We start from the raw sequence: 65291 nt of genomic DNA on the forward strand, positions 1-65291 counted from the left end.
TTACTCATAATTGCCAAAATCTGGAAGCAACCAAAGCAAGCCAAGATGTCCTTTAGGAGGTGAGAGTATAAATAAGCTGGTGTCTCAGACAGTGCAGTATTATTCAGCACCAAAAGGAAATGAGCTGTCAGCCCATGAAAAGACATGGAGGAAGCTTAGGCCTGTGTAAGAGAAAGGAGCCAGTGAGAAAAGGCCACACACACACTGTACGACTCCAACCACATGGCACTCCCGAAAAGGTGAGAAGACTCCTGAGAGTCTGCAAGGAGATCCAACCAGTCCATTCTGAAGGAGATAGTCCTGGGTGTTCACTGGAAGGACTGATGCTGAAGCTGAAGCTCCAGTACTTTGGCCACCTCATGCGAAGAGTTGACTCATTGGAAAAGACTCTGATGCTGGGAGGGATTGGGGGCAGGAGGAGGAGGGGATGACAGAGGATGAGATGGCTGGATGGCATCACTGACTCGATGGACGTGAGTCTGAGTGAACTCTGGGAGTTGGTGATGGACAGGGAGGCTTGGTGTGCTGCGATTCATGGGGTTGCAGAGTCGGACATGACTGAGCAACTGAACTGAACTGAACAGAAACAGTAAACAGGCGCTGGGGACAGAGGGAAGGACAGGCAGGTGGTGTTAAGAGGATTTTTAGGGCAGGAAAGCTCTGTGAGGTAGCGTCCACACTAGTGGATTCGTGTTATTATACATTTGTCAAAGCCCATAGAATATGTAACACCAAGATGACTAGTAACGGAAAATCCCGGATGTAGTTACCAATAATGTGCAATACTGGTTCATCATTTGTAACAAATGTCCTAAATGAATGCGCCCTGTTGGTGAGCCTGGGTGTGTCTGTGTGTGTGTGTGTGTGTGAATTCGTACTTTCAGCTCGATTTTTCTGTAAACCTAAAACTGTTCTAAAAAACCAAGTCTGCGGACTACTTTTAGAATGCACATGAAGTTTAACACAAGAGCTGCTGGTTTATAACTCCACTGATTTGATTCGCAGTTTCTGTGCCAGGATTTCAGAGGTGCTGGTTGTAGAAAGGCCGACCGAGGTAGGCTCAGGTAGGCTCAGATCTCCCGCCTGCAGAACCGCACACGAAGGCCCAGGCGCCCCAGGCCCTGGTCTCGCTGGGCCGCAGCCCTCCAGCCCCAAGCTGCCCGCAGCTCCCCGCGCCGTGCCGCGTCCGAAGACTGCGGAAAGGTCACTCCGTCCGCGGCTTCGGTGGCCTCGGCCTGGGTCCCCTCCAGGCCCTCTGGACCGCCTCATCGGGCCTCCGCTGGCGCCTCTAAGCTTCGCACAGGCCGTCCCCCTGCAGGTTCCGCCCGCCGCCCCCACCGGGGTCCCCTGGTCCCCGGGCGCACGACCCCCGCCGGCCTGCCGAGGGGCGCCACCGCGGCGCTAGGGGCGGGCGGGCTGCCGGGGCGACAGCTGGGGGGGCGGCCCTGACCTTCCCGCGCGATCGATGGGGCGCGGCTCTGGCGGCGCGGAGCCGGGGCGGCGCTGACCCCCGCCCGCCCGCCCGCCCGGCTCCCTCTCCGGGCGCCGCTATAAAGGGGCCCGGGCCTCGCGGCTGCTCAGCCCGGTCCGGCGCGCACCATGGCTACGCTGGCCCTGCTGCTGCTGCTGCTGCCGCCGCTGCTGCTCGGAGGCTGCGCCGCGCGCCCCGCGCCCCCCAGGTGAGCCTGCGGCCCGGGGCCTGCGCCCACTCCCCCAGCCCGTCCTGCCCCCGCCCGGCCCTGACCACCCGCGGCCACCCTCCCGTCCCCTCCGCAGGGCCCCGCGACACTCGGACGGGACGTTCACGAGCGAGCTCAGCCGCCTAAGGGACAGCGCGCGGCTGCAGCGGCTGCTGCAGGGCCTGGTGGGGAAACGCAGGTGAGGGGCGGGGTCTGGGAGGTAAAAGCAGGTGAGGGGCGGGGCCTGGTGGGGGAAGGCGGGCGAGGGGCGGGGCCTGAGGGAAAGGCGGGCGAGGGGCGGGGCCTGAGGGAAAGGCGGGCGAGGGGCGGGGCCTGAGGGAAAGGCGGGCGAGGGGCGGGGCCTGAGGGAAAGGCGGGCGAGGGGCGGGGCCTGGCGGGGAGCTCCGGTGAAGGGCGGGGCCTGGTGGAGAGCGCCGGTAAGGGGCTGGCGGGGGACAAGCGACGCGGTGGGGGAGCCCCCCGACTCCAGACTAATCCTGACTTGGGGTGGGGGGCAGCGAGCAGGACACAGAGAACAGCACAGCCTGGACCAAGTCTGCGGAGGGCCCGCTATGCCTGCTGTGGTCGGACGCGCCCGCCCTGCAGGCTTGGTGAGCAGCGGCCCTTCCCCATCCCTCCTCCAGGGCCTCCCTCCCTGAGGCACCCTGGGTCTCCGGCACAGCTGGACACAAGCAGGGTCCGGGAGCCTGGGAAGGGGAAACTGCCGGCGCCGGTGACCAGAGAGGCCTGCTGTCCCCAGGTGGGCGTGGTCTCCCGCGCCAAGACCGCAACCTTTAACCCCCCCCACCCCCCCAATCCCGGCTGTCTCTGCAGGGCGCCCCTGAGGCCCCCCGAGGGTCAAGCCTGGTCTTCCCAGCTGCCTCTTGCACTGAAGGCAGGGGTCATGATGTCCAAGCCGGCCGTCCCGACTGCTGAGGGGACCCGATGAGGCCCTGAGGAAGAAGGACCCTCCGGAGGGGGGCCTGGACAGAGGAAGGGGTGGGAGGAGGGGGAGGGGTTGCATCTGGCACCAATAAAGGAGGAATTCAGACCCTAGCCCCCCGAACTCTCTTTGTGCACTGCCGTCTGGTACCCTCAAAGCACCTGTGGTGTGCGGCTGTCCAGGGAGGGAGGGCCCTGTCCTCCCGAGTCTAAGATGGTGGCCACGCCCAGCTGCCCTTTAAACCTGGGAAGCCAGTGGGGAGCTTCATCTGCCCACTTCCTTATCTGCTGCCCATCCCCTGGGCTCCCTGGGAGCTGGCTGCACCCCTGCCATCCACACAGCAAACATTCAGAGACTGTGGGGGGCTCACATGTCCCCCAGCTCCTTTCCCAGGGAGGCAGCAATGAGGGGGCAAGGCTGTTCTTCAGTCGCTCAGTCGTGTCTGACTCTTTGCTATCCCATGGACTGTAGCACACCAGGCTTTCCTGTCCTTCACCATCTCCCAGAGTTTGCTCAAACTCATGTCCACTGAGACAGTGATGCCATCCAACCATCTCATCCTCTGTCATCCCCTTCTCCTGTCTTCAATCTTTCCCAGCATCAGAGTCTTTTCTAGTGAGTCAGTTCTTTGCATCAGGTGGCCAAAGGATTGGAGCTTCAGCTTCAGCATCAGTCCTTCAGTGAATATTCAGGGTTGATTTCCTTTAGGATTGACTGGTTTGACCTCCTTGCAGTCCAAGGGACTCTCAAGAGTCTTCAACATCACAGTTCAAAGGAAACAATTCTTTGGCACTCAGCCTTTCTTCTTTTCCAGCTCTCAGATCTGTACGTGAAAAACCATAGCTTTGACTATCTGGACCTTTGTAGGTAAAGTGCCACCTCTGTTTTTCAATATGCTGTCTAGGTTGGTCATAGCTTTTCTTCCAAGGAGCAAGCGTCTTTTAATTTCATGGCCACAGTCATCGTCCAGAGTGATTTTCAAGCCCAGGAAAATAAATTTTCTCATTCTTTCCATTGTTTCCCCATCTATTTGCCATGAAGTGATGGGACCAAATAAGCAGGGTAACAATATACAAGCTTGACGTACTCCTTTCCCAATTTTGGACCAGTCCATTGTTCCATGTCTGGTTCTAACTTGCTTTTTGACCCGCATACAGGTTTGACAGGAAGCAGGTAAGGTGGTCTGGTATTCCCATCTCTTTAAGAATTTTTCCATAGTCCATTGTGATCTGCACAGTCAAAGGCTTTAGTGTAGTCAATAAAGCAGAAGTAGATGTTTTTCTGGAATTCTCTTGCTTTTTCTATGATCCAATGGATGTTGGCAATTTGATCTTTGGTTCTTCTGCCTTTTCTAAATCCAGCTTGGACATCTGGAAGTTCTCGGTTCACGTACTCTCGAAGCCTAGCAAGGGGCGAGGACAGGGCAGGGAGGCTCAGCCAAGCAGGAAGAGGTGACAGGCAGGAGACGTCGCCCAGGAGGCCACTCCCCAGTGGAAGGACCTGAGCGTGACTCTTGGCCCTGTGTCCCGGCCTGCCGTCTGGCAGAGTGCCTTGACTACCCGGGGCCTGTGGGGCAGGGCCGGTGACGACAGCCCAGGAGGTGCCAGGGTTGCAGGAGGGCTTGGAGGACCAGGGGTGCCGGCAGGGCTGCTCCGGGAAGGTGTTTCAGGCCAGGAGGTGGGGAAGACTCCACCCCACGCCCCATCACAGCAGGCCCTTCTCCCCTTCTGGACCCCACCCATTGCTGTCTCCCACCTACTGAGCTTAGGTGGCCAAGGAAATGGAGGCAGGATGCTTGGGGGCCTGGGCTAAGGTTCCTCACCAGGATGCCCCTCTGTTGGCACCCACCCCCCCCCCCCCCAGAGCTGCCAGCTGCTCCTGGAACACTCTGTCTCTGTCACGGTGGGCTCACCCAGCCTTGCCTGGAGGAAGCCAGCTTGTTTCTGGGACAGGCAGAGGAGTCCCTGAGACACAAATAACACAAATAACCTTTCCCTTCCAGACCTAGAGGGTTGAGTAAGGAGAGGAGGTGGGCCTGGACCTCACAGGGCTGACTCCTGGCACTGCGCCTGTGATGGTTCTGGCAGAGGAGCCCAGCAGAGGGGCATTCTTCATGGGGGTGGGGCGGGAATACGGCGAGCACAGAAGCCAGTCCCCCCCCCAGCCCAGTCCAAGCCCCGGATCCGCTGCCCCTGCCCCGCTGTGAGCTCCTCTGTCTCGGGGTCTGTGGGGTAAGCCCCGTCAGCCCCTGTACGCGGCCTGGATCTGGTCTCCCCCTCCTTGTGGTCAGAGGGGCCTGGCCGGCGGCCGACGAGGGCCCCCTTGGTGGAGGCCAGGCCTGCAGCCGGCGGTTGTCAAGGACCATAAAGTGGGGCGGCGTCTGGCGGGGCGAAGGTCACCCAGGAGGAGAATGCACCAGGCAGCACCCGGGCAGCTCAACGAGTCCTGGACACCAGACGGGCTCGGACCCTCCGCGGGCCGCCCGCCGCCACTGCCCAGATGGGGACCTGGGTCCTGCTGCTCCCGCTGCTGTTTGCGGCTGAGGCCCAGGCCCAGGGTACAGGTGCGGAGGGGACGGGGGCCGGGCGGGGCAGGGGGCTGGGCGGGGCGCGGGGAGCTGGCGGCACTGACCCTTCCTCCCCGACGTCCAGTCTGCTCCGTGGAGAAGACCTTCCTCACAGTCGAGGAGAACACGAACCCCGGGGAGCCCCTCCTGGACATCTACGTCCCCGAGGGCCAGCAGGTGACCCTTGGACCCTCGTCCACCTCTTTTGCGTTTCGGATCCAGGGGAATCAGCTGTTTCTCAACGTGACCCCGGACTATGAGGTGCGGACAGCAGACCCAGGCTGGCTGTGCCCGTGGGGGCAGCAGGGACTCCCGTGGGACCCCCCTGGGCACTGACACTCCTCCCCAGCTCTCTGGGGATCTCTGGGTCTCAGTTTGTCCATGGGGCCTCTTGGGCCCCCTGGCTTGGCTGAGGGCCTGGCCTCGAGGGTGGGCCCCTCAGGGAGTCAAGCTGCCAGGCCCTGACGCCCGCTGGACGCAGGGCAGGGGGCACAGACCCCGAGCCAGCACCTGCCGCGCTCGTCTCCTCAGCTGGGCGATGGGGACGGTCAGCGGGGCCAGCCGGTCAGGTGAGTCCCACGCCCACCCCCTCACAGGCGAACACAATGCTGGAGGCTCACCTGGAGTGCAGGAGCGGTGGCTCCGCGGTGAGTGCGCCCCCAGACCCCTCCCACCCCCCCCCCCCCCAGCCCACCCCTCCTGGCCTGGACCTCTGTGCTCCGCCCTGCCCGGCCGCGGTCACTCCCTGCTGACCCCGCCCGGTGGCGTGTTCAGGCGTCACCTCTGCCAGCAAGGCCACACTGCCTCCAGCAGACTGTGCCTTAAGCTCCCAACCCCAGCCCAGTGGGTCCCCCAAGCCGACCCGAGAGGCACCCCGCGCGCCAGCTCCGTGCCGCCCTCCCCGGTCCCTCCCCAGCGAATCTGCTGCCTCTGCCCCAGGCCAGGTCCTGCCCGCCCCGGGCGTCCCCCCGGGCCCGGTCGGCAGCATCTTCCAGCCGGTCCTTGGCTCCCCCCGAGGCCCCGCCCAGCCCAGGGCGCGGCCGGAGAACGTCTCCAGTAGAGGGAGGCTCTCTGCAGCGGGGGCCGCGCCTCCCGAGTGGAGTGAATCAAGGCAGAGCGGTGCCCCGCCCCCAGCCCGCTCCCTGGGTAGACGCGGCCTCGGGGAGGCGCCCACCCTCGCGCCCCCTGCCGCGCGCCAGCCGGCTCTTCGGTTTTCCCTAGTCCCGTAGGTGCCCCCAGCCGACATCACAGGGCACCACGGAGATTTCAGGATGAGCCTCTAAAAGATAAGGCTGCTTCTTAACGGCTCGCCCCCATGGTGATGCCCTCACACCAGGGAAGGCAGGGACCCCTCAGCTGTGCGACACCCCGCGTCCCCGCTCCCCCGGGGCCAGAGGCGTCTGTGACAGTTTCTTGCCTGAATCAGGTCCCCAGCAAGGTCCACCTGGAGCAGCTGGCTGAGGGTTTCCTGATTCCCCCGAGTTTTATGTTTGAAGCAATGGGATTGTTTTGCCATTTTCCTCATCGTGGGGCTCAGCTGGTCGCACCCCACAGGGCCTGTGCCGTTTTCCTCCAGGTCACCCGCACCTCTCTGTGCTTTTTAGAGTTAATCTTTATTTATTCACCTGCACTAGGCCTTAGTTGTGGCACACGGGGTCCTGAGCTGCCGCGTGTGGGATCTGTTAACAGTTCCCTCAAAGACAAGAAAGTGAAAGTCAGACCTCTGTGACCCCATGGACTGTATTCTCCAGGCCAGAGTACTGGAGCCTTTCCCGTCTCCAGGGGATCTTCCAACCCAGGGATCGAACCCAGGTCTCCTGCATTGCGGACGGATTCTTTACCAGCTGAGCCACCAGGGACTGGGGATCAAACCCGGGCCCCCTGCGTTGGAAGCTCAGAGTCTCAGCCACCGGACCACCGGGAGTCCTGCACGTCTGTGCTTTTAAAACCACTTTCTGTTCCCTGTTTGTAATGCCTGGAGCAGGAGCCCCAGGCGGAGAGCAGTCTGGGGTGCACCCCAGCATCCGGAATGAGCTCACCCGGCCTGGCCGGGGACTTTCTCCCTCCCCCAGGTGACTCAGCTGAGGGTGTTTGTGTCCGTGCTGGATGTCAACGACAACCCGCCCAGGTTCCCCTATGAGACCAAGCTCTGGAAAGTGCCTGAGGTGAGCTAGAGGGGGCAGCGGCCAGTACCATCTGGGGCATCTGAAGACTGGGGTCTAAGCCTGGGGGTCAGGGTCACGGCCAGACCAGCCCCTCCGCCCCCCAGGACACTCGGGTGAACACCACCGTCGTCTCAGAGACAGAACTGGAGGCCCAGGACCAGGACAAAGACGATGTCCTTTTCTACACCCTCCAAGAGGTCACCCTGGTCAGTGCTCCCAGCTCCTTGCTCTGGGCACGCCCCACCCTGTGGGTCCTCCGGGCTGAGTCCCCTACCTCCCCAGGGAGCCAGCAGTTTCTTCTCCTTGGTGGGTGCGAACCGCCCAGCGCTGCGGCTGGACCAGTCACTGGACTTGGAGAGGTGGCCAAACATGACCTTCCGGCTGCTGGCCCGGGTGAGCAGGCCACTCCCGCTCACAGCCCTGCGCGTGGCCTCGGCCCCCAGCACCTCGGGCCTGACTGCAGGGCGGGGCTGTTGCAGGACACACAGGAGGAGACCACGGAGCCCAGCCACACAGCCACAGCCACCTTGGTCCTGGAGGTGCAGCCCGTCGACCTGCGGCCCCCCTGGTTCCTGCCCTGCAGCTACTCGGATGGTCTTGTCTGCATCCATGCCCAGTACCATGGGGCTGTGCCCACCGGCCACAGACTGGTACTGCGGACCCCAAGGAGCAGGGTGGCAGGGGCGTGGGGCCTGGCTGCCAAGGGGCCGGAGTGGTTGTAATTTTCAAGGAAAAGAGAACCTTCTTTCGTAAACCAACCTTGCCCCACGCCGTGGTGGCCAGGGCCTCTGAAATGCCAGGGAGGGAACTGGGCCCAGTTGTCCTCAGGGAACAGCCAGACAGCCCCCTGGGGCCCAGCAAGTGGGCAGTGGGCTTGGGGAGGATGCTGGGGAGGCTCGAGGGCCACAGAGGAGCTGGGGGGCAGCCGGGCCTGGCACGGCCACCAGATGCACCCTCCCATCCTTGAATGCTGCCTCTTGAGACAGACAGGCATGTTCAGATTGATCCAGTGCCTCTGGGCAAACTGACTCTTTAGCACCAGATCCAAGGAGCTGCAGTGGAGAGTTGTGCTGGGCGACTGGGCTGTGTCCCTGGCTGCCCACTGGTAGCGACCCCAGCCTCCTGGAGGGGCGCAGGAATGCCAAGCAGCGGCCACAGCGCCAGCCCCATGGGGTCCTCACCCCTCCTTGTTCCCACAGCCAGGCCCCCTCATCCTGCACCCTGGGCCAGTCTACGCCGTGGATGGGGACCGGGGCATCGACCAGCCCATCAAGTACAGCATCATCAGTGGTGAGTGGGCAGCAGCTCCCGACTTCCCTCTCCAGGGAACACCCTGAGCCCATCCCTACGTGGGCAGACCTCAGGCCTCCAGAGGGGACCCCGCCCCAACACTCCATCCTCTCAGGAAACGAGGACAACACGTTCTTCATCAGTGCCGACTCGGGAAACCTCACCATGACCAAGAGCATCCCCAGTGCCAAGACCTTCCTTCTGGTGGTCAAGGTTGGTGCCCACACAAGGCCCTGCTCGGGCCCACAGCTACAGCACATGCAGCTCAAGGACCAGCTGGTCACTGTTGTCTCCCAAACCCCCAGGGCGAGCAGGCTGATAACGCCCAATACTCCGTGACCCAGGTCACGGTGGAGGCCCGGAATGCCAGCGGGAGCGTGCCCCAGTTCGCGCAGAGCCTGTATCGTGGCACTGTGGGGCTTGGCTCTGGGGTGGGCGTGGCCATCAAGGATGCAGCTGACCCTTCCCAGCCGCTGAGGATCCGGGCCCAGGACCCTGAGTTCCCAGTAGGCACCGCCTGGTCCTTTGGTCTGTCTGGCCTCCTTCTGGGCGGGGGAGTGGGCGCGAGGGTGGAGTGGTTTGCGGAGCAGCCTGGGCTCAGGACTAACTGGGGCCACGTCTAGGAGCTCAACTCAGCCATCACATATCGAATCACCAACAACTCTGACTTCCGAATGGACGGAGAAGCCGTCCTGACTGCCGCCTCGCTGGAGCACGCCGGGGTTTTCTATGCCGAGGTGAGAGGTGGGCGGCGGTCTCCGAGGGCCAGGGCTCCAGCTGGAGCCCAGGAGGGACAAGCCCCCTTCCTGCCCAGGTCGAGGCCGAGAATACAGTGAGTTCAGGCACTGCGACCACGGTCGTGGAGATTCAGGTCTCAGAACAGGAGCCCTCCCCCACAGGTGAGCCTCCCCAGGACCCCAGGTTGGCAGGGGGAGGGCCCCTTGCTGGGGGCAGTGGTGAGTCCAAGCCCTGTCCCCCCCCAGGCCCCCCCACGTCCCCAGAGACGGGAAGAACTACCAGACCCTCGAGCGGCACCACTTCAGAGGTCCCCCGGCCCCCTGAGCCCTCTCAGGGGTCCTCCACGACCAGCTCTGGAGGAGACACAGGCCTGCAGCCTTCCTCAGGCACCACTCTGAGGCCACTGGCCTCCTCCACGCCTTCGGGGCCCCCCAGTGTGGGAACCAGCCCCTCCCCTTCAGCAGCCTCACCCAGCCGGGGCTCAGCAACCAGACCCTCAAGCGGCCCCACTTCAGAAGCTCCCCAACCCTCTGAGCCCTCTCAGGGGTCCTCCACGACCAGCTCTGGGGGGAACACTGGCCCACACCCCTCCCCAGGCACCACTCTGAGGCCACCGGCCTCCTCCACGCCTGTGCCTGCCGGGACCCCTAGTGTGGGGACCAGCCCCTCCCCCCCAGCAGCCTCACCCAGTGGGGGCTCAGCACAGACCTCGAAACCAGGAACCTCTCCGCCGACGTCCCCTGGGTCCAGCAGGAACACCTGGACGCCAGGTAGCACCCCCATTACCTTTGAGTCACCCTCAGGCTCCCTGACTCATGACTGGGTCATCACAGTGGGGCACGGTTGATCCCAGGTCAGCCCAGCACAACCATGAAACCCCAAGGGAGGTCTGTTCCGGTCTGGGGGAGAGACAGGTCCTAAGGGTGCCAGGAGTTAAAACTGGGGAAGGTGTGGGGGTTGGGGCAGAGCCCAGATTTGGGGTTCAGTGACCCCCCTAGTTCCCAGGGTCTTTCAGTCCACAGGCCCCGTGCTGCCCGCATTCCTTGCTGGAATAGTGGCCCCCTCGGCCTCCCACTTGGAACTGGTGGGCACTGACCGCCCCCTCCCCACCCTCTCCAGCAGCCTGGCCTATTGGGCTCCCTGTGGGGAATCAGTGTACCCACCCCTGGGAACCGCGGCCCCTGGTGCCAGGCCTGGCCTGCTCTCAGGGTGTCCTGAGCTTCCCGCAGTTCAGCCTAGGAGTGCTTGGGATGTGAGAGTAAGTGGGCAGCAGTCACACTGCCTGCAGGGACATCTGAAACAGCCCGAACAGAAGGCAGGCCAGACGGCGGCCAGGCTGGGGACCGGCGCTTTTCGGAGGCAGAGATGGCGGCACTGGGCGGGGTGCTGAGCGCACTGCTCCTCCTGGCTCTGATCGCCCTCACGGTCCTGGTCTACAAGCACTACGGCCACCGACTCGTGTGCGGCTTTGGCCGAGCACTGGTGAGGCTCGGCGTGGGGGCAGGAGCTGCTCGCTGGAGGGCCCCGAGAGGGGTTGCAGAGTCAGAGAGCAGCCAGAGACGGCGGGGCGGTGGAGAGGGAGCAGGATGGAGACCCAGGCAGTGTGAGGCAGCGGGCAGCGTGGGAGTCGGAGGGAGGCTGGTGGTCAGCGTGGGAGATGGGGTCCAGAGGCGAGGAGAGTGGGGTGGGGATGCCACAAAGACTAGGGAGCAGGGCGGAGGGGCAGAGCGCCCGGCCCCCCAGTGTCGGGGGGGCAGGGTGGCTGAGCCCAGCTGGCCGCTGGCTGACTGCCGGCTCCTGCCTACCCCCAGAAGTCCCAGCCTCAAGGGTTTGACAACCAGGCTTTCCTCAACGACTCGGACGATGCCAACTGGGTGCCGGCGCCTAGCCCTTCACCCAGCCACGCCATGCCAGCTCCCCAGGAGCCCGAGCCCCCGGAGCCCGCGCCACCCAGCCCTGAGACCCCGCGTGGGCTCCCAGAGGCCCCTGCCAAAGGCGAGGACGGGGGCAGCCCGGCGGCCGTGAGGTCCATCCTGACCAAGGAGCGGCGGCCTGAGGGCGGCTACAAGGCCGTGTGGTTTGGAGAGGACATCGGCGCCGAGGCCGACGTGGTGGTTCTCAACACGCCCGCCTCGGAAGTGGGTGGCTCTGGCGACTCTGGCAGCGAGGGCAGCGGTGACGAGGCTGCAGATGCCCAGGACGCGCTTGGTACCGACTCCATCCACTTCTAATGCCGCCTCCCCCGGCGTCGGGACCCCGAGAGTCGGCTTGGTGGCTGACCCCACACTCCACGGCGCAGAATAAAATAACATTTTCGGTTCTGCGGGGACGTCTGCTGGCCGCCAGGGGAGCTGTGGGAGCCGCGAGGGGCGGGCGGTCTGGGCACTGCTTTGAGCTCTCGGCGCCGTTTCCCGGAAACCACCTGCTGCGCGAGGGGCTTCCCAGGGTTGGTGCCAGCTGGTGGCCAGGAAGTTCCTCTCCTGGTCTGACCGCGGCCGCCTCGACATGGAGATTCTTCGTCTGGGGGAAGCTGAGGAGCCACTTGGCCAGAAGCCCCCCTCAGGGACTCGTGTGGGAGGGCGTGGGCCCCGGGACCGCCCCGAGGGTCACACTGCTGCCCCTGTGGGCCGCAGTGAGGGCAGTAAGCGCTCTGGGGCTCTCGCGGAGGCACCCGGTCCAGGTGGCTGGACTGATTGGCGGTGGGGGGTGTGGCCCAGAACGACGGTGGCCACGAGCCTAGTGCGGCACGTGGGGCTGGTGGGTGCACAGAACAGAGGCTATGGACGGACGGAACCCAGAGTCACGAAGTTGGGGCCCGAACCCCCTCCACTGGCTTCCTCGGGGCGGCCCTCAGGCAAGACTTCCGACCCCCCCCCCCCACTACCGTTCCTTCCGGGTCGCCGGTGTTTTCCCATCCCTTTCCAAGTATTTTAATCTCGACAGTATTTGAGTATTATTCCCTGAGGAACTGTCACTGGTTAAGAATCCAAAGAGCGCGGCCGCAGCCCCTCCCACGCACCCATCGCCCGCTCTTCCGCTCCGCGATGCGGCAGGTTTTGTTTCTGGAACCCTCGGCTTATCCCACGGCCTCTCCCGGGACGCTGGTTGCTGGCCCCAGGCCCCGCTGCGCTGGGTGAGCGAGGGGAGCGGCTGGGCCGCATCGGGGCTGGGTCCAGGGTCGCCAGGACCCCCGTGCCGCCTCCCGCCGCGGCCCAAGAGCCGGTCCTGCGCACCTGCGCTCGGCTCCGCTCCAGGCGCACGTGACTCCCTCCCCGGCACCTGGAGCTCCGCCCCGGCCCGGCCCCGCCCCCCGCCTCCATAAAAGCGGTTGCTCGCGAGCCCCAGGGGATCCATCTCCCCACGGGTGACTCCGCTTCCTGAGGCTGGACGCGGCCCGAACCTGCGCCAGGTACTGGGGAGGCCCAACCTGGGAAGAACCCGAGTGTAAGGCCTCGTCGGACTCCGGGGTCGATTCTCGGAGCAGTGACCACGGAGGTCGGCGGAAGGCACGGGTCCGGGACGCGCTTCGCAGAGCAGTGACCAGGAGGGGGCGGGCTGCACGGATGACGGCGCGGGGCCCGGGTCTGGAACTCGGGGACCTGGACGGGGAGGTGGCGGTGACGCGCGGGGCGTGGCGGGTTAGGTTTCGTTTTTCCGCAACGCCGGGTTTCGTTTTCCTGCGGCCGTTCCCGTCGCGCCCCCGTAGGGCCCAGCCCGGACGCCGGCTCAAAACCTGTGACGCGTCGTGCGCGCACCGGCCGCATCCGTAGCCACATCCAGCGCCGTCTTGGCCAGGACTCACCTCCGCAACGCCGTGACGGGAAGCCCGCATCTGTGACCCCCCAACACCCGGGACTACCTGTGGAGACTCACAGACAGCCTTCCTCTCCTGCGCCAACCCCCGACCGCCCCGAGACCCCAGCCCTCTGCGCGGAGGGCGTGCCACTGTCTCCAGGCCCAGCCTTTGCGGAGGGGCCAATGGCCGAGGCTCCAGACCGGTGAGCCCGCCTCCCTGCCCGGTGCGGGCCCCACGCCCCCGGCGGCCCCCTTGCGCCCTGACACCTGGCTGCTCCGCCCGCAGGGGAACCCCGCGCGTGCTCTTCGGAGACTGGCTTCTGGGCGAGGTCAGCAGCGGCCGCTATGAGGGGCTACGGTGGCTGGACGCGGCCCGAACGCGCTTCCGCGTACCCTGGAAGCATTTCGCGCGGAAGGACCTGGGTGAAGCCGATTCGCGCATTTTTAAGGTGAGACCCCAGTTCTGCCCGGGCTGGGGAGGGCCGTCCCAGGTCCGCAAGTCCAGGCCACGTGCTCTACACGGTCTTTCTCAGGCCTGGGCCGTGGCCCGAGGCAGGTGGCCGCCCCGCAGCGGTGGAGGTGCCCGGCCGATCCCTGAGAGTGCGCTGCGGGCCTCCTGGAAAACCAACTTCCGCTGCGCTCTGCACAGCACGCAGCGCTTCGTGATGTTGGAAGACAACTCGGGGGACCCTACCGACCCTCATAAGGTGTACAAGATCAGCTCTGAGCCGGGGTGCCGAGGTGAGGAAGGCCGGGGTTTGGGGTGCTGCCGGCAGGGGGACTGTGCTGTGTCCTGGGAGTAGCTGCTAAGTCAAATTTTAGGTTTTAGAAACTGGCGTGGGAGAAGCTGGTGCCAGTTAGGGGGGGTGGCAGCGCTGGAGTGAAGGGAGCCCGCTGGGGCTCCAAGGGGAAGCGCAGCCCAGCTTCCGGGGGCAAGAGGGCGTTGACACCCAGGCGCCTCACTTCCCCAACCCTAATTCTCCCCCAGAAGGCCTAGGCTTTGACCAGGGGGAGGACGAGGCCCTAGAAGATGCCCCACCTGCAAGGGTAAGGCCGCTCTGCATCCGGGGTTGAGGCCGCTCCCTCTCTGGGCCTGGGGGCAGCTCCTTTATGCTGGCACTGTCCTCTTCTGCAGGGCGGGCTCCCGAGGCCATGCCTGGCAGCAGATACTGGTGAGAGCCTGGGGCACCGGCTGAACCCTGAACCCTGCCCCCCAAGCTTAGCTGGAGATGCCGGGGACATCTTGATCCAGGCGCTGCAGCAGAGCTGCTTGGAGGACCATCTGCTGGATCTGATCTCCCCAGAGGCTCCTGGTGAGGGCCTCTTGCAGGGGGTGGGGAGTGCTCTAACCTGCAGGGACAGGCAAGACAGCAGAGTGCAGCCCGGGGGAGGGGGTGCTTGGCAGGGATGGTGCTGGTCACAGCTGGGCCAGTATAGCTGGGCCTCCACAGGCCCAGAGCCCTCTGCTTGAGAGCTGTACTTGCCACAGAGGTGGTGCCTCCAGCCTCAGGCCACAGCCCCAGGAGCCAGGGAACATGTGGCAAAGGGAGGACCTGGGGGCCCAAGTGTCAGCTCAGGCTTCTCTTTCTTTCCAGACGCAGGCCCACCCCCAGAGCCCTGGCAGCCCCCAGAGGCGGAGCCGCACGTGGGAGCCTCTGCCAGTGCCTGCGCGCCGACGGCAGGGGCACCGCCCCTGGCTGGCCCTGGCTGCTCACAGCTTGGTCTGCAGCCAGAGCCCAGCCTAGGGGTCCTGGACTTGACCATCCTGTATAAAGGCCGGACAGTGCTGCAGGAGGTGGTGGGGCGTCCAAGCTGTGTGCTCCTGTACGGCCCTCCCGGCGCAGCTGGAGAGGCTTTGGGGCCCCAGCAGGTAGCCTTCCCCAGCCCCGCCGAGCTGCCCGACCAGAAGCAGCTCCACTACACGGAGAAGCTGCTGCAGCACGTGGCCCCTGGCCTGCAGCTGGAGCTCCGGGGGCTGTGGCTGTGGGCCCGGCGCCTGGGCAAGTGCAAAGTCTACTGGGAGGTGGGGGGCCCCCTGGGCTCGGCCAGCGCCTCCAGCCCCGCTCGCCTGCTGCCCCGGGACTGTGACACGCCCATCTTTGACTTCGGCACCTTCTTCCAAGGTCAGTGACACCCCTGCCCTGGGGCTGTGGGCCCTCCGTGCCCCACCCCCTCACCAGAGCCCTGCTCCACAGAACTGGTGGAGTTCCGGGCCCGGCAGCGCCGCAGCTCCCCGCACTACACCATCTACCTGGGCTTCGGGCAGGACCTATCAGTGGGGAGGCCCAAGGAGAAGAGCCTGGTCCTGGTGAAGGTGAGGGGCCAGGTCCCCAGCCGGGGGGAGGCTGCACACAGCCCCCACCTGGCCTGACAGCACCCTCCCATGCCACAGCTGGAGCCGTGGCTGTGCCGGGCGTACCTGGAGGCTGTGCAACGCGAAGGTGTGTCCTCCCTGGACAGTGGCAGCCTCAGCCTCTGCCTCTCCAGCTCTAACAGCCTCTACGAGGACCTGGAGCACTTCCTGGAGCACTTCATGATGGAGGTGGAACAGGCTGCTTAGGCCAGACCCCCAACCCCTCCCAATCCAATAAAAAGATCTAAGGGGACCTGGCTGGCGGTCCAGTGGTTAAGACTCCACACTTCCGATGCAGGGGACACAGGTTCAGTCCCTGGTTGGGGAACTAAGATCCTACATGCCACACAGCTTGGCCAAGAAAAAAAGAAAAAGCTTCTAAGAACCATGCCAGTGTCCACTGGGGGTAGGCTTGAAGCTTGGGCTCTGGAGGGGCATGGTGGATTCAGCGGATCACACTGTGGGCCCCGCCCCCCACAGGCCCCTGTGCACACCCCTTCCCTCTTCTTCACAGTGCAAGCTCTGGCCACGCAGATGTCCCCCCGTGCCCGAGGGGCAGCCCCTGGGCCCCTCTGCTGCAGATGGGGGCTCCGCCTGCTGTGCCCAAGGCCTGTTTCTGGCCAGTGTGAGCTGCCAGCAGGGTGCCACCTGGGAGGTGGGGGCCCAAATATAAACTTGAGCAACTGTCTGTGAAACACAAGGGAGCAGAAGGCTGACCAGGGGAGAAGCCCCCCGCCCGGGCCCGCTCTCTCACCACCTTTCAAGTACCGAGCCAGACATGTCTAAAGAGAATCCATTTTTGATAAATTAGAACACAATGGGAACAGTGTGTATCTATAATATACATATAAAAAAGTCCAGTTTTAAACTATGAGCAAAACAGGTGCACAGACCACGTGTGATCACAGAACCCTGAAAACAGGAGGGCAGGGCGCGCCCCGCATTCTGCTCCAACGCTCCTCAGCCCTCGGCGCCCTGGGCGGGCGGCTCCTCGCCGGCCTCGGCCCGCCGGTGTCTGCGCATGTGCCTGTACTTGTCCACATAGGCCTTCACCAAGTTGCCCACCTTCACGGGGTTGATCTCCCCGCTCTTGCTGTGGCAAATCTGGGGGAGGGGGGACAGTGACCCAGACATCCCTTCGCTCCCCACACGGTCATGGATCATGGGGACCAGGCCCTGGGGACGCTGGGAGGGGCGGCAGGCAGGCTGGCGCGCGTCTCCCGGCTCTGCCCACTTCACAGGGTGGCTGGCGGCCCTCCTGAGGCAACCTGGCACGTCCGCCTCTAGGAGTCTCACTTTCCTAGCCGTGAGTGGGGTTAAACGTAGTGTTGCTTAACCTCTAACAACTGCTCAACAAATAGCCACCTTTACACCCCAAGCACCTAAGCGGCCGGCTACAGCGAGGCGGTGTGGAGTGTGGCCACGCAGCCCAGGGCTCAGGCCCCGCCCACCGTCCCAGCCCAGGGCTCAGGCCCCGCCCACCGTCCCAGCCCAGGGCTCAGGCCCCGCCCACCGTCCCAGCCCAGGGCTCAGGCCCCGCCCACCGTCCCAGCCCAGGGCTCAGGCCCCGCCCACCTTCTGCACTGCCTTGCGCAGGATGTCCTTATACTCGTCCTTGGTCACCTCCCTCTTCTGGTAAAAGGGCTTGATGGCCAGCTTCACCTCCTCCACGGCCCGCTCCTGCACGTGCAGCTTCTTCATGTACTGGGGGCAAGGACACCGTGAAGGCTCAGCACCGGGCTACCGGCCCGCGCCTGCCCCTGGAAGAGGAGCAGGGTCTCACCTCCTCATTCTTAGCCTTCTCTGGGGCCGGCCTGGGAGGAGCCGTCCTCTCCTCAGAGTCGTTGGTAGCAGTGGCGGCGGCAGCGTGGCCGGCTGGCTCTGAGGCTGCAGTCGGGACGGTGGACACTGGGGCCAGGCTCTGGGCTGCCCCGCAGCCTGGGAGGGGCTGGCTCCCCTGGAGGAGGAACTGGACTGCGGGCTGGCTGACAGGTGCATATGGTGGGATGCCTGATGGCAGGGCTGGGCCGGGGGGCAGGCTGGGGCTCTGTACCTGGGCGAGAACACAAGCGTGCTCAGCCTCTACACACTCACTACCCTGTGCCCTCAACCCCCACTTCTGAACCCGAAGAGTCCAGGCAGCAAAGGGCTGGTGCGTGCAGGCCTCAGCCCCAACCCAGCCCAGCCCGCGTAGCCTGGGTGCTAGGCTACATCCCTCCAGCCCAGGGGCCCACCTGAGAGGGGTCAGCTGGGGGGAAGCCAGGCTCTGGAAGCACATAAGCAGGGGCAGGCAGCGCAGAGAAGGGTGCCTGATGGAGCCCAGCCATGGGGCCCACGTCGTCAGATTCCCAGACTCCTTCCCGAGGCTTCTGTGGCCTGTGAAGTGGTGTCCCTGGGGGCCAACATACAGGGGTGGGTGTACTGGGGCCCTCCAGGCCACAAGACTGCCTCCTGGCTAGAAAATTCCAGAAAAGCATCCCGGAGCAAGGACCCCAGGGCAGGTGCTGCCATCCCACCCCCAACGATCAAGGTGGCCTGGGAGTTACCCGAGGATCACTCCCTGCCCCCCAAAGCGCCTACTCACACAGGCCTCTGTCGTCGGCTGGGGCCCCGCACTCCGCCTCCTGGAGGTTCCAGGTGACCCTCTTCACCAGTGCCTTAGCTCGCAGCAGGGGGTTCTGAGAGGGGCCTTCCTCCTTCCCCACAGGCGTCCCGCCCGGGGCCTGGGCTCCCAGGGCGCAGGGCACTGCGGCGGGCTCGTCCGCGTCCTGCTGGAGCGGGCGCTTCTCCTGGGGGCCCTTGGCCCCAGGCGAGGGCTGCACCACGTCTTCCCCGTGGATCCGGGACACCTCCCTCCGGATGACGGCCACCGCCAGGCTGGTGTCGTGTTGGGGGCCAGCTAGGGGCACGGTGGGCTTGGGCAGGAGGTCACGCTCCGGGGAGGAGTCCGTGCTCTCCGGGGAGGGCGGGGAGCTCATATCATCAATCTGCATGAAGATGGTGTCACCGGAAAAGTCCTCAAAGAGGTGCCCCGCCTCCACAGAGTCGCCGTAGTCCACGTCCTCCGCTGGATACTCGGCCAGCACCTCCGGGACTGGGGTGGCCTTGTCGCCTGCGGGCCCTTCTGGCAAGCCGTCTGCTCCCGCTGAGGATGGGGGCCTAGCTGGGGACCTGGCCGGGGGCTCCCTGTCTGGTCTGGGCTCCTCCTGGGGAGGGGGTGCTGCAGAAGCCTCTTTCGGGGCCAACTTCCGCTCAGGAGAGTGGGGGTGTGGCCGCGGGCGCTTCTCCCGGGACCGAGGCCGCCGGTCCCGGTGCGCCCGGGGCCTGTGTTCCGGGCTGGCGGACCTGGACCTTCGCCGCCGCCTCTCGCGGGAGCCGCGCCGGTCTCGCGGCCGCCCCCTCCTCTCCCTGGGGTGCCTGGGCGGGGAGCACTCCCTTCCCCGAGACCTGGACCCTGACCGGCGCCTCTTCTTCCTGCGGCCCTCGCGCTGCTCGTGGGATGAGCTCCCAGAGCGGGAGCGGGATCTCCGCCGGCTGTGGCCCCAGGAGCCTCTGCCCCGCTCCCTGCTCTTGTCTTTCGTCTTCTTCCGCTTGGCGCGCTCACGGCTGCTGGAGCGCTCGCTGGATGACCTGCGGCCCCGGGCCTTGGGCCGGTGTCTCTTGTGCTGGTCCTCGCCCGCCAGCGGCGAGGCAGACCTGGAACTCCGGTCTCCTGAGCAGGATGAGCGGGAGCCTGAGCGGCCGGCCCGCTGCTCCCTGGTGGCCACCCTCGGCTGGGGGCCTTTCTTCCGGCTGCGGGAGCTGGAGCGGGAGCGGGAGCGGGAGGGGGAGCGCAGCTCCACGACCCTGTGGGTGGTCGCAGGCGGGGCGTCAGGGCTGGGCGGCGTGTCGGGCTCCACCACAGTCACGCAGGTCACTGTCCGGCCCTCAGAGCCGAAGAAGGAGCTGTGGGGGGGCAGCTCCTCATCGCCCCAGGGCTCCGGTGGGGACGGCCGCTGTGCCTGTGCGCAGGGCTCCTCGTCCCGGAGCTCAGACAGACTGGAGGGCCCCTGGGGGGGCTCCAGCTCCTTCCCCGCGCCGGTCTGCACCGTGTAGGAGGTGACGCAGCGCACGGGGGGGAGCGCTGGGGCCTTGGGGCTGTCGACAGAGATGGTCCGCGTGATCTCCGAGGGCAGGAGGCCCAGGTGCTCAGGGCTGCTGTTGGCGGAGCTGGAGTCGGAGCCCGTGGGGTTGAAGGGGTCGTAGATCTCGCTCTTGAGCTGCTTCGCCTTCCTGACAGAGAAGAGGGGCGAGGGGCTCGCTCTCCTCTGCACCTTGCTGTCCACCGGCCGGAACGTGTTGCAGAAGCCAGGGCTGAGCAGTCTGCCAGAATGGGCTGTGTTCCCAGGAATGTTGATCCTGAAACTCTCAAAGGTGGAGCCGACAGCCTTCCCCCGGGCGGGCCCCAGTGGGCCAGGGGGCTGGGGGCCCCCCGCCGAGTGTGTGCTGGGCTCCTGCGCGCCCCGGTTACTGGGCTCACCCTCTACCCGGGCCCCACAGCCTGGCTGTCCGGGGCCCTCCCTGCCTGTCAGCCGGCTGATGCAGGAGCTGGGGAGCTCGACGCCCTGCCTGCTAGCGGGGCCCTCGTCCCCCCGGCTGCTGTCTCTCCTGATCTTTGGTATCCTGGGGAGCTCGGAGATGTCTGTCCGCCTGGGAGCTGGTCTCAGGGCCTGGCCCGGCAACGTGCTCTTGGAGGGCGAGTCAGAGCCACTGTGTGAGGCCTTCGATGCTGCAGGCCCGAGAGGCAGCAAGTGCTTGCTGTCGCTGCTAACCCGGCTGTCCTCACTCTGCTTTACACCAGGTCTGCTCTCGGTGGACAAGGTCTGAGGCTGGCCCGACTGAGGGGTAACCGAGGAGTCCGGCTTCGCCACTGCCCCCGACGTGAGTGCAGGGACACGGGCGGGGACGGGGGCGGCCCTGCCGGGGCAGCTGGGCCCTGAGCTCTGCAGCCCGCTTCCTGACTGACGCCCCCCGGCGCCCTCTGGCGCTCTGGACGGACCAGCTGAGTTCCGCTGAAAGGAGACTGGCACTGAAAGACAGGAAGGCCAAGCTGTCGGTCCCGCTGGCCCCGCAGGGGCTCACCTCCCCCAGGATGCCCTCCCAGCGCGGTGCGGTCTCCATGCCTGCTCGCTCAGCACTGCGGCGTGGGGGGCGGGGGCCGCAGGCTCTCTGTGCTGCGGCCCACGTCGCCTCTGCTCCCCGCACTGTCTTTATGCTATTTGTGGATCAGAACGGGCCTGGTGCCACTGACTGCAGCTGTGCGGCCTGGCCTGCCCTCTATGGCCAGATCCACCCCAGCCCTGAGACCCGCCGGGGCCCCGATTTGTGGAGAGGGCCCTGTGCTGGTCCCTGGGGCTGTGAGAGCAGGCAAGCAGCTGTGCCGCGGCGAGGAGGGCCTGTGGGCCGCCTGGAAACCCCACCACCAACTGCGCTACCAGCAAGCGACGGAAAGGCATCTTCAGCCTTCAGCGCTGCTTGGGAGTAAACCCTAGGGTCGCTCGGTCGGCCACAAAATGCAGACCGCCTCCAGGACGTGTGGCCCTAAGCCCAGGTGTGCGGAGGGCGGCAGGAGGCCATGGGCACAGCTGCTTACCTGCCCTCTTGGCACTGAGGGAGCCATCGCGGTGGATGACGATGTCGGCACCGTTCATCATCAGAAGGGTCTGGCCAGACAGGATGCTCCCCAGCAAGTCAGGGCTGGGCTCTGTGTCCACATCCGGCTGGGGGGCCATGTCAGCAGCACTCCTCCTGCAGGCAGGCCCCGCTGTCTCAGCCCCTCCAGCCCCGGTGCCCCTCGTGCAGGCAGGGACCCCGAGAGAAGGAACCCCCACAGCAGCTTCCACTAACGGATGGCAGGGCGAGGGGGCAGACAGGTGCGAGGCCCTCGGCCCCGGCTCCACCGACAGGCGGGGCGCATGAGCAGTGGTGCCTGGCTGGGCTGGGGGACCGTCAGCCAGGAGAGAAGGCTGGCTCCTGGCCCAGCCCTGCTCTGTCCCTGCTCTGTCCCCGCACCCTGCGCTGTCCCCGCACCCTGCGCTGTCCCCGCCCGTGCCCCGCTCTGTCCCCGCTCTGTCCCCGCGCCCCTGGCTCGGGACTGGCTGCAGCTCCTCGTCACCCATGAGCTGGGGAGAGGCCACAAGAGGTCTCAGGGTGCCGGGTGGCAGAGTGCCCACCCGCTGTGTAGTCCACTGTTCTCGCAGGCCTGGCGCCCACCTACATCCCATCCATCCCATCGTGCCCCCCAGGACACACCTGGAGAGCCCCATGGAGACGGGTCTGGCTACAGGCTGGTGGGAGCGCAGGGCTGACCGGGACAGAACCCTCCTCTTGGCGCTCAGAGGGGAAGCAGGGCTTGCAGACGCCTCTTCACTGCTGGGGAGGAACACAGGCCAAAGGGCAGGTGGCCCTGCGCGTCCAGGCCCAGGGAGCTCCCACCCACCCTCCACAGCGAGCGGCCCTCGGCAGGCTCTGTGACTCAACACCGAACCGGGGCCCTGTGCAGGGACCTTGTGTCAGCAGCTGCCCCGGCATCTAAGTCGGGAGGGACGGGGGCAGACACGCCAAGGGAGCACAGAGCTCTTTTCATTCACCACCTAATGGGGTCTGAGAGCTGCTCAGAGCAAGGAACTTCACAAACACAAACCCCGAGAGTGAGCCAGGCCCCAGCGGAAGTGGCGTGTCCCCCGGCCTGAGGGAGAGAGCCCAGCCGCTCTGCACCCACCTGTCAAAGGGGTCCAGCTCATAGGGGTCTCCAAACAGGGAGAGGGAGGCTGCCCCGATGTCGGCACGCATCAGCCCCAGAGACGGGTCTGCAGGCTTATACACAGAGGGGGTGCAGGCTCCATGGGCCGGCCTGCAGAGGCCCAGCGTCCGTGCGATGCGTGAACGAGCTGTAGCTTCATTCTGAACCCAGGGTCAGAGGGAGAAACGACAGGGCTGAGATCCACGGCCTCTGGGAATGCCAGTTCAACTAGGAACCCACGGCACCAAACACGGGGCAGAGGGCCGGCCGCCCTGGAGCCTGAGGGGTGAACGTGCTCATCACACAAAGACCCCGCCCAGGCCTCACTCCACCCGCCTCACACCAGGTGCCTGCTACCCTGGGCACAAGCGCCAAACAGGTGGGGGGCCTGGCCCCACGGGCCCCCGTGGCTCCAGAAGCCACTCTGCGGTGCTCTGAACACACCTCGCTTCAGGCCTGTTTTCAGTCCACGCTGCAGAAATGTGCATCTTTATCGGTGAGTCTCCAAGTAATTACAGACGCTTCTTCTGTGCCTCCCTCTGTCCCCCCACCGCACGGCCCGAGAACCCGCCTAGGGAGACCCCGCCCCGGGCTACCTTTCTCTTCTGCACTTTCCTCTTCTTCACGCGACCTGGGCGTTTCTTCAGCCTTGCCCCTGAGCTCCTGCTCTTTGCAGGCGGCCTGGACAGGGCTCTCTTCCGTCCTGATGCTTTCCTCCGCCTTCCTGCCGAGAGCACGTTGACAGCGCTCGCTTCGCTGTGTGCCCGCCCCGCTGTCCCCCAAGACTCAGCCGACTGACACCCGCCCACCCAGCCCGGGGCACTGCTCCCTGCTTCTCGTTACGGGCTTTCTACACGCTTCCCCCGGGGGCGGAGGGCAGCGCACGGCGAGGACAGGGCAAGTCTGAGCTTACGCTGACCTCCAGATCTGACCACCGGAACCAGCAAGGAGACGGTTTTACACCACCACGGAACACTAAAGCAGAGGACGCGAGCCGCTCAGCGGCCTCGCCGAGGAGTGCCCCCAGAGGCTGGGACTGGGGACGTCCCAATACATTTCCAGCAAACACATCCCGAGGACGACCCTGCACGGCCAGCAGCCACCTGGGTGCTCTGGGCGATGGCAGGAGCCCAGCAGCCACAGGGTGCCCCGAGGCCGCGCTGCCCCCGCAGCCCTGGAGCACTCAGGGACCCCGGCCCAGAAGCAGGTTCCAGGGAAGACAGAGGCCCGCCCTCGTGACTGTGCGGTGGAAGTGTGTACACCGAGCCTGGGCCCCTGAGCCCATGACGAGGCCGAGAGCCCTAAGCGATCTCCACTGGAGCCGCCGCAGCTCAGGGACCAGAACCACGCTCCGCGACACGGCCCGTCAGGAGGGAGCCGCTCTGCCGCCTCCTCAGCGGCTCGCACACCTGAACCAGCCGCGGGCCTCTAGCCGCCCAGGAGGCGAGATCTGCCCCCAGGAGACCTGCTCGCTCCACCCCGTCAGAGGACATGGCGCGCGACAGGCAGCCCCAGCGCAGCACAGAGCTCTGCTCCAGCTCCACGTAAGCTGCTCTGAAATTCCACCACGTCTGTGACACAATCAGAACTCCCGATGCCGACAGGCTGCATAGCGAGGCTGTGGAATTACTATTCATCTCCTCAGGTCTAATGACGGCCTCGGGGTTAAGTCAGAGAAAACACTCCCTCTCTTCCAGAAACACGCTGCGAGACACGTACAGGTATAAAACGAGGACGTGCTTCAAAGTAACGCAGGAGCGGAGGGGGACACGGCCACACTGGCCGGGAGTGGCCAGGCCCCGGGGAGAAGGTGACAGGGCCTGTGTCCCTCAGCCCCCACAGCTGTGACCACAGCTGCAGAGACGTGACAGCCAAAGACAGGGAGGCCCGGGACACAGCAGGGGCGAGCAGACGAAAGGTGAGCTGCTGGGATTGAGATGTGAGGTCCTGGATGTGAGCGGGGAGAGTCAGGAGGAAGACAGGCGAAGCGGAACCTCTCACCTGAGCCGGCAGCTCAGGGATCAGCGTGACCTCTGGGTGCAGAAAACCATGACCCACAGGTAGCCCTCAGGTCTCATCTCCACACCCTGCCTGTCCTCTGGGGAGGCCAGGAGCGCAGGAAGACGGGAGGAGCTGGGCAAGAACACAGCGCCGCTGCAGGCGCACACTGCTGCTGGAAGCAGGGTGGGCGCCTCTGACACGGCCCCTCCGCGCCAGCCAGCGCCCTCTCTACTGAGCCAGAGCGGCGGACACACCCACCCCCGGGGAAGGGTCCGCACAGCAGCTTCACCACAGAACCAGCCAGACACCCGGCACAGGCAAAGAGACAAGCCAGGGCATGCGCCTCAACAGGAAAGAGAGGCGAACCTACACACCCGCCACATGGGCCCAGGTCACTGCTGGGGAGAAGCCAGGGCACACACTCGCGGCCTCCCGTGCGGGAGCCAAGGACGCAAAGACAGCACCGACGGCAGGATGGTGGGCGCCTGGAGGTGCTGCGGGGCAGGGCCCGGCTGGAAGGCTCGCTGGCCTCAGTGGGAGCCACGTGCCCGGCGTGGAAGCACTTGTCACGGTGAATGTGTCTCAGCAACACTGGCTTTTAAAAGACCACAGACTGTGAGCCACTCAACAAAACAGGAACGCACGTCTTCTGATTCACACAAGCAGTCGAGCAGGAGGGCCAGCTCCTCTACGGAGCAGAATTCTGACCAGCAGATACAGACAGAATTCTGACCAGCAGATACAGACAGAAGACGGAGCAGGAGCCGCCAGGGACGTTGACCTCCGGTGAAAGCCTCTCCCTGGGAGAGATGAACCGAACTTCCTGGGACAAAGTTACCAAGACTAACACAGAAAAGGCCCAGAAAGCGTGCACAGCACGGCAGCTGCACAGAGGCTGAATAACGTCAACAGCCCCGCCCAGGGAGGCCAGGCACAGGGCTGCACCGTCGGGCTGCCCGAGCCAAAGGAACAGCGCGAACCTCCACGAGGCCCCTGCGGGCTCTCTGCAACCCACGCGGGGAGGCTGGTCACATTCGGGGCGCTGCCACACCAACAGCCCCTCAACAGGGCGTTCAGAGGGACTAAGCAGACCCAAACCCCAGGCCTGCAGGGCCTCGGACACACTGGTCTGGCCGCCATGGAGACCAGGCCGTGCCACAGCAGGGACCGCGCGCGCGCAGCGGGAGCCGGGAACGCCTACCTCCCTTCCTCCTGCGGCGGGCAGGGGCACGCGGCCCAGGGCGCTGGTACACGGCTGTGCTGAGCCCGGCAGCCACGGCTTCAATGGTTTCATCCAGCAGAGAAGACATGAGGTACCTAGGGACACGCTGCACGGCACAGGATGGCACGGTCGGGGGGCGGAGCCGCCTCAGACCTCGCGAGGGAACCCGGGGACCCCGAGCCCCAGAAGCTGCAGCGACAGACAGCAGGCAGGCTGCGGGGGCTCCCGAGTACCCATGGGGAGCGGGGTCTGGGGAGGCCTCCCGAGGGGCAGGTCAGGCCCGAAGGCAGCAGGAGGAGCCTCGGTGGCGGGTCCTGGGCCCAAGTCTGCCGCCAAGTCCCTCAGCCCTCCGGGTCAGCACCACGGGCCCTGCGGGCGACAGCGCTGCCCAGCAGCCCCAGGGCCAGCTCTCCGCTGCTGCCGCCACCTCAGGCCCCCTCAGCGTCGCTCCCTGCGCACAGCCAGCGTGGAGGGCCACAGGCACCCACCTGGAACCTCCTGGCCGTGGAGATCCGGTTCCGGTTCACCGTCGCCCGCACCCTCTCGCTCTGCCGGGTCCTGGCGATGGCCCGTGTCCTCCGCGTGCGGGGCCGAAGCCGGCTGGTGGTGGGCACCACGTCAGCCAAGAGCAGGGAGACCTCTTCTTCGCTCACGGGACCCACATCTTGGAAGAAAACATCCGTGGCTGACGCGCTTCGCCACGCCCTGGCCCTGGCAGGGGGACTCGGGGACAGAAGGCAGGGGGCACCTGCCTGGCACCTGGGCCCTCAGAACCCCTCATCGACCAACCCCACGTCCAACGTGCCCTCCCGCCCTCGCACCGGAGTCCAGCGGAAAGCCATCCCCGCCAGACAGCCTGACGCCATCTCCCTGGGCCGAGGTGCCCTTCTCCAGCGAGAAGGTCTGGGCCGCCTGAGAGCAGGCAGCACGTTACCAGCGGCAGGAGCGCCCCCAGGAGCGGCACATTCCGGGCAGAACCACTCGTCCACTGGCACCTCCTGGAGAGGGGGGTCCAAGCACTCCATGTGGTACCTGGGGGACAACAGGGCGTCTGAGCCTCACGATGGTGCCCCCCACGTGGTGCTGTGCCCTTGTACCCCCATCCACGCGGGAGCCCTGACCCTGCAACGTAGCTGCGTCTGGAGATGGACCTGCAAGGGTGGTGAGGTTAAGTGAGCTCACCAGGGTGCACCCCAGGCCCCAGGACGGGCGTCTGAGAACAGAGAGGAGACACAGTGCCCACCCCACCCTGACAGCAGCACCGGGGCCAGCCTGGGCTGCCTCGGAGGCCCCTCCCGAGGACGTGGGGCAGGCGACTGTGCCTGGAGCTGGGTATCCCTGTCCGCTCCCTTCCCCCAGGCATTCTGGGCGGCCGGACCTCCTCCATAGGCTTCGGGGCATCTCGGCCCTATGGAAGGGCCCAACAGCCGCTCAACTCTCTGCGGGGCACGTACTATCTGGGGCCAAGAGACTGGCAGCTGGCAGCTGGCAGCTGTACGGGTGGTGCCCACCGTTCCTGGGAGGTGGTCTCCAAGGACATGTCATTAGGAGGTCCTTTCCCACCCACCACCACGGTGGTGGCCCCACGCCCCCCAGCCCTGAGGAGGAGCTACACCGGCACCAGTTCTGCCCAGAGACACCTGCCCCGTAGTGCTCCCTAGCTTGTCCTCAGGGGAGCAGTCGGGGAGGAGTCTCCAGTGCTGGCACCCTGGAGACTCCAGGCAGCACCTAGGCAGGCGGAAACCAGCGCCAACCCCAGGCTGCACACCCAGGCCCGGGCTGGACTCCCCTGCAAAGCCTCCTGCCGCTCCCGGCCCTGCCCTGTGTGAGGTCACAGCTGGATCCCCAGGCTGGACCTCACCCGAGCACCCAGTGGACAGATGCCACAGGCCGACCCCAAGCACCGGGGAGCACCCAGAACCCACACTAGGTTCCAGCCTGAGAAACCCCCCGACGCAGTCAGTCTCAAGGGCACTGCCCAACTCAGAGAGGCAGAGTCTCAGGGAAACACCTCCAGCACTGAGCGCGCTCAGCCGTGCTCTCACCAGCACCCCAGGATCTCGCAGCGGAGGCTGGCGGGGGTGACGGGGGCCCCTCCTGCCCAGTCTGCACCCACAGATCCCTCCACGGAGAAGAGAGCTGCAGGCTCTAGCCCAGGAGGCCCCCGTGGCCGCTCAACGGGGCCTGCAGTGCTCACACGCCTACAGCAATGACCCCCCACCCGACGGCGGCACAGCCCTGACGTGGAGAGGTCTCCATTCACGAACACCGTTAAGTCAAACACAGATAGGGGGAGTCCCCGGTGGTTCAGGGACTATTTCACTGCCAGAGCCTGGGTTCACCCCCCAGTTGGGTAACTAAGGTGCCACAAGCCCCATGGTGCAGCCCCTTCTCCCCCAAAGAGGTAAAAGCTTAAGGGAAAATTGAAGCTTGGTAAATGAATACCCTACTCAGGGCTCCCCAGTGTTCCAGCATCCGCGAGACCGCCAGAAAACGCACAGGCTGGTTTCAGGCTCAGGGAAGCCAGAGGCAAAGGTGGTAACCGCGGCTACGCCAGAACCAGCCTCTCCTTCCCCTGCGTGTGGCCTCCCAGGCGGCGGCCCCCCAGGCGGCGGCCCGCGGTCCCAGCCCCTTCCTGCACAGCCAGCCATACTGGGAAAGAGGACGCTGACTGTCCCGCGTCCCACGGTCACGGTACGTGACAGCAAGATCCGTGGGCTGGACACCAGGGCCCGCTTCTGCCCTCCAGATCCAGAGTGACAACAGGCAAAGCGTGACTCCCCCAGCACGGCTGAGCTCTGGGCCTGCCCAGGGGCAGGCACAGCGCAGGCAGACCTCCGGGGCTGCCACTGGACACAGATGCGGGTGAGGAAGGAAGGAGGTCCGTGTTCTCAGCGGTGTGAACCCCAAGGGGGACTGGGAGGCAGGCGGAGATGCGGTCAGGCCCTGAGAGAGGGCCCTGCTGCCTTGGGGCAGGGCGACGGCAGCAAGCGGGCCCTGGAGGGTGGCCCCAGCAGTCTGCGCTGCCCCACGGGCACCGGTCCTTCAGGGCCCATGCTGCCCCAGGGTGAGGGGTGCGCTTTGCGGGAAGCAGAAGCCCCCACCGCGTGGACGGACGACAACCACAGGCTACCACGGACACAGGACGGCTGGCAGCCCATCCTGCCCACCTGCCCTGCGGGAGAGGCTCCCACGCCTGGCCTTGCATGGCGGGCAGGTCCCACCCGTGTCCACCCTGGCCCGGCCGGCCCACACCCCCGTTTCCCACGTCTGCCCTCCGTCCTGAGGGGTATGGTGCACCCCTGCGAGCAGTCTCAGGAGATGGCTGGGAACGGGGAGGGTGTACACGGCAACAAGGGAAGCAGCCACGGGGAGGGTAGAGGGGATGGGGCACGCGAGCTGAGGCCAGGCCGGCGGGGGCAGCGGCAGACGCTGGGGTTCAGATGACCTGTAGGGGCTCACGGCGCCGAGCACAACCGGGCAGGCCTGTGGGGGCGGCTCGCGGAGCAGTGGCCCACAGGCTCCCCTCTAGCATGTCCCAATAGCGCAGGGCCAGGAGAGCCGAGGGCAGGCATCTTCCTCGCTGCTGGGGGATCTGCAGTGAGGAAGGTCCCAGGGGTCCCAACTCGGAGCCAGGCCCGACGGGACAGGGAGGGGCTCACCCAGCGTCGCAGCCGTCACAGAGCAGCAGCCGGTCCTCCCGGTCACTCCGGCCACACACCTCACAGAAGGTCGGGTCTTCATCCTCATCCTCCCCGAGCCGGGCGCTCTCCACTGGAATCTGGGGACGAGGATGCGCTGAGCACACAGCAGGCAGGGCCCAAGCCCCAGGGCCATCCGTGTCGCTCTACACCGACCCAGAGCGGACGCGCTCGCACGGCTTCCGTGGGCCCAGGGGCTCTGAAGTAACACGCACGCGGTTTTAATGTTTTCTAACTATTTCAAGACAGCAAGCCCCAAGAAAGAAACAACTCAACGGAGAACAAGGTGTGCGCTGCAGAAGGACCCCAGGGCAGAGGAACAACGAGCCAGCCAAGCCCATGGGCGGCGCTGCAGAGCGGGGAGGCGGCGGGCAGACAGGGACCCGGGCCTCTAGCGGCCGCCGCCCCTCGACGGCCACTACTGCTCCCCACGGTGCCGCCAGCAGGCCCCATCTGCGGGGGGCGGGCCATCTCGCTCTCCTGCCCCACGTCCCGCCCGAGGAGCAGCATCTGCTCCTCCCTCCCCACCGTGCTCCCCAGCTTCGCTCCCACGCCAGGCAGGCACTCGGGGCCTCCCCGCGCCTCCCGGCTCTCTGCCGGGTCCAGACGTGCTGGTGCGAGGGTCCTTGCACCACTTTCCCTCCCCAGAGGACGGCTCAGGGCCCGCCCTCACTCATAGCTACTCAAGCAGAGCCGGCCTGCGGGGAAACTGCCCGCGCTCCTGCGGCCTCTGGGCAGAACAGCAGAGTGCAGGCGGGCACAGGAGGGCATCCCTGGCAGGACGGGGCCGCGTCGCCCACACAGACTCAGGGAAACCTGTGTGCCCAGAGCGGAGTCCCCGCTGCCTCTGGCTCCAGAGTGAAGAGCAGACCTCTGGCTGCAAGCAGCCCACTGAGAAGATGTGCAGCCAGGCTGTACACGCCATCCTCCCCGGCAGCACCCTGAGGCTTGCGAGGACCTCCCTGACCAGGGCTGAACCAGGGCCAGACCGTGCAGGCAGGGAGTCCCAACCACCAGGCCACCAGGGAATGCCTTCTCTGAGACCCTCTAACGCTGCTGCTCAACAAAAGGAGGCCCGCAGAGGCCCCAGCAGCGAGGAACACGCCCACCCTCAGCTCTCCTGGCCCTGTCCCGTGCCTTCAGAAGTCTGGTCCCAGGAGCTGGCCTCCTCTCCCAAGTCTGGGGTCCACCCCGGCCTCCCCGCTGTTGCTGCTGTGGCTCAGGAAGGAAGCAGCTCGGAGATGCAGAAGAGGTGCGTGGAGTGGAGGGGAGGGAGTCAGGGATGGCTCTGATGCAGAGCCCATACTGGCCAGGCACACAGCACCACCACCAGCCGGGCTTCAAGCCCACAGCTGCAAATGGCATTTCAGCGGATTTCTAAAGTGCACGCAATCAACACTTCAGAAGAGCAAATCATCTTTTGAAGGAAGGTTTTCCCATGAGACGGGGACCAATGTAATACACGTAAGGGAGCACCTACACTTACCTTCTTCAAGATTTTACCACCAAATTGAGCTCGAATACAAATACATTTAAATATAGTTCGGTCAACTGGACAGGAATTGGCGTTCTGTAAAAGAATAAAAACTGTGTTATAACCTTGAAGAATCAGTTACTGTTAACACCACCTCAAGACGATTCCTCTTAGAAGCCAAGAGTTCCTTTCACAAGAAACCCAGTTGCTGACTCGGTGCTGGTGTGCACCAGGCCCCGTGCGAGGGCCGAGCACAGCCGAGCGGAGGAAAGAAGCCACGCTCCCGTGGTGCAGGGCAGCTCTCCTGGGGAGCCGACACAGGAACCATCAGCGCCCAGGAAACAGGAGGCCGCAGGGCGGCAGGTGTGCTGGGGGCTGGGCGGGCAGCTGGGCATGGACGAGGTGGCTCAGCACTCGAGTCGCTGGGCCACTGCCACCCTCGCTGCGGAAGGGCGGGTGCAGCGCGGCCAGACCTGCCCCTGCTCCAGGGCCCACGGCCATGACGGAGGGAAGCGGGGCGCAGCAGGTGAGGCCGGTGTCCTGAAGCACGGCCCGGGCCGGAGCTGCGGCCACTCGACCTTGGGCTCACGCCTCTTTGAGTTTTTTTCACAAAGCTCAGAAGAGGGGCGGGCAGTGCTTCCAGAGCTCACCCTGCAGCACCCACGACCCCCGTGTGCACTACTGCCGCGCTCACGAGTCAGGCTCCGTGTCTGTGAGCTGACCCCTCAGCACACGCCTACCAGCAAGCTTGGCCGGCAGGCTGCCCGGGGCCACCCGGGGTTTCTCGCCCATGACTCCCCCACCCCTTGTTCTGTGCTGCCCAGAGTGAGCGTCACCAGCACCCAAGGGCCCAGAACGGGGACAAAGCAGAGACCAGGCTCGGATGCCACCCAGGGCTCCAACCCCTGCCATCAGGCAGAGACCCAGACCCACCAGGGGCCAGCCAGGGGCTGGTCACCCACACAGAGCCCAGCCCGAAGACACGCCACGCACCTTGGACCACTCCACGATGCAGTCGAGGCAGAAGTAGTGGGCGCAGTTCTCGGGCGTGCCCACAGCCTGCTCCCTGAAAGCATTGAGACAGATCGGGCAGCTCTCAGAGTCGTCGTCAGAATTAAACGCACCGCTGCCTTCCAGCGCTCCCTGAGAATCCGCTGCTGCTGCCAATGTGTCCACGTCGTCACCATCTTCCTCAGAGTCCTCGGAACCTTAAGAGGCAAGGGTACAAGTCTGTGAACTGGCGCTCAGGAGGCGCGAGGCCCCAGCTGCACCTGGAGCCGAATCGGAACCCCCGCGGGAGGCAGGCGGCCCCCAGGGGTCAGCGGGCCTCTGGGCGCAGCGCAGCGGGCTCTGGAGGACACCTCACTCCAGCGGCACCTTCTCAAAGCTGTCAGGGAGCTGCCACCTTCGGGGAAGGCCTCTCCTCCAGGGCTCTCCTTTTTCTTTCCTCCGGACCAGAGGCCACAAATGCCTAACCAGGCAAGCTGCACACCACAGCCCTGATCAGCCTCTCAGTCTCCGAGGCCACTCAGCTCACACTGCCATCAGTGTGCGCTTGTTTTCTCTCCCCACTGAACCCCAGTGAGCAAAGGTCCAAGCCACAGGGACGCGAGACGCGGATGAGGGGCGCGGTGGGCAGGGTCCTCACACGCCCGAGACCCTGCTGTTACATGACATAATCACACAGGCTCTGGAAGAGCAGCTTCCTCTGGCCGCTTGTACAACCCAAGAGAACAAGAGGCTGACGCACCCTGTCCACCGGGGGGTGGCCTCCAGGACCTGAGCGAGGAGGAGATGGAGGCCCACCCAGGCAGAGACAGGACGAGAGCCCCACACTGCGGGGCCTGAAACCCGGCAACCAGCCAGACTTTGGGGGAGGACCCTGAGCCTAGACAGGAGTGGTGCCTCTGCGACCCGTTGACGTCAACTGGGCAAGACCTGTGCAGAGGACTGGCCACTGGTATCTGGACTACAGACTACACTGAGACACCAAGCGTGCTCTTCTCAGCTGCTGTGTTTGTGACCATCTGTCACAAAGCAAGAGAACTAAGCTGGGATCCACAAAGTTCTGAGAGTGCTCTGGCTCAGATACGCGCCTGGCTGAGGCCAAGGGCGCAGCAGCAGGCGGAGCATGGGAACCGGGTGCTCTGGTTCTTCCTCCAGAATCCCAGAAGACCAGGAGCTGAGCGGCAGGCAGAGAACCGGCGTCTGAGGCCACCAGACCCTGCGGTGCCCCGCCCCCGGAGGCCGCCCAGAGTCCCTGAGAGCCGCCAGCAGCGAGGCGCCGAGGCCGAGCCAGCCGCCCGCCCACCTCGTCCTGGGAGCCGCGGGACCAGGTCCCAGACAGAAAAGGGCCCGGGAGGAGGGAGGCGCAGACACCGGTACGAGACCAGAGAGGCAGCTGGCGGCACGCCTGCGAGCCCGGGCAAGGCGAGGGCAAGGGCTCCGTGAGCAGGGCAGGACCACATGGGGAAGAGCTGAGAGCAACCTGTGGGGAGGGGCGCGCAGAGCGGATCAGGAGGGTGCATGCGCACCACCTGGACAGCTGGTGAGGCAGCAGGTCAGAGTCCTAAGTCCTCCTCTTTCATCCTGAGACTCGAACAGACGTTTCTACAGCTGAAACCTGAGCACACAGCAACACAAGCAAGTGACTTTCAGGGACCAACACCACGGCAAGAAAAGCAAACACGGGTAGAGAGCTGCACGCGAGGGGCTCAGCCGGCACGAGGCTGTGAGGATGCAGGTCACTTCTCTGAAGGCAGGCCCTCCAAGCCGTCTAGGCTCTCACCAGCCAGAGATCCCCTGCTGCCCAGCCTGTTTCACAGACTGGCGCTGGAGACTGCAGGGTGTACAGGGCGGGTCAGTGCCCCTCAGCTACAGCTGTGGCCTCCAGGTGCCTGGCCCCCACTGGCACTCCTCATTGCCCACAGGACTCCTGGGACTCAGCTCCGTGGCAGCCGTCCCGCCAGCACTCCCCCTGCCCCACATGCACCACCGCCCAGCTAGCCCTCCAGATCACAGCTAAGACCTGTCCTGAAAGCTTCTCACCAACCCAGGACCAAAGAGCCCGACCCCAGCCCCTTCTCGTGATGTCCCTTAAACCACACCCTTGGCATCTATCCCCCTGAGCTAACTGCTTCTTTGCGCGCTGTCTCTGCCCCCTGCCCGTCTTCCAGCCCCCTGCACCCAGCGCCTGTCCACTGGCATCCACAGGCCCTCTGGCCTCTGCTCCAGGGCTGAACCGACAAGGACCTCACGTCCTCTGCCACCAAGCCCCAAGTCTATCTGCAGAACGAGTGGAACAGCCCCATCATGACCTGCAGATTCAGCCCAGAGCTGCCTGTGCCTGCAGAGAAGTCGCAGCCTAACTCTGGCATAATATGTCACCAATGCACACAGGGTTGCAAGCTCACGCTGCTCCTCCATAGGCACTGTCCCAAACATGAGGCGTTAGCTCTCTGGGACATTCTAACGCTCATATCCACGGAGCTTCAAGGACTGTGATAGACCAGGCGGATGCCTCAACATCCACACAGGTCCCACTGGCGGTGTTGGAAGGGAAGCCGTGGTGAGCCAAGCTCCCGAAGCCCAGCACCACACAGGGAAGGGCTGGGCGGGACAGTCTGGGGAGCCCACAGGCCACACACCAGCCAGGGCAGCCAGGAAGGCCAGGGAAGGCGGTACGGCGGGTGCGCGGCACTTGGGGCAGGACGTGCACACAGCAAAACTCCCGCACCTAAGTTCGGAGGTGCAGACTGACAGCCTTGTAGCAGTCGCTCCACGCCTCTGCCAGCTCCCTCGGGAGTTTGGGAACTAGGGCTCAGGCTACCCTTGTTCTGTAACGGGCTCCGGGCCCACCCTGCCCACAGGTCCGTCCAGCTGCACACGCTCCCTGCAAACACCCTCCACGCTGCTCGCTGCTCTCAGGCGCTTTACCCTCCTGCTCAAACCGCCGCACAATTGCACTCATCTCACACGCTAGTAAAGTAACGCTCAAAACTCTCCAAGCCAGGCTTCAGCAATACGTAAACCGTGAACTTCCAGACGTTCAAGCTGGACTTAGAAAAGGCAGAGGAATCAGAGGTTAAATTGCCAACATCCACTGGATCATGGAAAAAGCAAGACAGTTCCACAAAAACATCTATTTCTGCTTTATTGACTATGCCAAAGCCTTTGACTGTGTGGATCACAATAAACTGGAAAATTCTGAAAGAGATGGGAATACCAGACCACCTGACCTGCCTCTTGAGAAACCTATATGCAGGTCAGGAGGCAACAGTTCGAACTGGACATGGAACAACAAACTGGTTCCAAATAGGAAAAGGTGTACGTCAAGGCTGTATACTGTTACCCTGCTTATTTAACTTATACGCAGAGTACATCATGAGAAACGCTGGGCTAGAAGCAGCACAAGCTGGAATCAAGATTGCCGGGAGAAATATCAATAACCTCAGATATGCAGATGACACCACCCTTATGGCAGAAAGTGAAGAGGAACTAAAGAGCCTCTTGATGAAAGTGAAAGAGCAGAGTGAAAAAGTGGTCTTAAAGCTCAACATTCAGAAAACGAAGATCATGGCATCTGGTCCCATCACTTCATGGGAAATAGATAGGGAAACAGCGGAAACGGTGTCAGACTTTATTTTGGGGGGCTCCAAAATCACTGCAGATGGTGACTGCAGCCATGAAATTAAAAGACGCCTACTCCTTGGAAGGAAAGTTATCAGATGAGCCACAGGAAACCTAGATAGCATATTGAAAAGCAGAGACATTATTTTGCCAACCAAGGTCCGTCTAGTCAAGGCTATGGTTTTTCCAGTAGTCGTGTATGGATGTGAGAGTTGGACGGTGAAGAAAGCTGAGCGCCGAAGAATCGATGCGTTTGAACTGTGGTGTTGGAGAAGACTCTTGCGAGTCCCTTGAACTGCAAGGAGATCCAACCAGTCTATTCTAAAGGAGATCAGCCCTGGGTGTTCTTTGGAAGGAATGATGCTAAAGCTGAAACTCCAGTACTTTGGCCACCTCATGCGAAGAGTTGACTCGTTGGAAAAAAATCTGATGCTGGGAGGGATTGGGGGCAGGAGAAGGGGACGACAGAGGATGAGATGGCTGGATGGCATCACCGACTCGATGGATGTGAGTATTAGTGAACTCCGGGAGTTGGTGATGAACAGGGAGGCCTGGCGTGCTGCGATTCATGGGGTCGCAAAGGGTCGGACACGACTGAGCGACTGAACTGAACGGACTCTCCTGCTGCCACCAGACAAGAGACCTTCCCACTGTGTCATCAGCCCAACCACATCAACGTGAGCCAGCTGCCCAGCTGAAGATGAAACTCACTGCAGGGGACTGCCAGAGGAGGCCACTGTGTCAGGCAATGTCATCCGGACAGCTCACAGCCTCCGCTGGCGGGTGTGCTGAAGGTGGCAAGCTCACCAAGGCTGTTTTGTGAACAGCAACCCCCGTCATGGCACGAGGAGACCCAGGGCCCCGAGGACGTCCGTGTTCTCACCAGACCCATCCTCCAGGTCCCTGTCCGCGTCCTCCTCATCGCTGTGCTCGCTAACAGAGTCGTCCTCGGAGGCGTCACCGTGGGCATCACTGCTTCCTTCTAGAGCGACAGGGAGAAACACAGGCCTGAGGGGCAGTGTCACACCCGAAGCAGCGGAGAGCAGGGCTGGGGAGAAGGTGTGCAGGGCGTGCAGAGCGCACCTGCCCACAGGGCTCCGGGCAGCACCCGGGCCCCGCGTCCGGGCAGCCAGGGTGAGGTGCGGGGGTGGAGGCTTCCGCTGGGTTTAAGAGCACGCTTGTATCGACTACGTCAGAAACCAAGACCAGACCGTGAGCCACTCGAGCACTCTAGGGGCAAAGCGTAAAGACTCACTCCCTGCTCTGGGCGGAGGGGTGGGGGGCAGCTCACCAGCATCGCTGGCCAGGGTGGCAGGACGGAGTCTTGGGTGGCCGTTGGGCCCCGGGCTTCGGTCCACAAGCTCGTCCAGGCTCTCGTCATCCATCGCTGGACATGGGCGTTCAGCTCTGAAAGAAACGAGGGCCGAGTAAGTGCCCGCTGTCCCAGGCTGTGCGTTAAGCTCCCACCGAGAGCGAGCGGCAATCACTGCGCGTCACAGGCCTGCTGACACGTGCCCCCCGCAGCACAGCAGGCAGGGGCGGCTCAGAGCCGTGCAGGCACCCACGAGCCCGGCTCCTGCTCACAGAGCCATGCGCACGGCCAGACGCCAACTCACAGCAAGCCCAGCGTAGCCTCAGACCAGCCGTGTTCCTGTTCAGCCACCTGCCACACCTCAACACTGCCCGGGTACCCAAGGCCAGGCTCGAGGGCAACGGCACTTCACAAGCTGAGGCAAAGCGGGGCTTTCAGCGGCGGGTGAGCGCCAGAATGTTCAAGTGCCAAGCTGGCCCTCTGCCCACACTCCCGTGGCACGTCCCCCTCAGCCACGGCTGGCCAGCCCAGCTTCGCACACCTGCCTCCCACAAGAGGCCACGGGCACCAGCTGGGGCTCCTCTGACCTGGCCTCGACCCCTCCAGGAACACGGCCAAGTCAGCTGCCTACCCAGGAGCAGCACAGGGCCATGGGGAGCAGGGGCCGGGCTGCCATGTCCACCAGCTCCTGGTCACCACCTGGGGGTGCCGAGCCTGCCTGCTCTGCAAGGCCACTGCCGGGGTAACGGCGAAGACCAAGACCGGTGACCTCACAGACGTAAAGGGACACAGGCACCCTCCTGCACCACGACCTCTGACTTTGGTCTCGAAACGAGGGCTCCTTTCCCATCAGGGCTACTCACTTCCCGGTGACCCTGACAGGGGACCCCCCCCCCCCCGCCCCCGCCGTGGCACAGTGCGTTTCTGAGTCCAGTCTGCACATCTAAAGAGCAAGATCGGAGGGACGGAAGCAAAGCAAGAACCGGGGCAGGAGGTGAGGCGGACAGCAGCAAGCCGAGAAGTCAGGAGAGCCTCTCACTCCCGGACCCCACACGCCGCACGCTTCACACGCGTCAGCTGGCACCCAGGGCAGGCGCTGTCGCCACCGCCACGGTATAGATGCTCCTGAAGAATGGTCCCTGATGGGGCTGGGGCCAGGATCACAGCCAGGGTGTCACACATCCCAGACAAAGCCCCAGGCTCTGGATGGGTGTCTTCTAAAACAGTGAAGGCATATTAACTTCACTAAATCGCCACCTGCCAAACGATGCATCTGCCTGGAAACAGTCAACTGAGCCTACGAACCCCCTGAAGTCACCACTTTTTTTCTACCTGGTACCCTGAGGTTGAGAAAATCAGTCAGTCCTGCTCAGCTAAGGGTCTGCACTCCCCTGCCTGGTGAGTCAGCAGCACGGCAGGGACCTTCGCTGTCTTCCACCCGAGCCCCGACCACAAGCACTGCTGGAGAAACACGGGCAGTCGGACGAGACGCTGCCACTGCCCACCCAGGAGCGCGGCACCTTCCTGTGCGTGTGGCGGCAGCTGGGCCACTGCAGGTGGACGACCTGTGAGCCTCAGGCTGCACCTGTGACCAGATTCCACAGCGTCATCGTACGACACCTACCTACCGTACCTACCCTGCCCGACTGTGCGCGGCACGGGCCCTGCACTGGGGACGCTCAGCCTATGAGTGGGGGGTCAGTGTTCACACCCAGGAAAGTACCAGGGCAAACTTCAGAAAATGTAACCTTCCAAGCAGACCACAGAGCACCCTCAGGGACAGTTCACTCGCACAAGTAACCCCTGGCTTCTCCCTCAGTGACTGAGACCGAGGCCTGCCTCAGAGAGCTGTCAGAAGAGGTCACTGTGGCCACGATGGGGTCTGGCCCACAGGGACTTGCCAGGGACACCAGCTCTGGAGCGAGGCTGACTCCCTGTGTCCCTGCACATGTGGGGTTCAGCCCCTCAAGCCTGTGCTCCACCATCACAGCCGGGGAGGAGACTTTCCAAAGGCCACCCAACACCCCTCTCCCTTCCCTGCACGGTCACACACAGTACCTTCCGGCAGCACCCAGGGGGAAGAGCCCAGGAGTCTCTGAAGGTACTTCCCAGATCAAGCAGCTGTGCAAACACTAAATAAGAGACCACCACTAGGGACCCCTGGCACCCTGTTTCTCCGTGAGGAACGCTACACTCAAACACTGCGGGAATGTGACCCCAGCTCAGGACCCACCGGCCCCAGTGGCAGCCCCAGCTCAGATGTGCCTGCCCAGATCCACTATCCCCACCTCCGCTCGCAGGCTCCAGACCAATGCCCGGGAAGCCCTTTCTGCAGGAGGCGCTCGGCCCCTCCCGGCTGCTGGCCGCCCCAGGCGGTGCCCGCAATGCTCTGTGGCTTTCCTGCCCAGTCTCCAAACTTGGGGGAGCCGGGGGACATTTAAACAAAAGTAGTATTTCCCTCTATTTTCAAATCCAGGGACTGAAAGCACCTTGTATCCCAACTAAGGAACCAAAAGGCCTTCCGGTGTGGTCATTGGCAGCTGTGCCGTGACCAGAACCTGGATGCCCGTCCCCAGGCCCTGAGCAAGGGTGTTAGGTCCAAAGGGCTCAAATCTCATTTTTCATTCATCGTCTGCCAGAGCAGCTACAAGACCTTGAAACTGTAAGCTGCAATACAAGTCAAAAAGCGAGAGCCCAACCTCCCCACCACCAAAAAAACACAACAAACTAGAGTCCAGTAAGGTCTTGGCAGGGTTGAGAGAGACACCAAGAGTCCAATACAGGGGGCTGCTGGAAGAACCAAAGCCAGGCTGGCTCTGTCAGGGCCCTGCCACCAGCCTGGTGCAAAAGAAGAACCAGTTATTGTCATTCTGACTCAACATTCTTTCCGTAAGAAAAACACCAATGGTTCAGGGAGGGGGCAGGCGTGCTAAAGCCCAAGTCAAACCTCACTTCAGCCTTAGGATCTGTCCAAGCGACCAATGGCCAAACCCTGGCTCACCAGCTGAGTACTATTCTGTTACAGAAGCAAGAAGAGTATATAAACGCCGCCAACTTGACAACGATGTAACACAATCCTTGTTACAAAGAAAAAAGAAAGAAAAAAAAAAGAAAAACATGGGCCAGCAATCAGGATCAGGGCTTAGGTTAACAACCGGCCCTGGCTCGGCATTCAGCAGCTGTGTGACGTTGGCAAGTTACTTAACGTCTCCGGACTCCAATCTACTTATCTGTAAAAACAGGAAGGCCAATACCTACTCCTGAGAGACTGCTATGAAGACTACGTGAGTTAAGGAACGGGAGACCATCCCAACAACCACACGGGCCTGTCGACACACAGGCGAAGCCAAGAAAAGCAGAGAAGACGAGGCGCTGGAGGCGAGTTAGCAAAGGGTCACACTCCGCTCTCGGAGCGGGGAGGGCGACAGCACAGGGGGCGGGTGCCACAGGGCGAGGCGGAGGGCTCCCCGCCTCCCGGGAACCCGCCTGCAGGCGGGCCGCCCGGCCTCTGCGCGAGGCCTCCAGCGCCCGCAGGAGGCCGCCGCCGCCCGTCAGCCCGGGGCCTGAGCAGCGCAGGCCTCGCACCGCCGGGCAGGCCTCAGACAAAGCGCGCGGCGCCCGGAGCGGCCCTCCGGCCGGGGCGCTACTGAAACCCGGGACGCCGCGGCCCGCACGTACCCGGAACCGTGCGCTCGTCGCCGCTGCCGCAGCCGCCGCCACACCAAGAGGCACAACTAGGCCGCCACCGCCACCGCCGCCGTCGCCTCCGCCGCGCGCTCTTTGACCCGGAAGTACATGGAGCCGGCTTCCGGGGCTTTCCCGCCCCGCCTGTTGGTGGGCACCATTGGGACGAGGGAGGGGAGGAAACGTCTGAGGTAGAGGAGGGCCCCTCTACCTGAGCTCAGGCATCTCGAGGCCTTGGAAACACCGTTTAATACGTTGTTGTCGTCCAGGAAGACTAGTTTCCTGGGAGAACTTGAAGAGTCTAAGCCCCCGCCTGTGGGCTGTTCCGAGAGGTACTCCCCCATCTGGAAGGTGGTACAGTCCAACCCTTGCTCACCGCCCAGGGCGAATGGGAGCGGACGCCAGGCACACCTAGGGCCCCGCCCCCAGCCCGGGCCCCGCCCCGCGCGGCGGCTCCGCCCCCGCGCCCTCACCCCACCCGACCCCCATCTCTCAGACCCCGAGGGCGCGAGCCGGGGCGGGCTCGCCGGGTCAGCCTGGCGGCGCCCCCGGCCCAACAGCTTTGCGCCGTCCGTTCACGCCAGCGAACACTTGCGGACCCTGTGCGCGGGCTCCGCCAGGGGCTGGGCAGGAACGAGCCCCCAGCCCAGAGTCCCGCCGGGGCCGCGCACAGTAAACGGTGAACCACGTGGACGGTGCGCCGCTCGGTGTGTGAGAAACGGATTCGTGCTCCGACAGGAGAGCCGAGTCCCGGACTCGGGAGCCAGGAGGACTCGCCGGTGGTAGGTAGTGGGTGAGGAGGGACCTGGCCGAGAGGTGCTTGCGGAAGGGGCCGCGGTGGCGAGAGCGCGGGAGGCTGCCAGGACCCCGGGAGCGGGGAGCCCCGCCGGCCGGGTGGGGGGCAGACGCTGGCTTCTGAGAGCCCCGGGCGGCGGCGGCGGCGGGTGAATTGAGTGGACCGGCTGGGGCGGGCCGCGGACCAGTAAGAAGGCCACTTCAGTAACCCTGCAACCCTCAGGGACCACAAAGACGTAGGCTCTACATCTTTGGGGGAAGCGAAGGTGCCGGAAGCGAGCCCCTTCTGGTAGGTTATGAAGACAACCTAGGGGATAAAAGATGCTCAACATCGCACATCAGAGCTACAAAGGAGTATCACCTCGCAGTGGTCAGAATGGCTCTCGTCAGGAAATCTACGAAAAATAAGTGCTGGAAAGGGTGCGGAAAAAAGGGAAGCCTCTTGCACTGCTGGTGGGAAGGTAAATTGACACTGCCACTGGGGAGAAGCGTGGAGATTCCTTTACAAACCAGGAATAAAACTACCATCTGACGCAACAGCCCCACTACTGGGCATATACCCTGAGGAAACCATAACTGGAAAAGACACATGTACCCCAGTGTTCATCCCACGCTATTTAGGAGGCTAGGACATGGAAGCAACCTAGATATCCATTTACAGATGAGTGGATAAAAAAGTGGCCCTTACGTATACAGTGGAATATTACTCAGCCTTGAAAGGAATGCATCTGAGTCAGTACTAATGAGGTGGATGAACCTAGAGCCTGTTATGCAGAACAAAGTAAGTCAGAAAGAGAAAGATAAATACCATATATTAATGCGTATACATGGACTATATAGAAAGATGGTACTGATGAACCTGTCTTCAGGGCAGCAAAGGAGACAGACGTCACAAGACTCGTGGACACCGTTGGGGGAAGAACAGGGTGGGACTAACTGGGAGAGTAGCTTTGAAACATATACATTACCGTATGCAAAACAGATAGCCTGTGGGTATTTGCTGTGTGATGCACAGCTCAGATCCAGTGCTCTGGCAACCTGGAGAGGTGGGGGTGGGGCTGTGTGTGTGTGTGTGTGTGTCACTTTAAATATGGTCGCGCGGGTTCTTCGTTGCTGCACGTGGGCTTTCTCTGTTAGGACCAAACTGGAGCCAAGACAGGCTCTAAGGGGCAGGCTAAGGTCTGAGTTTTAGTCTCTAGGAAAGCTGAGGCACTGGGAAGTCCCGCAGGTGGTGTAGCTAGACCAATCAGAAAAAAATCCCCGTAGCCCGGCCTGAGCCAATCAGGAAAACCCCGCCCACGCCAATCCGGATAGGGATGCGAAGTTTAAAAGTCCCGTGGGTGCCTACGGTTTAGCTGATCAGCTATGCTGTTACAGAAACAAAGCACCGTCTGTATAAAAGTAGATGTGATTCAAAGCTCGGGGCTCTCGTCAAGACTCCACTGCGCTGGATGAGACCTGAGCCCTAGCTCGAGCTAGCAATAAACCCCTTTCTGCATCTGCATTGCTGTGGATGTCTTATTCTCTCAGTTTTGGGGACTCGGACTTCGGGCATAACACTAGTTGCGGTGAGTGGCGCTGCTCCTTGCTGTGGTGTGCAAGCTTTTCTCTGCAGCGGCGTCTCTTGGAGAGCAGACTCCGGAGCGTTCCGGCTTCAGCAGCTGTGGCTCCTGGACTCCAGTGCACAGACTCGGTACTGGGCGCACAAACCTCGTTGGCCCTCGGCACGGGATCTCCCCAGGCTAGGAACTGAACCCATGACCCCTGCCTTGGCAGGTGGATGCTTTACCACTGAGCCACCAGGGAAGCCCCAGGATACTTTGGCTCTCTGCTTGAGTATGGATGGCACGACCTTGGGAGAGTTTCTCAACCCCTCTGTGCCTCTTTGCCTATAAAATAGAGATCCTGAGGGCCGGATGGGTGAGTACAGGAACAGAACTTTGGATGGGGGCCAGCAAAGTAAATGTCCTGCATCGGACACCTTCCCCTCCTCCTTAGCTTACTCTTGGCAAGTGTGGGCCCTTCTACACACACCTACTTGCCGAAGACCACCGCCCACCAGAGGGTCCCAAATGGGGGTGGGGCCATGCTACTAAAGCTCCAGGGAAGGAGTTGGACAAGCAGCTGTGGCCATCTTAGAGCCCCCTTGGAATGGGACCAGCCCCTCCACCCTCATCCGCATCTGCTGTTGAGGCTGCTGGAAAATTGTCATCCATAATAAACACACGCACCCGTGATGAGATGTGAACAGGTCCTCAGCAGGCATCTTTGGGTAGCGCACAGCCCACCCAGCCATGCCAGCCTCTGCTCACACGTGAGATGTGTCCCCATGAAACTGCCCAGAGGCACACGTCTGTACCTCCACCTGCTGGCGTGCTGTATTCCACGCCGATACGCATAACTCACACACAAGTGGACACCTCCCCGGCCATCAGCGTTGTCCCTGTGCCCGTCAAGAAACCTGTACCCTGCAGCCCTCATTGGTTCCTTGGTGTTCACTGGCACACCCTGCTCCTGCTCCTCCAAGGCCCAGGCAGGCCCAGACATGGGATACACGCTGCTCTCTTCATGCCTGCAGGAGGGCGGAGCTGGACAAGGAGCTGCCTTGGTTCTGTCCAGCCCGGGCCAGCCCTTTCCCCTGCCATCAAGCCTGCAGGAACACACAGGGCCAGAGCTGGGGGGAAGAGACAGGCAGGGCTATGATCCCTGACATAGGAAGGCGGGGGTATCAGTGTCCTAGGGCGCAAGTTTTTTCTCTCTGAGTCCCGAGTGCCAGAAGTCCAAAATCTAGGTTGACACCTGCGCTTTCTCTGAAACCTGTTGAGAGAGCCCGTCCTTGCCGCTTCTGGGTTCTGGTGCTTCAGGCCTCCTCGGCTAAGGGCAGCGTCTGCTTCAGTCTCCCTGTCACCTTCCTCCCTGTGTGTCTGCACTGTTCTGTCTTTTCAAAGCGCACTCGGCCTTGGATATAGGGGCCACTCAGAAAACCTGGGATGACCTAACCTGGGATGACCTCATCAAGCGGGGAGGTCCCTTTTTCCAAGCAGGGTAACAATCCCCAGGTCTAGGCATTTGGAGATAAGGTATCTTTTTTTTTTTGAGGGAACACCGTTCAACCTACTGCAGAGGGTAGGAAGGGGTGCATTTGGAGCCAGCAGGACTGGAGGGGACCCGGCTGGGGGTCAGACCAGCAGGGTGAGGCAGGAACTCGGAGTCATCCTGACTTCCGGCCTGTCCCTGTCCCGGAACCCTGGGCTTCTCCCCTCCAAGCCTCTGCCCATCTGCCTGTCCCCAGTCATGCCCTGTCCCAAAGCCTTGGGCCTCCTCAGGGGTCCCACAGGTTCCTAAGGGTTCCTTCCAGATCCACACAGTCCAGGCCTTGCTGACCCCCTACAGAACCAATCAGGCTCTTTGCTCCTTCCCCTCCCACAGGGGGCCACCCCCGACTACACCCTGCACTTGAATTCCGATACTCAGGCTTCATACTCCTGAGGTCCCAGGCAGAGTCAGACACCTCCCTGGAGCCCTGCACTTAGCCACCTGGGCAGCAGATTTGAAGGAAGAAGTGAAATGGCTGGGATGGTGGGAAGAGGGAGGAGGGGCCCATGCCGGTTTGTGGCCGCTGGTGGGTCCAGCCCAGGCCTCTGTAAACTCGAGAGGGCGAGGGGTGGGGCGGTGAGCTGGGGTCAGGAGGGCTGCAGGAGGCAGCCGGGGTGGCTGAGGCTGCGGAGATACCGGGGAGCTCTTGCTTTGGAGGGGAAGCCCAGCCCTAACTCTCCAGACGGGACTGTGGAGAACAAAAGGGGACCGGGCACCTCTCTGCCTGACTAGGGATCCCAGTGACCCATGATTCTGCCTCGGAGCGGCTGAGAAGGGAGTGTAAAGAGCCCGGCCCAGGACCATGCTTCCCTCGGCTGCCTCCTTGGGGCTCCACCAGGAGGGCTGAAACGGTCCTTCCCTTTGGCTTCTGCCTTTCCAATGCCCGGACAGAACGGAGCAGAGGACGGGGCCAAGCCGCCCAGGGCCCTGAGCCCCGTGCCGCGGGGTCCTCACCACGAGAGAGTTCACAAACCAGGCAGAGCCGGAGCCCCTCCCTGCCAGGCAGACCGCCCCGGAGTGGGTGCAGGAGGCGCGTGCACTAGGTGGTCGCGAGCGCACCACCCGTGCTACGCGTGCCGGAGCCCGGCGATCCAAGGAAGTGCCCAGCTCGCGGGGGACCGGGCGTGGGGGCGGAGGGTGCGTAGGCACCCGGGCCTTTCCACCCTGGGCAGGCGGGGGAGCGCCTCGGGTCGTACCACCCGCCGGCGGGGGAGCCGCCCCGCGCCTGGCAGCCTCCGAGCGCCGCAAGCCCCGCCCGGCAGGTGGCGGCCCCGCCCCGAGGCCGACGTGCGGAAAGGAACGCGCCGGCCTCGCCCGCGAGGGGCCGCTCGGCGGTGGGCGCGGCGTCCCGTCCCCGGCTCGCGTCCACTGGCTGCGGCCCGGCAGGGCGGGCCCGGCTCGGCCGACCATTGGTTGCGAGACCTGCGCATTTGCATACGGGCCGGGCGCGGGGTTCCGGGCTGGCGGGGGCGCGAGGGGGCCGCGGCCGCCGCCGAAGTTGGGCCGAGAGCCGGCGACGGCCCCGCTCAGGGTCGCAGGTGACGCGCGGGGGGTCCTAGGCTCGCGGGCGGGAACTTGGGCCGGGCAGGCGCGGCGGGCTCGGACCGCCAAGTTGGACGGGAGGGGAGGCGGGGGTCGTGGGTGGGGGACGACTCCTCCGCCCGCACGGCGGTCCCTCCAGGCGCAGGGCAGCCACTGCCCACTGCACACTGCGCTGCTCCGGACCCACTGTGCGTGTGACAGCGGCTGATCTGCCCCTGGGCAGCGCGACCGCCCCGCCCCCTCTGTGACCCTGTGGGGCAGGGGACGGCCACGTCGGGTCAGAGGGAGCGTGCCAAGGCGGGTGGTAGGCCAGGGCGCTGCACGGACTAGGTGGGCCTGTCTGCGCCCAGCAGTGGGCCGGGTGGGGAAAACGGGACATTCAGAGGCCTTTGCTGCCCTTCGTATGCGGGGCCTCGGGCCGGACCAGACGCCCTCTTGGAGGGAACTCTCTTCTCCCTGTGTGTCTTAGGATGCCAAGGTATGCAGGGCTCCTGGGACAGTCTTCCTGATGTCGCCAGGCTGAAGGCAGCCCTGGGCAGACACCGGTGTCCTTGCCGGACCCTTGGACATCAGGACAGGACCTCCTGAACTAGCCTCTCGAGGGCCACCTCCAGGAACTTTCTTGAGGAAGACAGTGGCAGATTTGGCTTTCCTGTGCCCTCTGCCATGTCAGTGAGGCCACTAATGCCCACAGACACGCCCTCCCAGGGGTGTGGGTTCCTGGAGGCCTGTCCTCCTTGTTGGGTGTTCCTAAATTCACCGTGAAAGTCTTATGGTTGTGGAGCAGTCCCAGAACGGCCTCTGGGCCTGCGGATGCCACAGCGGCTGGTTCTATCCCCTCTCCCAGGCAGTCTGGAGGGGAGCCCCACTTAGTTGGGCCCTTGTGTGGACTTGGATACCCTTCAGGAGGGACCCTACCCTAGTCAGCGGTTGATATGGTGTGATGAGGGTCACACCCAGCCGGCTTGGCAGGCCAGGCTCTGCAGGTGGCAGGGAGGCTGTCACCAGCTTTAGGGTTGAGAACCAACGGTGTGGATTCGCTGCCACTGGCCCGAGACCCTCTGTGATCCAGCCCCTGAAGGGTCAAGTAGGAATCTGAGGCCAGGCAGGGCACCGGTGCCTTCCCCCAAAACACAGTCTGGCCTCAGAGCAACCCCGAGGAGGGCTGCCCTGTACTCACACTGGGCAGTGTCCTTCCCTGCCTTCCCCTGGCTTGAGGGGAGCTAAAGAAGAGGGCAACAGAGGATGAGATGGTTGGATGGCATCAGCGACTCAATGGACATGAGTTTGAGCAAGCTCCAGGAGATGGTGAAGGACAGAGGAGCCTGGCTTGCTGTGGTTCCTGGGGTCGCAGAGATTCAGACACTGCTGAGCGACTGAACCACCACTGGCCTTTCCTCCCCTCAGCACACCCCACAGCGTTGCTTTCAAAGTACAGTTTAAAACTCAAAAGTAAACTTTTCAGCAACTCAAACATTTGCTTAGTGATCTGAAGCACTTCAGGCAACTTGAGGGGGGCCGCGTTTTGTTCACTTGGAGAAGGTTCTGCCCCTTTCCCACCCCAGAATGGGCGGGCTGCCTAAGGACCCCCTGTAAGCTGGAGACCGCTCTCAGGGTCCCCAGAGGCAGCCTGGGACCAGGCACAGATCCCTGGCAGTGATTTCAGAAGGAATGGGTGTCCCTGAAAACAGACACAGACCAGGGGGCAAAAGCCCACCCAGGCCTGTGCCTGCTGTCCTCTGGGGAGTGGGGACGCGCAGGGTGCTGGGCAGGGCATAGGCTGGTCCTCCCCTTGCCCCCGTGTGTGTAGGGGAGTCCCTGGATGGCACCTGGCCTTGTGCCCTGCTGGCCTGTGTGCTCAGCTTGGGAGGTGAAAGGGCGCTAAGGCTCAGGGCTTGTGCCCGGAGGTCCATCCAACCCTGTGGATGCAGGTGGGGGATCCAGGTGAAGGGAGCAGGCCTCTCGACAGCCCCCAGTCCTCCCACCCAGCACGGGGCCTGAGCAGCCCATGCGTTCAGGGCTGCACCTTGTATGGCCTGTGCTTGACCCTAAGGAGAGTCACAGGTCAGGCAGGAGTGTGGAGAGGCATGGGAATGGGTTGGGGGCTCCAAAGAGGAAACTGGGGCCAGAGCCTTTTCATCCCCAGGCCTGTACAGCCACTCCCGACCCTCCTCCAGCTCGGGCAGGAAGGGCCTGCTCCTGATTCTTCCCACGAGCTAGGCACTTGGTGGTCTCCTTGTACTCAGTCCTTCACGTCCCCTGCAGTCTGCCCCAAAGAATCAGGGAACACCAGGCCTGGCTCAGGGGCCACCCCAGGAGAAGGGTGAGTCTTCCCCAAAGTTGCCCACTCCCACACTAAGCCCGAAGACCCCTGTGATCTAGGCTGTCCCGTCCTCTTCCTCAACGCGCGTAGCTACACCCAGGTCTCGGAGCCCCCCAGGTTCTCGTTGGCGCAGAGCTCGCCTCTCCCAACTGCAACTATCAGAGCTGGGAGCTGGTGGCCCACTCCAGAGCCAAGGCTGTGGTTCAGACCTCGCCCTGCCCCAATTTCAAGACTGCAGGCATGAGGCTAAAGCTTCATGCCCGGCTGGGGAGAGGAGGTGGGGTGTTGGAAGGCAGGGCGGCACACCCTCCAGGGGCCAGCAAAGCTCCTGGGGCCTGGCAGACCCAGGAGTCCGGGGCCTGCCCCCGCAAGCTCTCAGGCTCAGGAAACCTGATGGACGGGTCTGGTGTGTCCTTGAATCCTCATATCCAGGAGCCACCCCAGAGGGCGCAGTGCTTCTTGCTGCTGGCGGGGAGCAGACCAGACAGGGAAGTCAGGCAAGGGAGGGGCCTAGACAGAAACCCAGGTCAGTGTCGAGGCTACTTCAGCCTCCCAGACCATCCAACCCCAGGCTGCCAAGGAGAGAAGCTACCCTGCCCCCAACAAGGAGAGGCCACTCCCCAAGGGTGGGTGGATACAGCTCCAGCTTTGGATTAAATAACCAGGGGTCCCTGGGAGACTTCCGTTTCGGGACCCTTAACTGTGGCTAGCCCCCGGCAGCTCAGCGGCTACTCGGAGACCCTGCAGACCCTGCCCAGTGCAGTCTCAAGACACGCTTAAGCCACGGGAGACCGTTTATTGAGGTTTTAATGTCGGGGTAGGGACCCAGTGTACACACGGATGTGGGCAAAGATACCTCCCACATGCAAGCACATACCCATAGGTTGAACACAGGGTCTGTGCACCTCCTGTCCCCAGCAAAGAGCTGTGGCCTTTGGGGGATATGATCTCAGGGCTGGCCATGCCCCTAGCTTCTGCAGGGTCTTGGCAGATTCGACAAGGACTAGGGCAAAAGTCTTCAGCCCTCCCGTGCCCCCTGCAGCAGGCCTAGGGCTCCAAGGTGTCCCGTCTCAGGCTCCAGGTTCCAGGGCTTCCCACTGCACGGGGGAAGGAGTCCTCTGTGACCACGGGCTCGCCTCTGTCATCCAGGCTAGGCTAACCTTGTCTGCGGACATCCACTCTGAGGTGAGAGCTGCTACCTCAAGGAGCTCTGCCTCATGGGGGCAACTGTGGGGAGGACACAGACTTGAGAGGGCTGAAGGGGGTCACTGGAGGACCTCATCCCATCCCGAGGGGGGAGACAGACATACTCTCCGGGCTCAGGCTGGACACAACGGCCAGACTCCGGGGGCCTCCCGTGAGAGGCTCTTCTCTGGTTGGAGGCAGAAGATCCTGTGGGAAAAGCGAGTCAGCGTGGGGCTGGGCGGGCCCCCCACCGACCTGGCCCCCTCCAGAACTGCTCTGACCTGAGTGCCAGGGGGGCCCGCGAGCGGCCGTGGGGGCGGGGGCGGCGGCGGCGCAGCGCCCGTCTGCCGGATGAACTGCTGCAGGTTGCACTGACGCAGCTCCCGGTTCAGCTCCTGCAGCTCCTGGGCCTGGGCCTGGGGCCCACGGGACCCTCAGGCTCTGATTCCGATTTTGAGACCGACGCCCACCCCCCCCCACTCCCCACCCCCCCACCCCCCCACCCTGCCCTGCGCTGGGGATAGGGGCTCACCTGCAGGGCGTGTTCGGCAGCCTCCAGAGCCCGGCCCACCAGGGCGAGACTGCCCTGCACCTCCATGCTTTGCCGCTCCTGGGTGGCCAGGTCCTGGCGCAGGCGTTCAGCCACAGACGCTGTGGGTGAGGAGGGCCTAGGGGCCTCTGCAGCCAGATGTAACTCGGCCTCCAGGGCACGGGCCTGGGCGTCCAGGGCCTGCAGTCTAGCCGCGTGCTCAGCTGTAGCTGCGCTCAGCGCCTGCAGGCGGGCCTGTGCCTCGCGCTCCCGGGCCTGCTCCCGCCGCAGCTCCTGCTCCCAGAAGGCCTCCTGGCCCAGCTCCGCTGCGTTCCTGCGCACCCTTTGCTCCAGACCCTGCAGGTCTGCACAGCAGCCTGGCACAGGCACTACGGGAGCCAGAGGCTCGGGTGGCACAGGGCCGGGGGCCTGCCCAGAGCACCCCAGGCTGAAGGTCAGTGGTTTGCAGGGCTCACGGTCCAGTGCTGGTCGAGGCTTTGGGGGAAGGCTGGCTCGGATAGGGCAGCGCTCAGGGGGAGGGCAGCTGTCCGAGGAGGGCCTCCCAGCGAGGCTGGGTCCTGTCCGCCTCAGGACAAACTGGACATCACTGGCAAACTGTCCGCAGGTCGCTTGGGCGCCCACAGGACATTCCTGGGGTAGCAGCTGCCGCTCCTTCTCTCTGAGGCGCTGCACGAGCACAAAGCGGCCCGTCTGGCCTGGAGTCGGGGAGAGGGGTCAGTCAGCCCACATCCCTTACCTTCAGTCCATCCGGCCCGAGCAGCTGGGGGAAGGCGAGAGGAACCAGCAGCAGCCCCACCCTCCTGGGGTCCAGATGGGGGCCGGCACCTGCTGGGCCGATCTGTGCTCAGGAACTCACCTATGGCTTGGGCTAGTGCAATGACCACTTCTTGACAGGTGGTCTGCTCTGAAACCCCACAAACCACACGCTGGATGCCGTCCACCCACACCTTCAGCTCCATGGCCGCCAGTCCTGAGAGCATGCCTGTCCTGCAGCGAGGGCGAGGGCCACGGGGTCAGGCCCCGCCTGGCCCCAACTCAGCTTGACCGGCTCTTCCTCCTCAGGCCTGCCCCGCACCCCGGAACTGGCTCGGGACTGCTGCCCCTCGGCATCTGGTGCGCAGCCCCACACGGAGGCCGCACATTCCTGGGGGTGGGGCAGCAAAGGCCAGGGCCCCCCCCACCCCGCCACAGAGAGGGAACCAGAGGGCCCTCCCGCAGCGCTCGGAGGCTGCCCCACTTCCCAGCCTGCTCTCGGCCGGCCCCACTCCCGGAACCAAGCAAATCATTAACCAGACCGGGCCACCCGGCTTGAAGGGCACAGCCCCTCCCGCGGGGCGTCTGCGCGCAGCCCTCGGCACCGGAGACCCGCCGCACCCGGCGCGGGCGGCCCCTCCCTGCTACCGCGCGGCCCCGCGCTCGCGGCGAGGCCGCGGTCCCAGCTCGCAGCGGGTGCAGGTGCGGCGCGGCCCCCTCGCCGGCCCGGCTCGCGCCCCTCTGTCGGAGTCGCAGCCCAGGGCCGCGCCCTGCGCCGCGAAGGCCCCGGAACTCGGCGCGGCTCACCTGGACGCTAACCGGCCTCCGGAATCCGGACGCAGACTGGCTGCTGCCAGGCTCCGTGCGCCGCCGCAACCTGCCGCCTCCAGCGCCGCGGGAGCGCCCCGGCCCGCCGCCCCATTGGCTCGCCGCCCGCGCGCCCCGCCCCTCGAGCCCCCATTGGCTGCACCGCGCGCCCCGCCCACTCCGTGCCTACGCCCATTAGCCACCTACGCAGAGCCTCTCCCCTGGGCCTCCCCATTGGCTCCCCGCCCGTCCCGCCCCCGGCGGCGCCCAGGTGTGGGCGGGGCTCGGCGGCGCCGGGGGCCGAGAGCGCCCGGGTCCACGCGCGCCCCGAACCCGCTCACCGCGCGGAAGAGCGCTGCCTTCCGCGGCGCAGGGGGCGCGTGGGGCAGGTGCCTGGCCGCGTTTCCTGGCTGACTTTCGCAGAAGCCGTCCCGTCTGATGAGTCTCCCGCCTAAGGGAGGGGGCGCCGGCCCGGGACCCCGCGAGCCTGGCTTGCACCCAGGAGGGCAACGGGGCTCACACCGCCCCTCCCCTCGCCTGGGGCGCGATGGGACGCGCGGGAGTCGGGGGGCTCAAGGCGGGAGGGAGTGGAGCTGGTTGGCCGCTGGTCCTCTCCGGCTGCTGCCAGACCGACAATCCTGATGGGGGAGGGGGCCGCCAAGAGGTTGCCTGGGACAAAGGCCTTGGGCTCTTTGTCTGAGGCTCAGTGGGGCCCAAGGCTGGTCCGAGCTGCAAACACACTCCTCCGCCAGGCGAGCCCTGCTGTTCTGCCCGGAGACCCCAGGCCGGCGCGGCGGCAGGCGTCCCTCATGCTCTCAGTGCTGTCTGTGTGGATCAGCAGCAATGACGTCTAGAACCTGCACTGCCCAAGTCAGACTGGCCCAGGGCGGGGGTTTCTCCCTCCTGCCCACCCCAAGCCCTGCAGGAGCGAAAGTTGAAAGTCTCAATGAATGCATGGTGAGGGAATGAAGGGGGGTGGGAGTGGAGCAGAAAGTAGAGGGCATGGTCTTATGGGTCAGGTCTGGGGCTCACTTTTGTCCAGGTCCAGGGGCAAGGGAACCATTTGTTATGGTTTCAGCCCCTAAGTCGCATCCGACTGACTCTTTGTGACCCCATAGACTGTAGTATGCCAGGCTCCTCTGTCCTCCACTAGTCCCCCAACTTTGTTCAAATTCATGTCCATAGAGTTGGTGATGCCATCCAACCACCTCATCCTCTGTCACCCCCTTCTCCTTTTGCTTTCAATTTGTCTCAGAACCAGGGCCTTTTCCAGTGAGTTGGTTCTTCGCATCAGGTGGCCAAAGTATTGGCACTTCAGCTTGAGCATCAGTCTTTCCAGGGAATATTCAGGATTAATATACTTTCTTCTCTAGCACAAAAATTTGAAAGCATCAGTTCTACTGGTCAGCTGAAGGCTCTCAGCATTCTTCATGGTCCAACTCTTACATCCACACATAACTACTGGAAAAACCATCAGTTCCGTTCAGTTCAGTCGCTCTGTCGTGTCCGACTTTGCGACCCCATGGACTGCAGCACACCAGGCCTCCCTGTCCCGCACCAACTCCCAGAGCTTGCTAAAATTCATGTCCATTGAGTCGGTGATGCCATCCTGCCATCTCATCTTCTGTCATCCACTTCTACTGCCCTCAATCTTTCCCAGCATCAGGTTCTTTCCAGTGAGTCAACTCTTCCCATCAGGTAGCCAACGTATTGGAGCTTCAGCTTCAGCATCAGTCCTTCCAATGAACATTCAGGAGTGATTTCCTTTAGGATTGACTGGTTGGATCTCCTTGCAGTCCAAAGAACTCTCAAGAGTCTTCTCCAACACCACAGTTCAAAAGCATCAATTCTCCAGCGCTCAGCTTTCTTTATAGTCCAACTCTCACATCCATACATGACTGACGGGAAAACCATAACTGACTAGATGGACGTTTGTTGGCAATGTACTGTCTCTGCTTTTTAATATGCTGTCCAGGTTGGTCATAGCTTTTCTTCCAAGGAGCAAGTGTCTTTTAATTTCATGGCTGCTGTCACCATCTGCAGTGATTTGGGAGCTCAAGAAAATGAAATCTGTCACTGCTTCTACATTTTCCCCCTTCTATTTGCCATGAAGTGATGGGACTGGATGCCATGATTTTAGTTTTTTTCACTGTTGAGCTTCAAAGCAGCAGGTTCACTCTCCTCTTTCACCCTATCAGGAGGCTCCTTAATTTGTCTTTGCTTTCTGCCATTAGAGCCGTATCATCTGTATATCTGCTCCTGCTGCTGCTAAGCCGCTTCAGTCGTGTCCGACTCTGTGCAGCCCCATAGACGGCAACCTACCAGGCTCCTCCGTCCCTGGGATTCTCCAGGCAAGAACACTGGAGTGGGTTGCCATTTCCTTCTGCAATGCATATCTGAGGTTGTTGAAATTTCTCCCAGCAATTTTGATTCCAGCTTGTGATTTCTCCAGCCCAGCATTTCGCATGATGTGCTCTGCATAGAAGTTAAATAAGCAGGGTGACAATATACAGCCTTGACGTACTCCTTTCCCAATTTGGAACCAGCCCATTATTCCATGTCCGGTTCTAGCTGTTGCTTCTTGACCTGCATACAGATTTCTCAGGAGACAGGTAAGGTGGTCTGGTATTCCCATCTCTTGAGGAATTTTCCGCAGTTTTTTTGTGATCCACACAGTGAAATGCTTTAGCATAGTCAATGAAGCAGAAGTAAATGTTTTTCTGGAATTCTCTATGATCCAGAAATGATCCAATGGATATTGGTGATTTGATCCCTGGTTCCTCTGCCTTTTCTAAATCCAGCTTGAACATCAGTTTTCAATTCACATACTATTGAAGCCTGGCTTGAAGAATTTTGAGGATCACCTTGCTAGCATGTGAGATGAGTGCAATTGTGTGGTAGTCTGAGGATTTTCTGCAATTTCCCTTCTTTGGGATTGGAATGAAAACTGACCTTTTCTAGTTCTGTGGCCACTGCTGAGTTTTCCAAATTTGTTAGCATATTGAGTACACCACTTTAACAGCATCATCTTTTAAGATTTTTATATAGCTCAGCTGGAATTCCATCACCTCCACTAGCTTTGTTTGTAGTGATGCTTCCTAAGGCCCATTTGACTTCACACTCCAGGATGTCTGGCTCTAGGTGAGTGATCCCACCATTGTGGGTATCCCGGTCATTAAGACCTTTCTTTGTGTAGTACATCTGTGTTTTCTTGCCACCTCTTCTTAATCTCTTCTGCTTCTGTTAGGTCCTTACTATTTCTCTCATTTATCACGACCGTCTTCACATGAAATGTTCCCCTGGTATCTCCAGCTTCCTTGAAGAGATCTCTGATCTTTCCCATTCTACCATTTTCCACTATTTCTTTGCAGTGTTCATTTAAGAAGGACTTCTCACCTCTCCTTGCTATTCTCTGGAACGCTGTGTTCAGTTAGATGCTACTGTTGTCAGTGTATGTGTCCCAAGGCTCCTTACAGTGGCTCTAGTGCTGTGGGTGAGCGCCGGGAGGGAGGCTTCTGTACTGGGGGTTAGGCAAAGGCACAGCAGTCAGTAAGGCAAAGGGGCGGGGGAAGGCATGGAAGGGGGCCCGCTGCTGGCCAGAGCGCAGCAAGCCGCTCTCCCAGGTCCTCAGGGCTCTCCCCTCCCTTTCCCCAGATGGCTGGGCCCCAGTGAGGTCACATGCTTAGCAGAGCCAGCCTTCTGCCCTGTGGACACACTCACAGAGCAGCAGTGCCCCCAGCACCCGCCGACTGCCATGGTCAGCCAGGGAGGGCCCACGGGAACCTCCCCAGGGCTGGCTGGGGCTGTTGAGCTGAGCGGGTGATGGTGGCAGGCCCTGTGGGTCACTCTGTGTCCCCTGGGTCTGCTGAGGTTAGCTGGGCTGTCGGTCAGCCCCTCAACAGCTTCTCCTTCAGGCTAGACAAGGACGGGGCCAGGGTTCACCTGGGGCCCTGGTCTCGGTCTCCCTGGAGGCTCCTGGTAACAAACAGCCCCTCCCCTCTGGCTGCTGGTATCCATGGCAACCCTGTAGAGCCTTTCTCTCCCCAGGCCTGCTTGGACCTCAGGCCTCAGGTGAGTGTTGGGGAGGACCCTGGCTCTGAGGGGACAGAGCCCACACCAGTGAAGGACCAGCACCTTTGGGGGCCCATGCTCTAGGCTGGGGGAACAGGCGCCCAGGTCCTGGAGGCAAGGGTGACAGGGAAGAGAGGACAGGGAACGGCCGAGCACCCACTGACGTTATGCCAGGGGTGGGGGTGGTCTGCTGCCTTGGCCTGCTCAGAAACGCGCAGGTGTAGACACTCAGGTGACTGGTAGCGTGCCATTCACACGCACACTCACACACACACACACACGCACACCCCTTCGTGGAGAGTGGCACCCCGTGAACCAGCAGTGCCGTCTGGGGCCGGCATACACAAGGGTGGCTGTGTAAGGAGAGCCCTGCAGGGTGCAGGGCAGGCCCGGTGCAGCCCCACCACCCCTCCTCCCAGCGCCCCCAGCGACATCAAGAATGGCCCGCAAGTCTTGTCAGGAGGCTGAAGACGCTGAGGAGGTGGCTCTCCCATCCCTGGTGGACCGAGAACCAGTGAGTGGCCACGTGGGGCCTCCAGCAGGCGCCGCTGCAGACCCGGTGGCTCCCACACACCCTCAGAACGCCAAGCCCAGCTCCACCAGGATGGTCTCCTCCATCAGCCTGCAGTAAGGAGGGGAGGGGTGTGGTCGGCGGCTCGGGTCAGGCCAGCCAGACAGTAGGGCCTGACCCAGCAGCGAGGGGGGCTGGTGTTTCAGGCCGGCCTTGGAGTCCCTGGACCCCCGCGCCCTGCGGCTGCTCTGGGGGCAGAGGGAGTTGGAGATCCAGGCCCTGCGGTGGGCCGTCCAGAATCAGCATGCAGCCCGGCGCCGCCGCATCCTGCAGGAGGTGGCTGGGCTTCCAGCCGAGAGGTCAGTGGTGTGCACTGGTCCCCCACCCACTCAATCCCCGGCCCGGCCCTAGCCTGGGGTTTATGTCTGATTCCAACGTTAACTACCAAGCCTGACCCCAGCCCTGACCCTGACCTACGCCTCTGACCCCAGTCCTTACCTGGCTCTGATCCCCTGCCCTAACCTTGCTGCTGCTGCTGCTAAGTCGCTTCAGTCATGCCCGACTCTTAGTGACCCCATGGACTGCAGCCTACCAGGCTCCTCCGTCCATGGGATTTTCCAGGCAAGAGTACTGGAGTGGGGTGCCATTGTCTTCTCCGCCCTAACCCTAAAGAAGTTAACACACTGTGAACCACCCAGACCCTAGCTCCTAAGCATGTCGATGGGTGTTGAACCCAGCCTAGACCCGGCCTCCGACCCAGACCTCTTCAGGGCCTGACCCGCCTGCCTGGCCCGGGCACCCTAATGAGTGATGAGGCTGCGGACCCAGAGGTGGGGCTGCTGAGACTACCCCTCCCCCAGGAGTTCAAGAAGTCAGAAGTTCCTGCAAAACCAGGTCCAAAAGCTGACTTTGGAGTTGAAAGCACAGAAGGAAAAGGCCCAGCTGGTGAAGGGCAAGAGGGATCAGGGAAGGGGGTGGGGTGGGGGGTGAGGCCCAAGCCAGGGTGGGGCAGGCTGGGGTTGGGTCGGTGGAAGGCCCCACCCACTGCTGACCCGTCTGAGCAGGAGAAGAAGCGCCTGGAGGAGCGGCTGCAGCAGACCGGGGACGCGCTGCAGCAGCTGGAGGCTGAGCTGCAGGCCTTCCAGAAGTCCTGCCTCCTGCAGCTGGCCCGCTCCTCCTGGGTGGGCCGCGTGCTGCGGTCTTCCACGGGCAGCGTGGAGGTAAGCCTGGCTATGGGCAGCCCCCCAGCCCACCCTCCTTGGTCGGCTGGCTGTCCCCTTCAGACTGGTGCTTCCACTCAGGGGCCTTGGCCTCCCTGGAGGCCTGCCTCCTGGAGCAGGGACGAGCAACCAAGCCTGTGGTCCCTCCCACCTGGCTCTTAGCAAGCGTGTGCCTCAGGTGTGGGGAGGCTGGAGGGCAGAGTGGCCTTGGGCAGAGGGGTGTGCTCCCCACCCCCAGTCCCTGCCTGCTGGCCTCCTGTCCCCTTTGCAGGTGGTGACCGCAGAGACCCTGATGGACCTCAGTGACTTCTCTGAGAACGATCAGGCCCCCACTGCTGGGGAGGTAAATGAGGCCCTCCAGGTATGTTCTTGGACCTGCAGTCCTGTAGGAGGGTCAGGTCACCTGCCTGTTGCTCCCTGGCCAGGGTTTCCGCCTGGAGGATGTGGACTGGAACAGCATTGCCCACCGGTACCCCAACCTCTTCACCAACCTCGAGTCCAACTCAGATCAAAAGTAATTGCCCTGGATGGGGACCCCTCAGGGGGGAGGGAGAAGAGGCGAGGGCCTGCCTTGGCTGGGACGAACCAAAGTCCAGGTTCCATCCTTTAGTGACCATGGACAGGTCATCTAAACCTTCCAAGCGTCAGTTCTCTGACCTGCAGCTTGTAGTCAGGGATGAAGGGAAATAGTTCTGGGGCCATCTCTGTCTACCCATGAGCCCTTTGCCCAGGTGGGGTCCTAGGGGCTGAGGCCACAACTTGGTGGGCCCTGCCCCCATCTGATGGAGGTCAGATGGGGGCAGAGCTGGTGTCCAGGAGCCAGAGGTCTGGGCAGCAAGTTGGTCATGACCTGCAGGCACGCCCGGACCCCGCAGCTCCCAGCAGCCTCACCGCCTGACCAGTGGAGCTCAGAGCTGTGCTGTAGGCACCAGGAGCACAATCTCAAGAGTGTCGAGTGGAGCTCCCTGCCCTTGGCGGGCACCAGCAGCTCCGGGGGTGCCGACTCTGAGTCCAGCAACAGCCAGCTGGTGGCGCATAATCGCGTGCCTAAAGTCACAGGGGACCGTCCCCTAGTGCCTGGCCGCACTGCCAAGCACGTGGAGGCGCAGGCACAGAGCCTCTGCAGGGATGGTCAGGCAACATCTGAATGTGGAGCGGGGCGGGTCTCCCCTGGTCTCTTCCCCTTCCCACACCTGCAGGACTGTGCTCTCTGCCCCAAGCCCCGAAGCACACCCCCTAACCTCCTGGCTTCCAGGTTCCCAGCTGGAGGCAGCGACCTCCTGGCTTCCAGTCCCAGCTGGAGGCAGCGGGGCTTCTGGCTTCCAGGTTCCCAGCTGGAGGCAGCGACCTCCTGGCTCCAGTCCCAGCTGGAGGCAGCAGGGACCCCAGCCCTGTCCCTGGGTTAGGGTGGGCTCGGAGGGCTCCTGCCACTGCCTCGGTGCCCTGGCTCCAGCCCACTTGCCACCCCAGCCCCCGCCAAGTGCTGCACAGTGCCTCTCCGCTTCTCCCAGGGGCCGGGGCCCACCACCCCTCCTGCCCGGACCTGATCCCTACCGCTGCTCCTCTCCCACATGGACCTTCGGGGCACTGCGAGCCGGGTCCAGCCTCACAGGAGATGTCCTCGGTGGACCCTGGACCCTCCAAACTGGGGTTCCCCTCCCAGGCAGTCCGCCTCTCCGTGCATCTCCAGAACACCCACTCAGATGAGCAGGGCGAGAATGGCCAGACGCCTGAGTCTGGGGTGGACTCCCATCTCTGGCATTCCAGGCGCTGTCCAAGGTGAGGACGGGACCCAGCTGGGACTGCAGGGTCGGGTCTCCTAGAGGGACCGTTGGCGGGAGGGACCCCACTGACTTGGCACAGCGCCCCTGCCTGCGCTCCAGCCCCAGCCCCACGGGCTCCTGCCTGAAGATCATGGCGGTTAGCCGCCGCCAGAGGTTCGTGCGCATCCTCAACCAGTCGCTGGAGGAGACAGTGGACCTGGGCGGCTTCGTGCTGCAGCAGCTGGTGCTCGACTTCCCCGTGTGCCTGTACCGCTTCCCACCCAGCACCCTGCTGGCTCCGCGGCACCACATCACGGTGCGCCCCGCTCCCCGCTCCCCCCGCCCCTCAAGGCCCAGCCCTCCAGTGGCCAGCCCTTCACCCGGTGCCCCCTGCCCCCGGCTCTTCCCAGGTGTGGGGTGAGGGGCCCTGCAGTACCAGGCGGCAGCAGCCCTCCTCCTTGGGCCAGGAGCCCGTCCACTTCTACTCCAGCCGAAGTTGCGTGACCCTCCTCCTGAACCCCCAAGGCGAGGTCAGAGCGGGTCCCAGCGCGGGTGGGGGAACGGGCGGCTTTGTGGAGTAGGGGTGATTTCCGTGTTTCCCACGGCCTCTTAGGTCCTCAGCGAGCACCAGTCCCCACACTGCGTGACCCCAGTGTCCAGGATCTTCGCAGACAACACCGACTTGTCCATCGACTGTTTCCCACTCTCAGAGGCCCGGCCTGGAGCTGACCTTGCGGAGCATCAGCCCCAGCCTCGACCCCTGCGCAAGGGTCGGGTGCGGGAGGCCCGGGCTGGGCGCCGGAGGCCGGGGTGGGGACCGCGGGTCCCTCGGTGCCTGCTTCCTCCCCAGGGCCGGACTGGCAAAGACCCCAGACTCCCTGCTGGGACTGCCCCCCACCTCCCCAGGTCCCACCCTTCCGCCTGTTCTGGACTCCCCTCAGGTCTTCCACCTCCCCAGGCCGCGTCTGCCCCGGGACCACCCCTTCCCGCTGGCAGGCTGTCTCTCACGACCCCTCCCTACCTCGCCAGGCCAAGGGTCCAATTGCCCCGCCTGAGTACCATCAAGCTCCTCCGCCAGCGGGAGGCGCCAGTATGGCCCGAGGACGTGGCCCAGACCCACCCAGAGCTCTTGCCCGCCATCCCCATCCCCGGTGAGTGCGCAGCTGGGAGGAACGTGGAGGAGGGGCGGCCGGCAAGGAGGGGGCGCCCGGCTGACCCCACCCAACTTCTTCCCAGCAGAGGTCGGGGTGGGCCTCCAGGACTGCCAGGGTAGGAAGGAGCACAAAATCCGGGTGAGTGCTCCGCCCCGCCCCGCCCTCAGGCCCCGCCCCGCCCTCAGGCCCCGCCCCGCCCTCAGGCCCCGCCCCGCCCTCAGGCCCCGCCCCTCCGCCAGGCCCCGCCCCTCCGCCAGGCCCCGCCCTCAGGCCCCTCCGCCAATCCCCCCTCCCTCATACCCCTTCCCACCCTCCGGCCCCGCCCCTCCACTAGGCCCCGCCCCTTCCCATCCAGCGGCCTCTCGGGCTCCGCCCCCCGCCAGGTGTGCCGGAAGAGGGTGGACCGTGGCTGTCCCATGGTGGCGCTGTCGGTGCAGAGCACGGCTGAGAGCAGGTACGGCTTCCGCTTCCTCAGCTGCCCGCCCATCACCGCGGACACTCGCTGGCCGCTGTAGGGCCGGGCCTGGCGGCAGTATCGGCACCTGCGCCCCCACGTCTCCACGACTGTGGCGGTGGGGCAGGAAGAAAGCACGGGAGGCAGACGGTGCCGGCTGTATAATTTATTGAATGCCGCCTACTAAGTAAACCGCATTTCTGTACACCTGAGAGTCGAAAATGATTCCTTTGGCTTCCGGGAGGAGGGAGCTGGTCGTCCCATCCCCACGCAGGGAGCCCCACCGGTCCACCAGGGTTGGCCGGCGGCAAGTGCCTCTACTTGGGACCGCAGCAGCCCAAGGGTGGCTTAGAGCCCTGGGTGGCTGGTGGGCTGGCCAAGGGCTGGCCAGGGCCCAGTTCCAGCCACCTTGGCCAGGGCCCAACCTGCTTTCTCTCAGGCCTGCTCCTCAGGGAAGGCCAGGCCTCACGGAATAGGTGGGCGGCTGGGCCAGTGGTGGGGACTTGTGCGTTCTCTCCTGGGCTCAACCTCTTCCCCCCTTGGTGGTCCCAGCTCCTGATTTCCCTCCACCAAGAGGGTCCTCTCCTGTACCAGGCCCACTTCTCCCCCCCAAGCATGCTCGCCCAGGCGCTCTGGATTCTGTGAGGCCGGAGTGCACGCTGGGCCTTCCACGATTGCCCTGGGGCCCTTGGCCACTAGGCAGGCCGGCCTGGCAGTGGGTAGGGGTGTACACGAGGGTGGGGTCGGGCTGGGGTGGTGAGTGTCAGGTGCGGCATGCACCGGAGGCTGGGGGTCTGGCTGCTGAGTCTGGGGCTGGCTTTGGGCCTGGACATCCCTCTGCTTGAGGACTGGGGCCCAAGGTCAATTCTTGGGCTCTCAGAGCAGTCACTGGAGCCAGCCCCTGACCCAGGCCAGGCCCCAAACTACCCAGGGTTCTGAGCCTACGCCCCCGGAACTGTAGATCTGCGGACCCCCAGGAGTTGCGGCCCTGGTCTGGCATGAAGGACTTGGGGGGACAGGGGATCAGGTTGTACCCCGAGGTCCTGGAAGACTCTGGGAAAGGAGGAAAGACAGCAGGTCAGACAGAGCCACCGGGGTCACCGGGGCCGGGCTGCACAGCAGGGCCGTAGTGTCTGCTCACAGGCAGGTGGCCCCGGGGTCGTTCCCAAACCTCCCCCAGGCAGTGAAGCCCTGGCACCCACCTGAAGGCAGGCTGGGTGGGCGGGTTCGTGGTCACCCAGTGCCCACCTGGACCCTGACTGGAGTAGGAGGTCCTAGCACCTCTCTGTCCCTCACTGGCTGGCGCGCCTCCAGCCACTCCTGCTGGCTGCCTGCCCGCGCTCCCCTCTCCTCCGCCCTCAGCTCAGCGGCCTCAGCCAGGTGCTGAGGGCCCTGGCTGTCTCAGGCCTGCCTTCCCCAGCCCCTGCCCCAGGCACAGCAGCAGCTCAGCGAGTGCAGAGCTTCGGCCCTGTCCCTGCTCTGTCCTGGCTTCTTTGGTGCGCCCCCCCAAAGCCCCCTCTCCGCAGGGTCATCCAGCCGACCTTGCAGCCCCTGCTCACAAACGCCCCCTCCCCAGGCTTGCTTGCCCAGCTGTTCTGCAAGTCGGCCCAACCCTCTCCTCCAGGAAGCCCCCCGCAGCCCTTCTCTCTGCCTCACAGCCCCTGCATTGGCTCTGCTCAGCCACGGTTCCTCGAGCCAGTGTCCCTGAGGGAGGGTCTTGCCCGGCTTAGTTCTGTCCCAGCCCAGGACAGGCCCCGTCTGCAGAGGAAAGGCAGTGGCTGCCACCCGCCAGCCCCCACCATGGTCTCCTGCCCACCACCTGGGGGCCTTGCTCCCTTCGCTGGGCTTGCACTGTGCTCCGGGGAACCTCTGCTGGTCTGCCCCATGTTGGCCCTGGCCCCTCCCCGGGCCACTGACTCTCATTCGGGGCCCCTGCACTGCCCTTGTCGGGAGGGCCTGCCCTCTCCCTCTTTCAGCCGGCTGACCCGGCTGCCTGGCCCCTGGGCTCAGGGGAGGGGAACTTCAGCCCCCACCCCCAGGAGAGGCCCTCCCTGCCCCTCCCGCCTCAGCCCAGCGGTGCTGGCTCTGTGGGGCAGGCTACCTGGGGCCAGGCATAGGGGGCTGCGGTGAGGCTTGGGCCCAGCCTTGTCCTCTTGCTCTTCAGGGCCCCTCTGTGGGCCCCAGGGGGCTGCGGCCCTCTCCTTCCAGGACTCTGGGCACCTACTGGGAAGGGGGCTGGGGTGTGGGCGGGGGAGGTTGCAGCCTGCTCCTCCTTTGGAGCAGATCCCAGAGGAGTGTGACTTGGGGCAGCCTTGGGCTCCCGTGACCCGACCCTCCAGCCACCCAGGGACCAGGGACCACTCAGCCAAGGCAGGTCCCAGCCACAAGCCCCGCCCCCTGCCCTGATCAGAGCACATAGGGTGTGGGGCAGGGGCGCCCACCGCAGGCGCAGCTCCCGCGAAGCCTGAAGCCCAGCCCAGGCCAGGAGGTCGCGATCGTCGGCAGGGTCAGGCCTTGAGGTGGAGGCCCTGGGGGCCAGCTCTTCCGGCCTGGGAGAGGGCAGCTTCTCTGGGTGCACCCCAGCCTGAGAAGGGAGAGGGCTGGCTCAGGGCACGGCCTGCCGGGGCTGGGGGCTGGGTGCCGCCTGCTGTGGGGGCAGGCTGTACCTGGCGCCGGTGCTGACGCTCCCGCAGGCCTTTGGTGGGATTCCCACAGAGGACCCGGCCGGCGCCTGGAGAAGAAGAAGTGGCTGGGCCTGGTTTGGGGCTTCAGGGCTTCAGGGCCAGCTTCACACTGAGGCGGGTCACCTACCGTGGGTGAGGTTGCTGGCGTCATCCTCTGGGGCTGGGCCCTTGGGAAGGAGGCCTTCAGGCAGGAGCACCCCGGGAACCAGCAGGGAGAGAGGCCAGCGCCTGGGGGCCTGGGGCTGGGTCTCAGGCAGGCACAGCTCAGGGGAGCAGTGGGTTCGATCTGCCCAAGGGTCAAAATCAGAGGTCACCAAGGCGCACGCCAGTTGGTCAGCCAGGAGTCCCCCCAGCTGAACCCCATCCACAGAGCCCACCGCCCTGCGTCAGTGTGCCTGAGGCCCCAAGTCACAGGGTGGCAGGTTTCTCCCTTCCCGCTGCGGATGGCGGGGGAGGCCTGCACCAAGGCTGCTCCCAGGGAGGGTGTGCTGGCCTGGGATTGTGTGTGTGCAGGACTCTGGGGACAAAGGGTCAGGTCTGAGTAGGGACGCAGGAGGCAGCCTCCGAGCGGGACCAGGGTGCGGCCCGTCCTGGGGCTCTCAGGGGAGGTCCACAGGCCGGGTGGGGTGGCCCCAGCCCGAGGCCCCTGGGCACGGCTGCGTGTACCCGGCCTGGGGAGCAGGCTGTCTAGGATGCAGCCCTCCTTGATGGCCTCCTTCACCAGGAGCCAGTCCTGGTCCAGCTTCCGAGAGGCCAGCGGGCCCGTGTGCGCGGCGGGCAGCTCGTCCAGGACCTGCAGCTGGGGGATGAGCTTCCTGACCTCTGCCCTGTAGTTGTAGCCCTGGGGCACCTGCGGGTGGGGGCGGGCCTGAGTCAGGCCAGCCTGGGCCTGAGCTGCTCCTCCAGCCCCTCTGTGGGCAGGGCAGGGGAGCCGGGATTTGCTGGGACCAGGCCCGCCTGGGTCACTCTGGAACCTTGGGGACTGCTGGGACCCTGGGCTGTTGCCCACTCATGATCACACTCTCCGGGCTCACTGCCAGGGTCCAGGGCTGCCCTCTGGCCTGCAGGGCTGCCCTGAGTTCAGAGCTTAGCCCCGTGGCGGGCAGAAGCAGCCAGGCGGGTGGAGGGAGCTCTGGCCGAGGTGGTGTGGCCCCCAGCATAGGGGCACCTCTGAACGGGGCCTGCAGGGTGTGCGCACCCGACTCCACGTGGAGACTGCACTCTGCATGGCGCGTGCATAGAGCTCTCCCAGGAGCACACGTGAGCCAGGGCCTGGCCCGGGTATGTGTGGCCCTTTGGAGTCCAGTTGTGCGTGGCCCAGGGGGATGTGGGGGCAGCCGCCGGGCCCCCAGCAATATGAGAAGGAGCTCCCGTGAGGAGGCCCTGACGTGCCCTGGGTGGGTCCCCTGGGATCTGCTGAGATCTGGCCCATTCAGGCGGGCAAAGCGGTTCCCCGGCCGGCCAAGGGGCTGGCACACAGATTGCCTCCCGCCCGGCGGTGCGCACCTGGTGGGTTGGGCCGGAGCCTGGCCGCAGGCAGAGTGGGTTGCCCTCCAGGGTGAGCGTAGCCAGCCGCGGGCACAGCTGCAGGTAACGCAGCTGCCCCGGGTCCTCCACGCAGTTGCCTTCTAGGTCCAGCACCTCCAGCTGCTCCAGCAGGCAAAGCGGGCTCAGGTCCCAGATGTTGTTGTAGGAGACGTAGAGCTCCTGGGGGGCCCGGCAGGGGAGGGGTGCTCAGCCAGGGCCGCCCCGCCTCCTGCCCCCTGTCCGCTCCCGCCTCCCCCGGACAGGGCAGGGCAGGCCCACCTTCAGGGCAGGAAAGGAGCTGATGCCATCCAGGTCGGCCAGGCCGCAGCGGGCCAGCCAGAGCACCTGCAGGCGGCCCAGGGAGGTGCCCAGGTCCCTGCAGAGGGCGGGGTGGAGTCAGTGCTGCCCGGGGCGGGGGGCTGTGTCGGTGACTGCCCAGGCGCTGTGCCCTGCCTTGTGCCCGCCGCCACCCACATCTGCTGTCTCCAGACGCGGGGGCCGCTGGGACTGGCTTGTGTGGCCT

At 63.9% G+C, this 65291-nt stretch overlaps 7 protein-coding genes across 8 annotated transcripts in view; 4 read left to right on the plus strand and 3 right to left on the minus strand.

The window, feature by feature from the left end:
* Positions 1 to 1599: 1599 nt before the first annotated feature.
* On the plus strand, positions 1600 to 2628 carry SCT (secretin). The gene is made up of 4 exons (XM_052662565.1): positions 1600 to 1679; positions 1777 to 1878; positions 2198 to 2290; positions 2514 to 2628. Exons 1-4 carry the CDS (start codon positions 1600 to 1602, stop codon positions 2626 to 2628), a joined length of 390 nt encoding a protein of 129 aa, XP_052518525.1.
* Positions 2629 to 5121: 2493 nt separating this feature from the next.
* CDHR5 (cadherin related family member 5) lies at positions 5122 to 11612 on the plus strand. The gene is made up of 15 exons (XM_052662338.1): positions 5122 to 5185; positions 5274 to 5449; positions 5785 to 5835; positions 7261 to 7353; positions 7458 to 7559; positions 7636 to 7746; positions 7833 to 8003; positions 8553 to 8643; positions 8759 to 8856; positions 8949 to 9149; positions 9267 to 9380; positions 9458 to 9542; positions 9627 to 10151; positions 10670 to 10863; positions 11193 to 11612. The coding sequence occupies exons 1-15, from the start codon at positions 5122 to 5124 to the stop codon at positions 11610 to 11612; spliced, it is 2496 nt and encodes an 831-aa protein (XP_052518298.1).
* Positions 11613 to 12744: 1132 nt separating this feature from the next.
* IRF7 (interferon regulatory factor 7) lies at positions 12745 to 15736 on the plus strand. Its single transcript, XM_052661874.1, has 9 exons — positions 12745 to 12790; positions 13088 to 13379; positions 13463 to 13625; positions 13710 to 13917; positions 14165 to 14223; positions 14312 to 14489; positions 14772 to 15299; positions 15372 to 15490; positions 15569 to 15736. Exons 2-9 carry the CDS (start codon positions 13360 to 13362, stop codon positions 15734 to 15736), a joined length of 1443 nt encoding a protein of 480 aa, XP_052517834.1. The 5' UTR covers positions 12745 to 12790; positions 13088 to 13359.
* A 591-nt stretch (positions 15737 to 16327) lies between these two features.
* PHRF1 (PHD and ring finger domains 1) lies at positions 16328 to 40430 on the minus strand. Of its 2 annotated transcripts, none has more exons than XM_052661873.1 (18): positions 40328 to 40430; positions 36629 to 36744; positions 36221 to 36319; positions 31702 to 31916; positions 30721 to 30804; positions 29196 to 29314; positions 26468 to 26565; positions 26022 to 26197; positions 25513 to 25639; positions 22907 to 23034; positions 22290 to 22471; positions 21821 to 21937; positions 21162 to 21316; positions 18114 to 20597; positions 17764 to 17921; positions 17313 to 17582; positions 17105 to 17233; positions 16328 to 16633 (listed from the first exon to the last, which is right to left on the minus strand). In XM_052661873.1, exons 2-18 carry the CDS (start codon positions 36720 to 36722, stop codon positions 16490 to 16492), a joined length of 4779 nt encoding a protein of 1592 aa, XP_052517833.1. In that variant the 5' UTR covers positions 36723 to 36744; positions 40328 to 40430; the 3' UTR covers positions 16328 to 16489. The 2 variants fall into 2 exon arrangements, with proteins under 2 accessions (XP_052517833.1, XP_052517832.1); XM_052661872.1 differs by having other exon boundaries at positions 21821 to 21940.
* An 8564-nt stretch (positions 40431 to 48994) lies between these two features.
* On the minus strand, positions 48995 to 50804 carry RASSF7 (Ras association domain family member 7). Its single transcript, XM_052662356.1, has 5 exons — positions 50681 to 50804; positions 49807 to 50519; positions 49556 to 49690; positions 49400 to 49481; positions 48995 to 49316 (listed from the first exon to the last, which is right to left on the minus strand). The coding sequence occupies exons 1-5, from the start codon at positions 50802 to 50804 to the stop codon at positions 49285 to 49287; spliced, it is 1086 nt and encodes a 361-aa protein (XP_052518316.1). The 3' UTR covers positions 48995 to 49284.
* Positions 50805 to 55894: 5090 nt separating this feature from the next.
* Positions 55895 to 60618, plus strand: LMNTD2 (lamin tail domain containing 2). Its single transcript, XM_052662531.1, is given in 14 exon segments — positions 55895 to 56082; positions 56173 to 56325; positions 56827 to 56911; positions 57031 to 57186; positions 57458 to 57529; positions 57612 to 57700; positions 58043 to 58335; positions 58698 to 58965; positions 59070 to 59265; positions 59360 to 59479; positions 59563 to 60100; positions 60186 to 60241; positions 60438 to 60464; positions 60466 to 60618. Coding segments are annotated over 14 exon segments (2394 nt in total).
* Positions 60619 to 61320: 702 nt separating this feature from the next.
* Positions 61321 to 65291, minus strand: part of LRRC56 (leucine rich repeat containing 56) — a 13208-nt gene continuing 9237 nt past the window's right edge. Inside the window, 8 exon segments of the mRNA XM_052661850.1 lie at positions 61321 to 61610; positions 62659 to 62949; positions 62952 to 63141; positions 63224 to 63288; positions 63369 to 63527; positions 63908 to 64091; positions 64748 to 64948; positions 65048 to 65144. Of these exon segments, the coding sequence (XP_052517810.1) occupies positions 61321 to 61610; positions 62659 to 62949; positions 62952 to 63141; positions 63224 to 63288; positions 63369 to 63527; positions 63908 to 64091; positions 64748 to 64948; positions 65048 to 65144 (1477 nt within the window).

This window comes from Budorcas taxicolor, chromosome 25, assembly GCF_023091745.1.
Source record: "Budorcas taxicolor isolate Tak-1 chromosome 25, Takin1.1, whole genome shotgun sequence".
Classification (NCBI taxonomy): Eukaryota; Metazoa; Chordata; class Mammalia; order Artiodactyla; family Bovidae; genus Budorcas; species Budorcas taxicolor.

Excerpts from the sequence above, each read along its gene's own strand:
- SCT (XM_052662565.1), top strand. The coding sequence starts at position 1,600 with ATGGCTACGCTGGCCCTGCTGCTGCTGCTGCTGCCGCCGCTGCTGCTC. Across the intron at positions 1,680-1,776 it reads GCGCGCCCCGCGCCCCCCAG|GGCCCCGCGACACTCGGACG; the intron begins GTGAGCCTGCGG and ends TCCCCTCCGCAG. Across the intron at positions 2,291-2,513 it reads GCGCCCGCCCTGCAGGCTTG|GGCGCCCCTGAGGCCCCCCG; the intron begins GTGAGCAGCGGC and ends CTGTCTCTGCAG.
- CDHR5 (XM_052662338.1), top strand. The coding sequence starts at position 5,122 with ATGGGGACCTGGGTCCTGCTGCTCCCGCTGCTGTTTGCGGCTGAGGCC. Across the intron at positions 7,354-7,457 it reads AGCTCTGGAAAGTGCCTGAG|GACACTCGGGTGAACACCAC; the intron begins GTGAGCTAGAGG and ends TCCGCCCCCCAG. Across the intron at positions 9,381-9,457 it reads CCGGGGTTTTCTATGCCGAG|GTCGAGGCCGAGAATACAGT; the intron begins GTGAGAGGTGGG and ends CTTCCTGCCCAG.
- IRF7 (XM_052661874.1), top strand. The coding sequence starts at position 13,360 with ATGGCCGAGGCTCCAGACCG. Across the intron at positions 13,626-13,709 it reads CCGATTCGCGCATTTTTAAG|GCCTGGGCCGTGGCCCGAGG; the intron begins GTGAGACCCCAG and ends GGTCTTTCTCAG. Across the intron at positions 13,918-14,164 it reads CTCTGAGCCGGGGTGCCGAG|AAGGCCTAGGCTTTGACCAG; the intron begins GTGAGGAAGGCC and ends ATTCTCCCCCAG.
- PHRF1 (XM_052661872.1), bottom strand. The coding sequence starts at position 36,722 with ATGGATGACGAGAGCCTGGACGAGCTTGTGGACCGAAGCCCGGGGCCC. Across the intron at positions 21,941-22,289 it reads GAGCTGGACCCCTTTGACAG|CAGTGAAGAGGCGTCTGCAA; the intron begins GTGGGTGCAGAG and ends GTTCCTCCCCAG. Across the intron at positions 17,234-17,312 it reads AGAAGGCTAAGAATGAGGAG|TACATGAAGAAGCTGCACGT; the intron begins GTGAGACCCTGC and ends CCTTGCCCCCAG.
- RASSF7 (XM_052662356.1), bottom strand. The coding sequence starts at position 50,804 with ATGCTCTCAGGACTGGCGGCCATGGAGCTGAAGGTGTGGGTGGACGGC. Across the intron at positions 50,520-50,680 it reads TGCACTAGCCCAAGCCATAG|GCCAGACGGGCCGCTTTGTG; the intron begins GTGAGTTCCTGA and ends CCCCGACTCCAG. Across the intron at positions 49,691-49,806 it reads CTGCCGAACACGCCCTGCAG|GCCCAGGCCCAGGAGCTGCA; the intron begins GTGAGCCCCTAT and ends CGTGGGCCCCAG.